This window comes from Mercenaria mercenaria, chromosome 1 (assembly GCF_021730395.1).
Source record: "Mercenaria mercenaria strain notata chromosome 1, MADL_Memer_1, whole genome shotgun sequence".
In the NCBI taxonomy this organism is placed as follows: domain Eukaryota; kingdom Metazoa; phylum Mollusca; class Bivalvia; order Venerida; family Veneridae; genus Mercenaria; species Mercenaria mercenaria.
This window is the reverse complement of record NC_069361.1, coordinates 56621604-56693692: the sequence shown is the minus strand read 5'-3', so window position 1 is coordinate 56693692 and position 72089 is coordinate 56621604. Positions and strand designations below refer to the sequence as shown.

At 33.5% G+C, this 72089-nt stretch overlaps 1 protein-coding gene and 1 non-coding gene across 2 annotated transcripts; one reads left to right on the top strand and one right to left on the bottom strand.

Moving 5' to 3' along the window:
* Positions 1 to 169: 169 nt before the first annotated feature.
* Positions 170 to 242, bottom strand: Trnar-ucg (transfer RNA arginine (anticodon UCG)). The gene has a single exon. It is a non-coding gene; the product is annotated as a tRNA-Arg (tRNA).
* A 12173-nt stretch (positions 243 to 12415) lies between these two features.
* Positions 12416 to 46422, top strand: LOC123536670 (neuroendocrine convertase 2-like). The gene is made up of 13 exons (XM_045320019.2): positions 12416 to 12813; positions 33255 to 33359; positions 33746 to 33931; positions 35439 to 35547; positions 36482 to 36519; positions 37162 to 37238; positions 37482 to 37570; positions 38047 to 38222; positions 39752 to 39967; positions 41446 to 41546; positions 41905 to 42138; positions 43298 to 43462; positions 43667 to 46422. The coding sequence occupies exons 1-13, from the start codon at positions 12622 to 12624 to the stop codon at positions 43956 to 43958; spliced, it is 1980 nt and encodes a 659-aa protein (XP_045175954.2). The 5' UTR covers positions 12416 to 12621; the 3' UTR covers positions 43959 to 46422.
* The last annotated feature ends 25667 nt before the right edge of the window (positions 46423 to 72089 follow it).

Here is a 72089-nt window from a genome sequence, read left to right as displayed (position 1 = left end):
TTACTTCGAGCGCACGACATAATACGTCGAAAGCTCGAAATAATTTAATTTTAGAAAAAGTGTTTCCGTTTAAAACTTACCATCGTACCACCAGCCGTAATAATAATTGAAAAGGTTTTAAAATTGAAAGTAGGCAATAGGGACCTTTTGTAATTTAAGTAAAACAATATGACCACGACGAGACTCGAACTCGCAATCTTCTGATTCGAAGTCAGACGCCTTATCCATTAGGCCACGCGGCCGATTCGTTAATAGCAAGAAAGATAAAAGGCTGAGAAATAGTTATACTCGACCAATTTATAGAATAGACAGAACCCACTATGTTATATTCCAACAACATTAATTGCGCGTTTATGATAAAACCATTCTAAAAGTATTCTATAAGATCACTGGTATGACCTTTTTCATTAGTATGATACTGGCAGATATTGTTTGTTGTAAATAACAAAGCAAATTATCGTGTTTTCAATAAACAGTTCAGTTTCAAGGTCAGCGATGGTCTTTACACTGTTACAGATGGAATGATCTGTTATTATATTTCAGTTTAAAGATCAGCGATATGTTTTGTACTTTTAATGATGAAATGGTCAGGTTCGAGGTCAGCTATTCGGATAATGTTTACAACAGCATGTTTCAATGCAATTAACCCTTAGCCTGCTGGCGGCAGATGATTCTGCCTTTGCGACCAGTGCAGACCAAGATCAGCCTGCACATCCGTGCAGTCTGATCATGGTCTGCACTGTTCGCTATTCAGTCAGTAATTTTTCAGTGAAAACCCCTCTGAGTAATAAGTGGTACTGTCCAAATTGAAAGATGGACCAGTCCATTACAGAAATATAGCAGGTTAAGGGTTAATGTTAATGACACAAAGTTAATAGCCGTGTTAGTACAGGTAAGTATAAGCATATAATATTTATATTTTGTTAGTGTGGGTTCCATATCTGACAGCGTCTCTAAATTATTTTAGTATTTTATTCGGTTTTCATCTTTAACATAGCGTTATGTGAATCCATATATTCTTATAGTAGATATAGATTGAACGAAATAATACTGAAGTCGGATATGTATTATATCTTTTTTCCAATAATGTTATGAAATATCTAAAAATACCAACTCAGTTGTTGTGTACACGTGCAAGTAAAATAAGTAATAATTTTCTCTACTATTGAGCTTCAAACTTTGCATTTACCCTCGGATTCCAAGAATCCAGAAGCATAATGAATATCTGCATTTAAACGAACTTTACCGGCACATGACAATTATAATGAGAAACGGTTGTTTCAAAACAACATTGAAATCATGACAAGAAACAAAAACTGTTTGACTGCGGAACCATTACGCCATTCTGAGTAGTTATAAAAGGTAAATTTGAGGGTTTAATCTATTAAATAAGGTAATTTAAAAGAAAATCATGCTGATTTCTTTATTTGAGAGACGAGTCTATAAATGGCAAAATCGAAATGTAATACATATTAAGATAATATTTACGAATTAGTATGATTCAATACAATTTATATGGCAATCACAGCCGAGACAATACTGGTAAGTATAAGTATTGTACTATTTTTATGAGGTTTGGTTCAGTAAAATACAGAACAGAACAGAACGGAATTCACTTGAACTCCAAGTTCCTCGTGATAAACACACTTAGCCTACAAGCAAATTAACATGGCATGAAAATACAAATGTCACATTTATAACGGATTTTGACATTAAACGTACATATATAAATATATTTGTAAGATATTTCAGGATTTGGATGGACGGATTAACATTTAAAAAACATACAAGTACTACACAGTTAATTATAGATCTAATATTCAATTTATACTTCGTACCGTTGCGCCTAAGCGCCGTAAACCAACTACGCACCCAAAAAAGGTGTACGTCTACACTTACCAGCAAACTTACAATGCAGATGAGTAAGATACAAGTCGAGTTGCGCATATGTTCAACAAAACCATACATGTAGGCAAAATGTCCATGTTAATACAAACGCTATATGAATTTACATACTCTCATGAAAAAATAATTAGAAAAAGAAATTATATGGAAGTGTGTTAGGTATTTTTACAAATTTTTACAAATAAGTATAATACAATAGAATATAAAATCAAAGTGTTGTGTACTAATACAATAGAGTATAAAATCAAATTATTGTATATACAAATGCGACTACATGTAGCTGATAATATACATGAAAAGAAAAGAAAAATACAAAATATCGTTAAAATCATAAAACGAATATAATTGCGCAAAAAATACATTTATTAAGTTATTTCAGGGAGAACAGTAGCGTTATCGTAGTACTGAACCACAAGACCCCCCCCCCCCCCCCACCCTTCCCCCCGCCCTTGTGACAGACCACTGCTCAACCACTACTCCATTCTTGATAGTTACAACAGGAAGTGTTTCTTACTGAAATAAGGTAAAACGGAGCACATACTCAAGACAGTATATCAGGGAACAATGTCTTTCCCTAGGGATAAACCTTATCTAATATAGCGTGCACTTTGGTGACGTCACACAGTACTGGCACAACTATGACGTCATAAACTAAGAAAAACTTGCAAGGAAATACCCAGATCTATTTGTCACCACGTTCTATTTTGAGCGTAATAGGCAAGAAAAATGATATTACATGTTTGCCTGTGTAAGACAGCTGTTTTCCCAACCCTCGGGACAGCTTGGATATAAACCTCGCTAACGCTCGGTTTTTCATTCCACACTTTCCCTCGGGTAGGAAAAAACCGGTCTTACACAGGCAGGCATGTAAGATCCTTATAGTTTTCAGTGTCTGTGAGACTTGCTGTTACTCATATTTATCGCAGAAAACAAAAAGATGAAGGTATTCGGAAGAACCTCACACTAGCCATGATCAATGAAGACTATCCATTAGAAATATGGACTCCAGTCTATACAGATGGATCAACCACATGCGCCATCAAAGATGGAGGAGCAGGAGTTTTCATTCTATACCCATCTGGCAAGAGAGAAACACTACAAGCAACCACTGCAGCAATTACAAGGCGGAGACTGAAGCACCGATGAAGGCCGTCTCAATGACTGAAGACTCGGCAGAACAAAGATGCTCCGTCGTCTTTCGCACATATGCACTAACGAGATCAAGGATAGAGGAAGATACTTTTCATCTCCTTGATCGGTCTGAACAAGAAATGCTGGTCATGCTTCGCTCAAGGCACAACAAGCTCAATACTCACATGTACAAGAAATACAGACAGGCACCATCACCAACCTGTCCATGCGGTGAGGAACATCAGACTACGGAACATGTACTCCAGAAATGTAAAAGGTATGGCCAGGAGCGAGCTGCGACTTGGCCGATAGACCTTCGTGAATGATATGTTTCATGTGATTAATGCCTGCCGATAAATGAATTTTGTGATTGGCCGTTGCTTGGATAATATTCTACTTGTCACATACTAACACGTCAAGCACCATTGACTCTGATTTGTAAATAACAGAGCAAACTTTCAATGCATGATTGTTTTCTCATAATCAAAATAACACTGCTTTAAATTTAACGAGCAGTATGTTTTTATACACAATTAATGATAAGGAAATATAATAATTGAGAAGATGCCGTATGAAATACATATTAGGATAAGTCTTCATCTTATTGCAACTTGTCCACGTAATCTATGTTTTAATGTGAAAATATCAGACACTTTGCCATGATTTTTCCCATAAAAGAACGGTTAAATGCCATACTATTTGAACAAAAAAGCTTTTCACTGTATGACCTACGGATGATTGGGATTCATGTAACAGGACAATATGATTATACGATATGGAATCCTGGAAATTCGTCCTAATCGGAAATGTATGCATACACATTTTCATATTGTTTCCGTATGATTATTGTTCGTTATTGCCTGTTGTATCAAAAAGACATAATCAGTACGGTTTTTATATCCTTTAACCTCCTTTAATTCTAAATTCTAAACATTAGACTTGCATCTCCTTGAATTACGGAATGACTGTCATTCATTTATGTAGAATCTCAGAAAGGTTGATTTAAATCAGAATGTCTAAAGTCCATATCAATGAACGACATAATTCAGGAAAATTTAATGACAAATGATAGCGAGAACTGACGCCGTGTGATCACATAAATGCCTCGAAAAATGAATAATCATCTTTAATTAAACAGAGTTTGATAAGAGTATATATATCTGACATAGAAAAAAAACCCAGCAAAAAATGAAATCCTGTATAAAACCTAGAGATCCAGTCATATAAGCGACAAGTCGTTGTCCTAATAATGATTTTATTATATACACATGTAGACTGTCATATGAATGGTATATACTTCTAAAGATCGTCGCCGTAAATGCACATTTAACGGGACGAAACACGTGAAACGGACGTAACAATTGATGCCATGCACCCAACAAACGGAAAAATATTGACGTTTGATGTTATATTCTAACTTAAAGGAGTTTAGAAAAGAGTATGTAACGTATTGTTTGGGTACTAATATTTCTTTCAGTACATCTAGAGTACACTAATTTCTTTATAGGAATAATGCACGTGTGTTTTTGTAGGTAAACGTCACAGACATATCGCAAGGGCTTCTACAGCCGTTAATACACAAAAAACAAACGTGTAATGATCCTACTCTTGCATTAAAAACAACAAAACATGACACGAAGACTAAATATACTGTTTTCATATATGATGACTTTACAATTCCTAATTATCATTCTGTTGTTCTTGGCGACGGTAAACATACTTTATATATCCATGACCGGGGCCTAACAATTAAGACCGCTACCAAAAGTTTAAAACGATTTTTTTCATTTCTCGTTATTACAAACATGACAATACCCATTACTTCGGTAACAGGAAGACACTTTCAAGAATGATAATTTTACATGCGAGTTATTTTGAGTACGAACAATTATTTCGCTGAATTCAAAAGGGAGTAAATAAGCACAATATCACAGTTATTTGCCAATAAGGAAGTGGTTACGCGGAACATAGTTCCTCTGTTTGATGGTGAATATTAAAGAATTTTTGAGTGAAAGACCTGCAATAACTGGCATAATTGAATAGAGGAGATATGAAATAGTAGACCTGTACATGTACAGTTTGACAGAATGAGAATGTCACAATATGCATAACATGACTTTTTGATAGGGCCAGTTTTGCCTGTTTGCGGCCATCTAGAGAGAATTCTTCTGTGATTTAGTTCAAAATGGTAGAAAGAAGAGCTGGTCAACCCCATGTTTATTGTGGCTGGAAGTTTTCTCTTGAGTAGTTCTGTTGAATTCAGGTAGTTTTAGCGGGTTTGGAATGCATGCAAAATTGCAATAGTGTCCAGTGTCTATATAGAACATAGAGTAAAAATAACTGTGGTCTTAGGCCAAGAGGGAGGAGCCTGTAGCTAATTGTTGATTCTGTAGAGGAGAGGGCATTGCGTTTGGGGTTGGTAACTGATACTATTGTTTAGATGCATCGTTTATGCTACAATAACAGGTTATTATGGTAGAGAGAAGACGCAGATAGCAGATGTCCATCTGCCCAGGAATACATATAAGTCCCTTGCAATGCATTTCAAAAATAAAAATTATGTATTAACAGCGCGTGAATTGCCTTGTTTATGCACGATTTTTCTCCCGTTAATACATGGGCGTATCCAGTGAAAAAATGGTTTTTATGCAAGAATGTTGTATTAACTTCCTAAAATTGATACGTAAAAGTGCCCTTCCAGCTTCTATTCACTGACTGTATATTAGAGGTGCGAAATTGCATTCGTGGACACATTTTACTATAGTGTCCTCAATGGTGTCTATATTTTGGAAACTATCCTCGTTCATAATAATCCCATGACGGTCCATCTACAGAGTCAAATACAATCGGCGTAATCGAGATACTTCAGTCTTTGAGATACGGTTGCTTACACAGTGATGATTTAATGGCGAAATGAAAAGTATTTCTGAATAGCAAATTGGTTTTGTGTAATACATAATATGCCATGTCATGAGCACTGCGCAGTACCTGAAGAAAGGGGTTGTTTTTTTTCGTCAACTGTTGGTGCATGTCATTCAGCGTCATGTACACATTACAGAATAGCAGTTAATCGGGAGCACAACGTCTCAGGCTAATTTTAAGTGTATTAGCGGAAAATCATTTCTATTTTTACAATTTGAAATCAAAATTTGTTTGAGGAGAGATATATAGACATTCACCTTCAGGTGCTTGTTCTTTCATGAATACCAGTTATGAACTTCGGTGGATAAATCAAACACGACTTCAAACTGTGCTGAATGTTCATGCATATATCTAATAGCTGTTTTGTTTTCTGTAGCCTTTACGCAGAATATGCTAAAGAATGTTTTAGTTTGAGAAATAAATATATTCATCACAGCAAAATAAGATATTTATCTCATTTCTCCTACTCTGAAACTTAAAATTCATGTTAGAATGTGAATTACTGAAGATTATGTCTGTTTTCAGACGCGACTGAGTTCGTAGCTACCAAGTACTTCAACTTAACAGGGGACATTCTGACCCCTGTTTTCGGGTTAATACAAAGGTTACTAGTCATTTAGAAAAGGAAAAAAACTAATTTGTTGTAGAATTTTGTATTTTTAATCAAATTCCTATTGAAACATATTTCTTCTTAACTTAAGAAATTTTAATTTTTGGGGCGTTTATTACATTATTTCCTGCCTTAATTTGTATTCCATTATTGCCAGTATACGTATTTTAACCTTAATTTTCACTATCTACAAACTTCCGGCTGCATCGAATTTTAAAAAAATCAAAATAAATAAGCAGTTATCTTTTCAAACTATGACTGTTTTTCTTTTTTTTTTCTACATTAACTCCTGTTTGGGTTTTCATATCTTTGATTTATTATTCCTTTTTACCTGATATCGTTTGGTAACACTCACACATTGTTGACGTTATATTGCACTCCCTTCTACAAGTCCGTCTCTTCTAGACGCTGCAATAACACTGTATGTGATACCAAGGGTGTGGTTACAATTAATGACCAACATGAGAATTTGATAGATATCCAACCAAACCAGTGAAGACAAAACCAAACACAGACAGCCATTCACATGTCAGGATTTATCTTATAGCCACCAAACAATGTCTATAACATGAGCAAAATGGCATTTTCTTACATAAAACGTTAACATGTGTATGTAAAATTGAACAATGCCCCCAAGAGGTGGTCAGTCACTTTAAGCAACATTTTAAGCAACACTTTCCATATACGTAACCTATTACATTGTAAAGATTTATTTAAGGAACAACAGACCAAGTACGCTAGATACATAATTGAGCCGTGTCATGAGAAAACCAACATAGTGGGTTTGCGACCAGCATGGATCCAGACCAGCCTGCGCATCCGCGCAGTCTGGTCAGAATCCATGCTGTTCGCTAATAGGTTTCTCTCATTGCAATAGGCTTTGAAAGCGAACAGTATGGATCCTGACCAGACTGCGCGGATGCACAGGCTGGTCTGGATCCATGCTGGTCGCAAACCCACTATGTTGGTCTTCTCATGGCACGGCTCATATATGAAATGTATATTTTATTGCTTTTCTTTTAAAAGTTAATTACCCCCTTTAATATGGAAGTATCCAAAAAGCTGAGAATTCCTGTCAGTTTCATTTTATAGTTGAAACTCGTTATCTCGAACTCATTTATCTCTATGTCCCAGCTATCTCGAAGATATTTTAAAGTCCCGTCCCACAAAACGTGCACAAACTATTGTTTTAAGTCGAATTTCTGTTATCTTCAACTGTAATTATTGTTTTCTCGTTTTACATTTCCATTTGATAGACATCGGGTTCTTCCAGAAGACGGCAAGTTTTGAAATTGCGTATAGCTTTTAAAATGATTTATTTCCAATTTGTTTTAGCTGCGCACTTAAGATAGAAACGTGAATTAATTTCGGCTAAATATATGATTGTGAATTCAACTCTTTGACAAAAATAATACAATAGTTCTTTTACTCATATCGTTCCTGAAGCTAAGTATGTTTATCAAAATTATACTTGTACTAAAATAACTCTATATAGATTGTGCATCCAAGATAGGAAAGATCAAATTTTAAAAAATACCTCCAGAGAAAATTTAACAACAATTAATCCCATTAGTGTAAATGATAAGATGTTAAAGTTTTGAACAAATATATTACTCGATTAAAATCTGATTAATCAACCACGTCACATTATAATTTCTGCAAAATATTTTAATCAAGAAGTGTCACCTGGATCTTTTCTTTTAGAAGTATATTCCAGCTGTTATTGGTTAAAACAGACCGTTTGTACTTCAAGGAAAATTGTCTGAAGCGAACGAAAGGTCAACGTTGTCAAATTTGTAGACTGATATATAATTTCCACCAATACTTTAAGGAAATATTTCCAATTTGCATATCTTAGTGTTTTAATGAACTAAACCCTCGGAGGGTATAGTTGCTGTTAGCCTATGATGATCGATAATAGACAGATAATGTTTAGGCACGCAAGATATTGTCTAACGTGTGGTTCCCTTGGTAACAAATAACAGTAATTATCGAATCTTTAAGAAATATCTCACAAGACCGAATTGATATTGTCACTCTGTGACTATAGGCTGACAAATAAAGATAGAAATAGTACGAGTAGACGCTAAGGTATTGTTAAATTTAAACAACAAAACAATGGTGTACACCAAATATATGATTGAATATATATGGCTTTCACATATACTATATAATTTGACAAGATAATGGTGTTCTCCGATATTATACAATATTGCACTCCTCTCAAAAGAGGTGTCATAAAAATCATTTGTCTCATATCAGTTAATTAGTTTTCCTCACATTTTCTTATTCTCAATGTATATTTCATCAGATGTGCCAGGCACTGTTTAAATGTGAAATTCCTTCTACAAGATAGTTTCAAGTTTTCTTTGTTATTTCTATAGATATTGATGTCACCTAAAAATTTCATAATGTTCACATTTACTTTAAGTACATCTGTGCTTTGTATCGTTTTAATCTTTTAAAAATATTTTTCGTTTGAAATGATAGGTATGATGGTTAAATTCCACCATGTTGAATTGTCGTGTTTGTGGGGCAAACACGAAAACACGACAGCATTACAACACTACAAATATAAATGCAAAAAGTAGACATGGCAAAAAGATAACTCGGCAAATTAAAGGATCCATAACGACACTATCATACTCTCAAAACGAAAACCCGACGAAAATAATCTGTCGAGTTGGCTACCTTTATTTGTCGTTATTTAGTGTAAAATCTGTCAAGCTGCCACATTGTCATGTCTTCTCATCGCAACCCCAACGCGACAGCACGACATCTCGAGAAATACAGAAAAATCGTTCTGTCGCACTGTCGTTTCAGCGTGGCGGGGACGCGACATCCCGTTACATTAAGGGAGCCAGAACGACATATATACCCGCCAGTACGAAACTTGACAAAAATATCTGTCGATTGGGCAGCCTTTGTTGTTGTTTTTCATGTAAAATCTATCGAACTATCGTAATATCGTATCTTCGCTCCGCCAACACGACAGTACAACAGAACAACACATCTTCCGTTGGAACATACCCTTCACAATTACACATAATACATTCTAACTACATAGAATTTTCCGAAAACGGAGCGAAGAAACGAGAGTTCGACCGATTTTTTACGAAAAAAACAAACAAAAACAAATAAAGGTCGCCAACTCGACATATTTTTTTGTTGGATTTTCGTGTTGGCGGTTATGAAAATGTTCTTCTGTCACACATTATTTGTCGAGCCACCGTAGTGTCATGTCTTTGACCCTTCGACAGAAAGCATGACATAATTGCACTTTCTGTATTTGTCATGTTATTTGCTGTCGTGTTATCGTGTCTTTGCCAGGCCAACAGTTGACGACAACTCGACATGGCAGAAGTAAGTCACCATAGATAACTTAAGTCTTGTAATTGCTGAACAATGTCTGTCAATTCTATATTTTATATACATCATTTTTTATTTTTTCTACGAATAAGTAAATATTTGTACTAATGCAGAACTTTACGGTAATGTCATACATGTAACAGGGACGTTAAGTCATCAATATTCAAGTTTTCCTCAGCTTATCTAGCATAGTGAATAATGATTTATAATTCTGTCCAAATCTAATCAATTTGTGCAGTTCACTAGAATCTATCCAATATCTCGAATCAATAGTCTGTGATCTTTGTATAATCTACCAACAATTTTAAACCGTTTTCAGAAACAAATTACATTGTACCTGAAGTTCTGTGTCATCGAGGAACTCACTAAACCTTTGGCCATGTCATGGATATTTGGATTTTAATTCAAAAATTGTATTCTATTTTAAAAGTTGCTGTCTAGACACCAATGATTTTTAAAGGAAACAAAAACGTTTCAAATGAATAACATGATGGGATCACTAACCATTTTATTTTTTTTATATAAAAACTCCAGCTCACTGTTTGGACCCGACCTATTACAAAATTTGAATAATGCTTTAAGAAGATGCCATCGCAGCATAAAACGCTACCAAACTAAATAATAGTAGCCCTGGTTTACTTTTATTGGTTTGACTTTCAATGATTTAATGAAAGAATATGTATAACAGAAGCGTATTTTAATCAATTTAAACACGACACGACGAAGAGGTTATGCGTCCCGTAGATCTACGCAGTGTATAACCGATTTGGAGTGTTAAAATTGATTATAACTGCCTTCTGTCATACATTTCGATTCTGTCTTATATGTACAATAGTAGTTCAAATAAGGAAGCGCTACTAGTAGGCTCACATGACGTCAAACAATAGCGTGTTATTATCAAAAATAAACATGATTTTATCATCATGTTAGAATGATGTTTAAATGATTGAATAAAAGGACGTTATTTCTACAAACATACACGACATACACCGTATACTGACGTCTTTTCGCCAGAGACTTAACAATTATTTCTTTTGTCTTTTTTTCCCCCTGAAAGGCCTTTAGTCGTAGATACGGCGGTCGACATGCATATACAGCGACAGTTCTGGTTTTAATTAAGTTCTGTTAACTGATTAGTTTCATTTTTCGTCTCAATTTGATAAGATGTGTAAAAGCCTTTTAAGTGCGCACAAATTAGTTTTCTTTCAAATCGTCGCAATCGTCCACGATTTCTCGATAAAATTAAAAATAAACAATGAAGAAAACGAATTAAAAAGGATACAACCGAACGATTACGAAGATTTTTTAATTAGGCGCCATGAAAGTTGTAGGGAATAGTCTCACTTTGAACAATTTATTATTTGTCATTGTAAACATTTATGTATGGTGTATTTGAGTCTAGTTATTCATAATAAATAAACTGTTCAACCTTTAACGTTTTAATTTAAGATTCATGTTAAACGACCATTTCTTTGCAACAATTGTGGAATATCTAAGAAACAGATGCAGTTAGCGTACAAAACCTAACGGAACGTTTTTGCCTTTGAAAAATTACTTTTTGTTTGAGAAAATAAACTGTTCGTCAGTTCGAGTAGGCTTTATATGGGAAACCTGAAGTCGGGATATTCATGCATCAATAAAGCTTATTCTCATGGGTTTGTATGGACGCATACATAATGTGCTTTTACTACTTTTTCCCATTGAGAATAAAATCTGAAATGCGGGAAGCTTGTCCGACTGCGTCTCTAAGCACATCATTAACTGGCATTGCATAAGGAATTATGTACTTCATGTAGAACTAATCTTTGTGTAATAGCTTTGGCATATTCATATAAATATTTAATATTTAATGTTAAATATTTCTGGTATCTTGAAGTGTGATCTATAAGTGTGATTTATAAAGCTTTATTAAGAACTGACTAGGCTATTTCATTTACTTTTATCTTAAAAGTTTTTTTTTACAAGATTCATCTATTTATGAATAATTTTCCTCCAAAAATTAAGAAAGAAAGACCAAATCCCCCCCACCCCCCAAAAAATAAACCAACATAGTTTAAGTTAAAAATGCGAGACTTAAAGAATTGTGAAATATTTTTAAGACATTTGTTCCGCTACCTTTTACAGCAGCACTCTAGGACATAAAATCCCATTTAATCTCAAGTAACAGCATTAATTTCATATACAGAGAAAATATAAACTGTCATGTTCCGTCAAATTCAATACAACAGAAAATCAGATTATAATACAAAATGATCGCTGTCTGACCTGGAACTGTCCACTGATATAAATGCTTATAAATACAAGAAATCCTGCGTCATCGGCTACGGAGATCGTTAGTAAATCGATTTTCTTCTTCCCAATTGTGCTTCTGTGTTCAATTGTCTTCAAATATCGATAACTGCTAGCGCCGAAGCCTGACACATTCTCTATAGCAGACCCAATGCGCATGCGTTCTAATGGAATTGACAGATTCCAAAGACGTCAATAGTCACGTGGTATGCTTTAAGTCAACTGCTAGATGACAACATACTGTGTGTTAAATGACATTAATTCTTTAACAGCAAAGGATCAAGGAACAGTAAATAACCTTTATATGTTTTAAAGAAAGTTTAGGATTAAAAATCGAACGAAAAAAACGGATCACTCTAAGAATAAAACATACAGGTCGCCACCATTTGTTTGAAATGGTGGAAATAGAATCATGGATTTCCAGAGCCTACTGTATCGTCTTAAGTTTAGCTTGTTTCAGTATTTTCAGCTTGACATCATGTGATCAGGAGATCCTTACCAATTCCTGGTTGGTGGAAATCACCGAGGGGGGTGAAAATGCTGCCAGGGATATCGCCAAAAGATCTGGATTCACTTATGTCTCACCGGTAAGGCATTGTTTTCTTTTTATTTAAAAAAGTGTAAATAAAGTCGTTTGTTATAATGTTTACTATGGCACATGTTTTTCATACCAAATGTAAATATGACCAGTTGTAGAAGTTAGGGACTGAATCAGTTACATACAGTGACTGTTTTTTTCCCGGGTTCGAGCACTGTCTTTACTGTATTGAAATAAATACTGTTAGATAGCAGCCAAAAAAAAAACTTACCGCCGATGTAAAATGTTTTAACTACATTACAGTAGCAGGATACAAGTATTATTTTTAGGGTTGGATGCCTTTCAGTAAATTTCAATTTCCGGCTGCAAAATTTTATTGTTTTTAAATTAAATCCTAAAATAGAAGCAATATGCTGGTAAACTTACACGCTCCTTTTAACTTAGAACTTCCTACAGTTAGCCTATAAATAATTTATAATATGAATTTTTAACTACATTTGTTAATTAGGCTCTTGATAACATTTCAGCATTACAGTAGCTGGATACAACACCTTAACACTAAAATTACAGAAGCATATTTCAATTTCCGGCTGTACAGTCTTACAGTCTTTGAAATATATCTCAAAATAGAAACAATATGCTGGTAAAGTTATACGCTCCTTTTAACACCTAATATAGAACTTCCTGCAGTTAGCCTATAAATAATTTATATTTTCCTAGCAATCTAATTATGCCCCCAGTTAACCATATAGCCAGACATGTTTTGATGAGATTTTCCTTTTTATACAGTAACAATCGATGATGGTACAAGAAAATTGCCTACAGTTGATCGATTGAGCAAATACCCGATTGATTACAATTAGCGTCCAAATATTATATGACAATAGTTAGGAGCTCCCACGATTTGATCATAAACGATACAAAGTGATTTGCATGTACAGCAATAACAATTTCATCTATATTATGAATAATTGATCAGTGTTGACGTTTGACAAAGGCAGTGATAGTTGATAGTTATTGATGTTGATATAATCGGATAATTTCGCCATTAACCCGTGTTATTTTAATATAGAATAATCCATTAACAATGCCGTCATAAAAGTGATCTGCATCTTTAAGTACAACTTCATTGATCCGACAAAACAGATTTTGTTTTCGTTTACGATTTAAAATAGAACTTGAAACACTTATATGTGTACTGCACATCTAGGCGCTTGTCAATTAAGCACATAAAACACCACCAACACCACCAGAAACTGCTGTAGCAACGACAACAACAACAACAAAACAGTATAAAGGTAAAGAAAATTAAAGCATTTCACAAAACATGTACAGCATATTTAATATCTTAGTATAATGATAGTGAATAGGAAAAATGGTTCAACAAAATGGTGAATCAACGCTGTACATAATATTATATACTCTTATTAAAATGAAAGGGTGTAGTTAAAAGCAAGTAAGTGAAGTAATACCAACCAAGGCGCCCCACGTGTTATAAGTTTTCTCAGGTTGACAATATAAGTGTGCGCTATTCGTTATATTATACCGGAAACCCAATCCTAAGATATTGAACAAACTAAAAAATTAGCCTTAAAATTGTTCATGAGCAACAAACACGCATTTCTTTTTAATTCATTATAAGCGTATACAGTCAGTTGCCTGTGCGCCGGTACACGTATTTTGACGGATGGGTGATATTCGACTTGAGGTAGTTCAAAATGTAGCATTCATGTATATCATAAATAAATCCCTGACTTAACATTGTTTTTACTTGAGGTGTAGTAATATATAGCATAAAAACAGTATTCTATTTTCTTACAGTAACTGATATGTAACGTAATAAAGATACATTTGCTAATCTGCGTAGTGAAAATGCATTAATACGCAAATGGAAAGCAGTAATGCATGACAGACAAAAATGTTGATTCCAATATCCTGCAGATGTGAGGAAACTTCTTTTATTTGAGATATGTTTTGAAATTAAATGAAAAAAAGTACTAAATAACCGTCGAACATTTCAGGAACTGTCAGGCATTCAAATAAAAAAAAAAACAACAACAAAAAACAACAAAACACTACGATATACAACATAAAAGGCAATGCAAAATAGTTCATTAAAGGGTTAAATTGTTTTTTCTCGTTGTTATGCATTTATATACCCACACACACTGAATAAAGCCACGAATGTTAAATGTGTGCGTGATAAAGCACGCTTTACACATGCATAAACATAAGAAAAATAATTTTACCCATGTCATTCCAAATAAACAGGATTCATTTTTAAGTGGTTTTGTTCTCAAAACCAAAAATTTCAAAACGAAAGGAGAACGTAAGATTTACACCAGAAAATGGCTCCTCTACCTTTATATTTCTACAGTTATAGACAGATGTCATGTTAACCAATTTGCTTTTATTTAATTAATATCGTATCTAAAAACATGCCATATAAAGCACAAATGTCTGAATTCAAATGAAACACATTGTTCCTGAATCACTACCAGTACAGACATTTTCGTAAGTGTGTGTGAATAGAAAACGACCAGAAATTGGAGTTTCATCTGAAAATTCTTTTATAAGCAAACATTACTTTGATAACGTTTGGGATAATGACAGATCAACACTGCACCCCAATAGCTATCATTTATTGTAAATCGAAACAGGGTTGCTAATGAGCGATTTTTTTTCAGCATTCTTTTTGCACAAAATAAATGTACCTTTACCAAATGGTAATTCGAATACATTTTGTATTTATAGTGTCAGTATCTCAATACTAAAATAACACATTTCCTTAGCTAAAAGATTAAATGATTTTTCCGCCGACACTGGCTATGTATTCTTAAAATATTTGGACCATAATACAAGTTGAAATAGGCGTCACTATGAATGCAGAAATGACGAACGAGAGATTCTTAAAATAAGAAAGTCTCGGCAAAATCAGTCAGATTTCTTAAATTTTGGAATTGTTTGTTTATAATAGTATTAATCTAAGTATTTTTATGGCTTAACGGTCCTAGCGTGCAACCCAAATCACTTTTATATTCATACGCGTAATTCATAATAATCTCCGGAAAAAAAAACTGCAATAACTTTCTTATTTCTGATTGTGGGCTCTCATTTTCTTACTTAGACCATTTCCCATCCGATAGTTCTGGTACGATTAAAAGTTTTTGATACTTTTTTTACATCAAAAAATGAGAAATAGATGCAAAATAGGTTTATTTGGAATTATCATACTATTTTTTTCTGATGTTTCATACATGAAAGCCCTGCCTTTTAACACTTAGATTAAACACAAAGCTATTTCAGGTTGTTTTTTTCTCAATATGTGCGTTTTTCGGTATTTCAGTATGTGGTCATTCAGCATAGAACATCAGAAAAATAATAAAGTTATATACTCAAAGAGAGTTTACAATAAGAAACACGTTTTAATGAAAAAGTATTTTATAAAAGTTCCTACTATTTCGATACTAATTATAGTATACGATTACCCGGTTCTTATTACAGTTCATCCAGTACTTGGAAAACAGATGTCGAAACCTAATTATACCAGAGATGTGTAACAATGAAGCAATTTTATACCTTGTCATTTTATTGAGTAACTAATATAGACACTAGCGATTTGGATACGATGTGGCATGATGTATGAATTTCCAGAATTGAGTGGACTGTCGCCGTGACAACCGTTTTAGGGATGAATCTTTTGACATAAACAATATCATGATCGAAGTACATTTGTTGTATGGTTAATTGCTAATAGTTTGCTCCTTTCCATTTTGATCTGTAGTTATTCCTTTGAAATAGGAAAACTGTTAGTTGCATGTGATGCCCGCTGCACAGATGGGTGTTTTATGCCCATTGCCAATATAAAATTTATGCTTCATAAAATGACTTGGCATGCAGTGAAGATAAATCTATATTTTTTATGCTTTAAATTCTGGAATACAATGCCCAACAATTTGAACAACGGCCCGTCAAGTTTAGTTTCTTAAAAGTCAGCTTTTATCAAATTTACACCCATCCTTACCATTGAAAGAGAGCAAAGTACATGTCTTGTTTTACACAACATTTTTGCTATGAAACAGGGTGGTTATAATGGCCAGGAACAAGTTACACAGCAATATAAAATGTAAGTTTCAACAATCTAGTAATATCACGATCAGTCCCACAAATAGTTAAAGACAGTCGCACCCTGACGCGGATTGGTGGCACTGAATAAACTGTAGGGTATAGTCAAGTGTCTAGCCTGTTAAAATCATTTAAATTTTATAGACGGAATTTGTATTGTTCTACATTGTATCTTACATATCTACATGTGAAGTGACCTTTTTTCAGTTTTATCATGTCTGAAAAGACAGTGAGAAATTCGTAATTCACTTACTGACACATGAGATTCCTCTTCAATATTTGTAGTCTTTTGATTTGGATACAGTTTTAAAGACAAACTTGTATCTATTTGGTACTGTTAAAAGAAATTCAATGGAGTTTTAAAATTTACTGGAGGAAGTCTTAGATATTTTGGAGTGAAGCTGTGAAAAATTTGAAGTTTCACATCATTGCGAACCAATTATAAACCAAATATACGTTACCTAAATAATACTTATTCATTTTAACATGATCTCACTCACATTTTTATTGACAACTAATGATTCGATATAGCATTGTTCACCGTCCTATATTACCAGTCAGCTTCGTGATTATATACTACGTACCGGATAATTTTGAAAATTGAGTACTGTCGCCTTGACAACCGTTTTGAGGATGAAACAAATGACGCATTTAATGTCATGGGTTCAGAGTTTGATAAACATGTGGTTAAGAACGTATTATTTAATCTCAGCCATGAATTTGTTTTGTGGTTATTCCTTGAAAACGTGAAAAACATCATTTTTGAAAATAGGTTAAATATGCTCATAGATGAAGTAAAAGTCTTGTCCATAGGTGAAGTTAATGCTAGGTCGATGGATGAAGTAAAAGCTATGTTCAAGTTGCATTCGAATAGGATTTATAACTTACTTTTTATTGAAACAAAAATATCGCAAAGAGTATTTTTAGCAAAGAGAATAAACCATGTATGATGGAGTTTCATCTTATTATAAGCAGAAATTAACGACTTTAATAAGAGTATCAGTAGTTTAATAGGAAATATTACATTACCTTTTATCTTGTTTCTGGCGCTTGTTTCTGTCCTGTTGAGGGGTGTCAGACTCATCCCTCCTCCTTCTTCTACCTCGACCACGCGCAGACATAGCTAATACCGTTTAGCTTTAAACAGGAGCAGAGAGTTTCAAAGAAACCGATTGGTAGGAGTGTAGTTCTTAAAGCTAAAGATTTTAAATCCTTTATCCGTCTTGGTGTTTTCTTAGCTTTAAATAGGTCAGTCTACCGTTCTACTATTGAATGTTTAAAATGTCTGACACTTGCTTTATTGAAAAAGTAGGGTAATTATTTATTTTGGGTTAAAAGCATTAAGGGGACGCAGACATTGAAATTAGAAAGAAGTAGGTGGGGTATGATAAAATTTATCTGCAAAAAAGTACAACGTTTCGGTACATGAAATGGGCACTGTTTCGACAGTTATTAGTACACAAAGGAATGCTAACTAAATTGAAGATGAAAATAACTCAAGTTTTTGTTGAATTACATACGACTCATTGTGAACATTCAAAATCCACAACTAATGATTTTTGTGTGAAAATGATAGCACTTTACCTTGCCAAACATTTATCAATATCCTACAGATTCTAATATAAAGAAAAAAAGTTAAATAAGTTCACTATCTTTATTTTCAGTTTGCATACTGTAAGCAAAAAACAAGGAAGGCCACATTGCAAAACTAAAAGAGTATATTCCCCTCAATACATTAAACGATTATGGTTGCAGAAGTCGAGTTGCTTGCAATAAGGGCCTAGAAATGATTCCATTATTAATTTTCAACTTGGTATTCACGAAATACAATGCACATAAAAATCGAAACATATTCAACAAACTTTTGAAAATGTATTTTCTTAAAAATCTTTAAAATATGGTATGAAATTTGGTTGAGAGGTCGGATCAATGTGAATACGTGCAAAATAACTTTCAAATCTCATTCACAAAACTTACTAATACCAAACAGCAGAAATGTCTATGATCAAAACTCGACAAAAAGACAATTATCCTCACTTTTATGCCATTTAAAATGCGTCCTTGAAATCTCCACCATACGTTTAATTACTCTGTTTCCACGTGTTGCACGAGACTGCTGTCATTCACGTTAAAAATCGGGGTCAGACAAGTTGTAAATGCAATACCATCTAAACATAATTAATTCATAATGCAGTTCAAGGAAAACTTAATCTCATAATGTAATGAACAAGTAGAATGTTGTATTAGCAATTATACTTACACTGATCTGGGCAGCAGTCAGTTTATATGTGACTTTATTAATTAATTTTGTATTTGTTATTGTTGTCAAAAAGTATAAGGGAAGTGCCTCATAACTGAACGCGAAAATGACTTCGATTCGGAAAATGGTCCGCTGTAAGTAATATTTTTTTGAGGTCCATAGAAATTAATAATTTTCAGATATTGAAGACTAATTTTTTGAATAGGATTCATTATTTGATAAGAAGTTATAGACATCGATAGTTTCTTAAAAATTATACACGTGCTGACACCTATGTTGTCTCCCGTTGTATCATTAGAGTTACCGTTCATCCAGCGCAGTAATACCTTTTGCAGTGAATCACGGATCGCCGAGAAGTCGTGGGAAAATTAAAAACCATGTAAATAAACTAAAATGAACCACTTTTTCAAGATCAATTTCAAGTTATCGACGTTATGTATTTAACCCACCAGACCAGTGTAGCATCTTAGATACCTGTACTAAGGTATTCGTTTCGTAGAATGTCATGTTATGCCCTTGCAATGCTAATCCCACTTTGATCTTTTTTGTTCACATTTTTTTTCAATGAGAAAGATGGCGTTGATCCCGAGTTGAGATGACGGGGCTTTAAATTTTTACCTGTTTAAGCAAACCTGGTAGGTTAGAAAGAAAAACTCAGAAGTACAATATTCTTTGTTACACTGGTATTGTACAAGACCTGTTTAATATTTGTGTTGGATGTACTTTAACGAAGACCTCTGTTTTCTTATTACATTCATAGTACCAAATCAAACAACAAACAACAAACAAATCTTTATTGTGATTTAGGCCTCCGGCCCATACACCATCAATCATATACATTATATACATATATACAAACATAACATTTACATACAACAACTCTTATAAGGAATAATGAAGTAAATATTAACTATTTATATCACTCATGTCATAAAAAGCATTTGTTTTGAGAAAGAGGTTTGTACATAATTTCTAACTTTTTAAAGCTTCAATACATGCCTGTCCATGTATCTTGCCGAAACGAAATAAAGAAAATACATGGACAGAATAGATTAATATCTGTACCGTTGTTACTATGCCCAACTATCAGCCTTGTCAAGGCAAGACCAATATCTTGGCTATAATGAAAGTAATGCTTTTCCATAAAATAAAACTTATACAAAATATAAATACAATAGTTATGGCATATGTAAAACATACAACACAAAATTTAAACTATCTCTATCTCAGACAGCTGTAACTTTAAAGCATTATATATATAAACTGCAGTATTTTTAATAATATTTTCATTTTTGGAAGCCAACAAAATATTAAATTTATAAACATTTGGATTTTCATAGAATTTTTTTGGTATGTATTTTTCTCGAAGTGTTTTATACAAAGGACAAACTAATATAAAATGACATTCATTTTCAACAACATTTTTGCAATAAAAACAAAATCTCCTGTCTCTGTCTATACCAAAATAACGACCTTGTTCAATCATTAGCGGATGTGAGGATATTCTCAAAGTACTGAAAGCATATCTATATTTCTTAATATCTAATATATCAAGATAAGGTTCATACATAAAGGTTGTTTTAAAGTGCCTATAAGAGATCAACTTGGCATTATTATTACATTCTTCCGACCATTCTTGTAAATATTGATCTTTTAATCGCTGCACATACTGGCATACAAATAATTCAGGGTTCTGACAATTCTGATTTTCCCAAATATACCCAAATCCATTTCTGTATAAATTTAATCTTACATTCGTTACCCAATTTTGGTAACCAATACTATCATAATAATATAACATCTGATAACATTTCTTAACATATCTATAATCAGGCATATTTATTATCCTGAGCCAATACCTTATACAACGTTTTGATGCTATAACATGCATAGGATATCTTTCACAATCACCAGCAACAGCTGCATTACAAGATTTAAGAGGAACTGACATAAACCGTTTACAAGCATACATTTGTACCTTTTCAATTTCATACATATAATCTAAACCCCATATTTCAGATCCATATAACAATATTGGGGCTATTTTAGCATCAAACAACTTAAAAAATGTAGTTTTCGTCATAGGCATTAAATGATTCAAAGATGATAAAAGAGACACTAAGATCCTTTTTGCTTTACAAGCCATATGATCAGACATTTTATACATAGAAAGTTTACTGCTAAAAAATAAACCTACATAACAAAAACCGTTAACTACTTGGATTTTCTCCCCATTATATAACCATTTTTCATGTCTTGATAGATGCCCACCGTTCTTAAAGACAATTATTTTTGTTTTCTGAATATTTACACACATTTTCCATTCATGACAATAATTAGATAGTATATTTAACTGTTGTTGCAGACCATTTACTGTATCTGCAGTTAGAGCAACATCATCAGCAAACAGTAACATTAAAATCTGAATCATATCTGGAGTTAATTGTATACCAGAGAGGCCACTTTCATCCATAGCAACATATAATTCATTTATAAATAATGAAAAAAGAACAGGGCTTAAATTACAGCCTTGATGTAGCCCAATAGGGCAGTCAAATATGTCACTACACACAGTTCTGTTTCTTACACAGGCCTTAACTGAATTATATATACTTTTTATAGAATCTAGAAGGTGTCCTTTGACACCATATTTTGACAAGACAGAGAGCATTTTTGGCCTATCTACACTATCAAATGCTTTTTTAAAGTCAATAAAAGCAACATATAGCTTTCTTCCTTTTCTGCATAAATGCTTGTTTGCAAGTGAATATAAAATAAAACCATTATCTATTGTTGAGTACCCAGAGCGAAATCCAGCTTGTGCTTCTGTGATTTTGCTATAAGCATTAGTAAAAAATGTTAGTCTTTTATTTAAAATACTCACATATATTTTACTCAAAATTTGTAGTAATGTTATTCCTCTGTAATTGTCAGGGTTATCTATTGGTCCCTTTTTGTATACAGGTATTAGGACAGATACTGACCAATTTTCAGGAAAAACGTTACTCACAAAAATTCTATTAAAAAGTTTGCGCAAATAAGGTAACAATACATTCACTGTAGTAATAAAATGCTCAGGTATCAAAAGACCAGCGGAGGATTTATTTCTCTTCAATTCATTTACAGCATAAATAATTTCTTCATCAGCAATTTCACCATTGAACAATACATTTTCAGAATCATCAGTGAATTCCAAATTTTCATTTTCATCAATATAATCATCAACACTGATATCATCGCTATTTTCAAAACCGGACTGAAAAACTGACTCAAAATGTGCTTGCCAATCTGCAGTTGCAATTTTAGGAATTGTATTTGGTGTATTCTGTGAAGATTTAATTTGACTCCAAAATTTCTTTGAATCTCGGACAGATGATGTAATAGTGTTAAGATTATTTCTATAATATTCATGTTTCTTTGCTTTACAAACTCTATTAAATGTTTTTTTTACTTTCTATGTAAGAAGTCAAATCATTAACATCTTTACTATATCGGAACTTCCTCAACAATTTATTTTTTACATTTCTGTTTTTTACACACTCATTATCAAACCATTTATTCTTATTACACTGTCTTTTACATTTTTTTACTCTTTTCATTTCTTTACAATTTTCTAAAATAAGACATTCAAAATTTGTTATGATATCGTTTATATCTGCTGACATGTCTGACAACTTTCTATCTAGTGAATCAAAATCGCCATTAAGAACACTATTTTCAATATTTTCATAGTACCTTTGCTCCTCATCTTTGCTATAAAATTTATAGAAAGTTGAATCTGATTGAGTGTTCTCTTGACAAATATTGTCATTCACTGTATTTCTGTTTTGTGTACATAATGAACATGTTACAGGTAGATGCTTAAAATTAGACATAGCATCAACACTAAAGTTACACATATTTATAAATATAGCTTTAGATGCAACAAAATAGTCTATAACGCTACATCCTACAGAATCAATAAATGTGAAATCACCTTTATAAGCATCTTTATCAACCCTCCCATTCAGAATTGAAACACCATATGTTTTGCAAAAGGCTATTAATTCTTGTCCTTGTTTATTTATAACTTTGTCACAGGACACTCTGTTTGTAGTAATTGTATCATTAAGAATATTAGAATATTCTTGAAATAATGGTACTTTTTTGTCTGACAATACAAAATCATCCAGCTCTGCAGTACGAGCATTAAAATCACCACATAAAATAAGGTCAAATTCATGTAGATTCTCCATATTAATAATTTCATTTTCAAGGCTCTGTAGTCCAGACTCTGACTTATTGTCATAGAAAGGTGATCCAACTGGTGGAAAATATATACACGCATATAAGAGTTTCTTCTCAAACTCAGTTACATGTTTATCTATTTCTAATATTACGCCATACTGAAAATCCTGGCTAACTTGTTTAACATATTTAGCCATATAGTCCCTAATCAAAACAATTACACCACCCATATTCCGACCACCTCTTTTAGATTTTATGGCTGGACATATAAATATTTTAAAATCATTAAAATATGGAATCACTTTCTGCACATCAGTTTCCCACGTTTCAATAAAACCAATGATATCAAACTTCTGGCAATACTTTATGAAATCAGCATCTGTCAGTTTGTTAGATAAGCCTTCTACATTCCACTCTAGAAAGGAAAGTTTTTTAAGATTGGTAGTAGGTATAGGGCCTTGACCTGATTCCTAGATATCAGTACTTATACTTCCATGTTTTTGGTTTGTATTCTCAATTACTGAGTTTATACTTATATCAGATCCACTTTTGGAGATTTTGCGCACGCCCCGTTTAAATATTCGAGTTTTAAATGCATCATGAGTTTCATCAGTATCATCTGTTATTATTTGTAGCCGCCCACCTTTGTAATAAGCTTTTTGTCCCTTGGCTCTCAATGATTTCAAAACTGTACGCTGTCTTATTGTTAGGTCATTTGAAATTCGAATTCCGTTATCCCTCAGCTCATCACGACCGTTAAACATTTTCAATTTCAGGCTGAAATCACTAAGTTTTATAAGCACCATACGTGGTTCATCATTATCAGTTTCACCATATCTCTTTGCAAATTTGATTTCTTTCCTTATCCGCAAAGAACTGAATATTACAGGTGTCCATGAGTATTATATCAATTTAGGAATAGGTTCTTATCTTCCCACCATCAATTTTTTTAAAAAATCCACCCCTTCCTCATTTCTGCATGAAGTATGAAAGTAGCAATATGCGTCCCTATAAAGGATGTCTTTTTCTCTCTATTTTTACTGCTGACATAGTTTTATATTTTAAAGCGCCGAAACACACATCAATACCAAAGAAATAACCAAGGAAATGAAAATCAGCAACATTTTGAAAATATTTAGTCTACAAATCTTTGGTTAAGTTCTATAGTGCTTTAAATTTTTATGACAGAACAGATAAAGCAGGTGTCAAAATAGAGAATTGCATAGCTACATATTAACTTGTACTGTCAGAGCCATAAAGGGAGGAAATAAGTAAGAATGGATTCAACAATACTTTCTAATATGTTGATCAAATATGCAGGTCTGCGAAAACTTTCACTGAAAATAGGAAATTACAATAATATTTTATGTTTACAACAAAAACTGTGGCAACAATATCATAACCAAAGTCCTTAATTCGCTTTAATATCAATTAATGAAGATACATTTTCGTTAATTAGCTAAAAGCAATTTAATATTCGTTGTTATACTATACTTAAATTAATTCTTAAAATGAAAATAATAAAAAAAATTTATATTCACTTCTACAGCCTTTATTAAAGTATAAATAACGTTTTCAATAAAGGTCATAGAAGGGTTTCATTTTTCTCTTGAAATATTTCCTATAGTTTAAACGTCCTTTTAAATAATTCTCATAACATTTTGCGATTTGAGTTGTAAAACAATTTTTATTCCATTCGTAATATAATATTTTTTTCAATAATTTTTTTAACTTGTAGATCATTAAATCTCCATTCACAAGCACGTGTCAACTTTTTTTAGATGGAACTCTTTGTAAAAAATACACACTATTGAAAGAATTGACAGACGAGTTTGCATTTTCCCCGCATGAAGTAATTTAGAAAAAAAAAATTGTCATTCAAAAGAAAAAAGACCACACAGATTTCTTGAAGAAAGTTACTCCTTTTATCTATCACTGAGATTTTTTGTTGATAAGGTTAGCATTTTGATATCAAGTTGAATGAAGCAAGGAGGGATGCAGCTGTTTGGCACGGGAGCAGCTGGTTTTCTCTGACTTTTACAGCTGTGTGACTGTCATACAATACGGTTTTCTTATAACAGCTTCTCAAATACAACAAGAATGGCGACTGAAGCTAACAATATCTTCTCAGTTACAGCGACTGACAAAATCAGTTATGTTTTTAAAGTCGCCAGGAGGAATGATTTTGCATTTAAATAGAAAATAAAAATCCCAGAAGCGATAAGGAGCCTTATCTTAATTGATTAAAGAAGATTTTTAACTGAGTGTTCCAGAAGAGATATTCTCTAAGTCATTGGTTCTACCGATTTGTTCGTGGAAGGTATTTTTTTAAATCAGTTTTTTTTAAATCTTAAATGCAGATATTGGTAATTACGAAAACTAGTTGGTATGAAATACGTGATTGTTATAATATCTAAATGTATCTGCTGTTCTGTTTAGTGGGGTCTCAAGATTAACGTGGAAAAAAAGCAGAAAAAAGGAAACACGTAAAAAACTTTGAATGGTATATTAACAATGACCAAGTTGAAATTGTTGATAACTTTTGCAAACTGGGTATTTATTTTATATATGCAAACAACATGAAAACATTTTAAAGTTCTCTCGGACCAAACCTCGAGAGTGTATAACAATTTACTCTCAGTTTTCAGTAGAGTCAACCTTGATACGAAAACCAAACTATCCCTTTCTGACTCCAAGGTTTTGCCAATTGTGTTGTATGCAGCTGAGGTCTGGGGAATTTATGATTATGAAAAGATCCATCTTAGATTTTGTAAACATATTTTGGGAATCCGTACCAAGGGGAAGAATATAAAGATTACTTCAGACCCTGCTTGCGGCTTCGCCTTTATATTTCGATCTTTTCAGATCGTTCATCACGACTTTTATGTTGTGTTATTGGTTATGTTTAGTTTTTCAGCCTGAACATTCGGCTTGAGCGGTCCAAGTATTTCCGCCTTCACAACTTTGGCTTTCAATGTTTACTTTTGACAATTTCTGTGATATGCAGGCTCCATATCTTGGGAACTCCTGTCAGAATTCTAGATTGTTAAGTTCTGAGGATTGGTTTTCAGTCTCATTGGTTGGCAAGTCCATTATTTTAACTTGGGACCATGTGTTGCTTCTGATGGAATTGAAGTATACAATATCATTGAAGGTTTCATGTATGCTGAATATATCTGCCGATGTCTCGATTTCATTTTGGTACTCGTAACGTGCGAAAATTCTGTCTAGAGGGCATGGACGGTAGCATACATTTCCACTAGCGTTCATGAACAGGCTCATTCAAATCTTCGTTGTTGTCGTGTTGGGCAACCTTTGAGGTTTCCACTTTTTAAACAATATTTGCGGTATTTAATTATTAACGGAAAAATTTGGCAACCAGTGCTAAAGTGCCCGCCAAAAGCAACCTATGTAATTAGCAAAGAAAGAATAACATACAAAACTTAGCAAAAGCATCACATTTCATCTCAATGATAAAGTCTCCTTTTTTTCAAGAGCATGCCTCGCTCTGGTAATAGACTGTCACCGGAATTTAAATATCCCTTAAGCGTTAGCCGTTCTATTTCCGCTCTTGTATACCAGGAATGATTAGTGATTTCATCAAGGAAACACCAGTATCTATCCGATTATGTGACTTAAACTCCGTTTCCAGTTGACATGCAAGTAGGGGAAAAGATAGACCTGTCTTGCTTAATTCTATATGTTACAGCTACAATATATGATGGATAAGTGATCAATCCCACATTATTATGTGCTGTCTTATAATCAAAATAGAAGGACAAGCGGAAGGAAGAACCAGCTGTAAAGCACAACGAAAAATGCATGCTTCCTAATCGCCTTCACAATATATTAGTACAATATAAATATCTTGCAATTTGGTTTCTAATTTTACAATTTAATGGAACAAAATTTAGAAACTGATTTTAATTTGTATATTGTACTGTTAACATAAAAAGTTTGAATCTATCCATGCCTGATGTTTTCTTGGATGAAATTAACGTTAATGATATAATTAACGTTAATAATATTGCAAATCTTTAATTTCTATATTTTACAGATCTGTTTACAGATCAGTTACGTATTACATTGGTTTATTTACTGTTCTGCGTTATGATGTCATACCAATGTATAAAATGTCCTCTCCTCGGATTAGCAGGATAAGGATTTACAGAAAGGTTCCATTTTATATCTTAGCAGAAAATTTCATTCAGATGACCTAGATTTGCGATTTTTTTCCTCCTCAATATAACGTTAATCAAAAGAGTTAGTTAATAAGACAGATAAAAAGCTATAAACCAATCTGTCCCAGATGAGTCGTTGCTACTGTGTTCGCCCACACACTCTCCTGCTTGAAGAAATTCTAGATAAAAAGTTGTATATTGATTGCCTGGAATAATTTGTGAATTTGTGACAAGCGTGTCATGTCAGCAGTGATTAAATATCTTTGTTCCAATAACCAGTTAGTGAATATAAACGATGAGTTCACATCGCATGCAATCTGCCATGTTGTCAGTTACTTTACTGCTTGAGTTTAATTCCCCTCGGGACATAACATTGTTTCCAAACTAAGTGAGCATTTCTACAAAGTGATTAAGTTAAGTGAACTTGATGTGAAGATTTTCGACTCCAACTGAAGACAATTTTCTGAGCATGAATATTTTACTATGAAACCAAAACAATATAATGGACATAACAAATGAAAATCGTTAGTTTGAAGATGATGGAATACAGACATTTGAATAGTCTTTATTTCTTTAATCAGTCCTTTTAGAAACTGATTTGACTATTTAAATGGCATCTATGATTTATGGAATTGTCTGTAAAAAGAGCAACTTTGAATTAAAGATATTGTGCTTGACCGGATCAGTTATCAATTATATTAAATGATCTTAATTTGACAATATTCATGTCTCTTAAGTATGAAATTAACATTATCTAAAAATTAGGCAAGGTTGACATAGGGAACTGATTTATTTGTACTTGCTTGAACCTCTGTAACTCAATTCGTGCCACTATCTCCCAGCATCGTCTTTGGTTCCATGACAGTATAGCGATCTTGTTTCACATAACATATTTATGAAAAAGTTTTCTTTGTCTAAACAGAAGTCACTTTGCGATTGGCACTAAAAACTTTGCAAGTCAAGTGACACGGATGATGATAACCCACTCCGTTATCCTAGTAAACGAATATAATACGTACAGTGGCATGCATAGTACAGAGAAATACCTAATTAATCTGACTGTAAAACAGACTTCAGAACATTGCGAAATAGGCCCAACACTATTGTTATATCCATCGATCAAAATCAGACGTAATTTAGCGCTCACCATGCGTCTTTATTTATTATTCTCAGAAAAAGGAAAAAATATCATGAGTTCGCTGGCCGCCTAACACTTTACTTGGGTTATCATCAGGTCGGGCAAGTCTTTGCTCATTACATAGGCCGGATTATTATTGCCTTTATGTCTTTTATTTGAGTTTCATTGCCTTTTTTTTTGGAATGGGGGTGGGGGGGAATTAAGACTAAAGTGAGGAATGTTTATATTAAATTTAATTTTGTAATGCACAGAGTTTCAATAAGGAATTGAAAATAAAATTACAACTGCTCTACTTTACGGTAGTTTTAGTGACAGGGGTCATTTTCTTATATTTATTTAAATAAAGTGAGTAGGTGTGTTTAAGTGACATTAGTTTCATATGTAAATGGTTTTCACGATCATTATACTTGTGAAGATGCCTTAAAATCAGCAGCTTCTGTAACATGAATAACAGATTCCTGGCTCCGAAGACAGGGCTAAAGTTTTTAAAATGACACAGATTGCTCAAAAAGAGAATGGTAATTCATTCATGTTTCAGTTTGCGAAAACCAATTGTAATGAGACTTTTTTCTCATTACCATTGCATCATACTATAAGATATGCATACACTTTGCAAGAAGTTTGGGAAAGGAGTCGATATGTGGGCAGTTTGGACCACTTTGACCTCAAGAATACTGAAACAGACATTTAAATCGTTTTCATCGGATACACGATAGAATAAACTTAAGATGACATGCGTAAATGTACAAGACATTTGCCCTTCTCTTCCCTGAAAATCACGAAAATTAGATCTTTTACCGGGATCAACGCGCTTTTACAGAATTTTCAATTTTACTATCCCTTACTGCCTAAAGTATTGAAAGTCCCGGTGAAGCTACGAAATTAGATAACTACCATTACCATCGCCTGAAACGTATGTTTGCCGAAAAATTACTCAGGACTCGCAACCAACGACTAAGGATTTTCAACCAGTATCTCAGACCTCCTAACAAATAAATGGATCCTCCCAACCAGTAACTCACACCTCCCAACATTAACCCTAGTTTCCCAACCAATAACACAGGCCTACCTACAAATGACTAAGGCTTCTCCTTCTGTAAAACTGGGGCCTCTTAACAAGTAACTCATGCCTGTCATCCATTATCTTACAGCACTCCGAGCCAGAAACACAAGCTTTCGAATCTGTCTGTCAGGCCTCCCAAGAGGAGAGGAATTGAGTTTTATCAGTTATTAGTGCATTCCTGTCAACTATTACTCTAAAGTCTTTGATAACATGTCTTATTAATGGTTAAGATTTTGGCTTTATTTATAACGTGACTGCTATATATATTTGTTATAAATATAGAATATATTAATATTTTCGATTGTTGTTTTCTCATATATTCATCAACACCTTATATAGGTTGTATCATACTTTAACAAAATGGTTTTTATTTCGATGTTAATGAGATGTGAAACCAAAATTTGTAGTCCTGTTTGGCGCCATATAACCTATACTGTGTTGGTGCGCCGTTAACCCAAATAAATAAATAAATTAACAAAATGGAACAAATATCAATCGGTCTTCAATGTATACAGCATAATTATTCAGCAGCTGGGAACTAACATTGATGTCTTGTAACTAAATATGCTCATCAAAGGTGTTTACTCCCACTTGCTCACCGATGTATTACTTTCACCCACGTTATTTATTGTTGCTTCAATTACCATTCCATGATCTGTTTATTCAGCACTATTTTCCGCATTTTTTTAGTTCCCTCGAAGAAGAAATCTATTCTACAATGTCATATAAAGGATATTGTCCTATGATACGTCTGATGATGAAATTAGGTAGCGCAAATCAGATTAAAGGCAGAACTCTTCAGATAATATAATCCGGAATTACTGTTTGAATCTCATATCTTTGAAGACCGAGTTGTGTCAGATATATTTTCCAATGTCTGCAGTGAAGTTTTACAAATCCATGTCAAACATTGACAAGTATATTCCGCCATTTGTTTGACGATTCCTAAATATGCAGAGGAAATATTTTTTTCTGATTTGAAACTCGCTTTCTTTAGCTACGAAGGTTACAAAACATTTTACATATATAGGCTATTACTAAAACATATACTTCAACAAAAGATTTTTTTTTCTTTTTAATGCACGTTTTAAACTGTATTGAATGTAGTACTACCTATAATAATGCCTTGAAATTCAGAACGCTCATCATCGGATTTACTCCCACTTTGCTTAAATAATTTACCACTATTACCCACGCGATTAATTGCAGCTTCTATTACCGATTCTTGTTACGTGTGTACAGTAGACGTTCATATTAATTTTATCTATCCCTCCGCAATAAAGCCATTAAAAGGAATGGTCCCATAATATGCTTGTATCAAATTAAGCAATGTAAATCAGATTAAAGCTAAACTCTTCAGAAAAGTTCTCGGTTATTACTTTAATCATATCTTCATGGAAAGTAACGGACGAATTGATGGTAGATATACATGTAATAGATTAGAAATAAAGTTTGCAGGATTTCTTTTTTGACATTTTTTCCCAAACTGACGAAATCTAGATTTTTTTTAAAGACTGTTATTAAAGACATATTTATGCAGCGATTTTTTAAAGAGTTTTTACCAAGTAGTGAGATCGTTACTTATGCATTTGCAATTATCACAAAAAGTCTCTCACGTAAACGAGGTTGACTCATGCATAGCGTTAGTGCAGGATCTTAGGTTTCTGCACTTTAATAAAGGAATACTGCATCTTGAAAGGAATGTTATTGAATTCCAATCTTCGAGAAAATGGTTATCTATTTTCTCGATCAAGTGGCGTTATGGCTTGTAAAAATTTAAACAGGCTTAATGGCTGAATTTACTCTTTCGGCATTTTATAATTAAATACTTTATAATTATAGCTTTCAAATTTATCGTCGAAGTAAATGGAAGAAGAAATTAAAATAATGGTTATCAGTAAAAGTAGCGATAGTTGTCTGAACTTGAAAATGAAAATGATAAATGCTTTCAGAAAGAATTAGTAAATGCACAATATATTATCTACTATGAGTCAAGAAACACTTGCTTCCAGGTTTTTTTTATTATGATTGTTAATTCCTTAGCAACGGTCGGAGGCCAATATCATGTAGAGAAAATGCATTACAATTTCAATGTCTATGAATGTGTTGATATGTCAGCATGCTGTTAAAATTAAGTTAATAGGAATTCGTTATTGTCTTGAATAAATGTGTACTAAAAGCTGTGCCTTATCGACTGTTCCACTCCTGATATTTGCAATACAACAGCTTGTTTTCTTTTTTGTTTGTCACACGAGACACCTCAGCAAGCTAGAGATATTAATGTGTGTGTCAGGTAGATTTTCAAACCATTGCTCGAAAAATCCTTTTCCTTTGAGTTTGTTATGCATTGGAAACGTAAAAAGGATCGTTTACTGTTGTTGGTCTTAAACAGCGGCGTCACCTTGTTTTTCAAGTTTTCATTTTCAATGCCAAAACACTATAGTAATAATGTAACTTGTTCACATGTAGTCTTTCGTTATCTAAAAGTTATAAAATTATGATTTGGGTAATTGAGAACAAATGGAAATGTAGTCTAAGTTTAGTTACTTCAGTGCACATTATTGCTTTTTAAATGTAAGAAAATTGAAATACCGTTTCTCATATATGTACCTTCAACAATAACAACATTTATTAGCAATATGGCAAATCACACGCCTTGAAAAACTTGAAAAGTAAAAATTATGGTTTGACAACATGCGTTACGGGTACTTAGGCTAAATCAGGCAGCTCATCAAGAGATATCAAACAGCTGATTTTTTTTCGTTTCATTGAATGTTTTCGAAGGTAACTTTCTGTGTTCTTACTGTTAGCGAGTTTATTCATTGTAGTAGTTTTACTAGGTAGAGGATAATAGAGGATAATTGACTTGTGAGAACGTGTTTCCGGCTATAATACACGGCAACAATGCAACGGTCATTTATTGATAAACAATTTGTCTGTAAATGATTCTAGAATTGGTCAATGTTACTGATTACCTGTAGGTCGGCAGGTATTGCCATAGACGACACAAACAGGCTCGATTACTAGATTCATTTCTGCTACATTAATGAATTTCAAACTGTTTACATACCATAATTGATTTTCGCCGCCACTTTTGCAACTAGGCTTGAACTAAAATTGCTGACGAACAAATTTTCTTTTCCATTATACTAGAACATAAGAATGCTGAAATCCCATTTTCCTTATTGAAGTTTGATCTTAATTTGTTGTTATTTCCCCTTACATTTTCTATATTAGAAAATAATCAGTGTTCCATGTTATTAACTGCTGGATCTTTTTTAACAATAATTATTGCAAATAGATTTCCTGATTGTTGTTCCATCATTTCAAGAAATGTATACAAACATGCTGTAATGATAATACGTACATATTATGCTATGTAATGAAGATATACATATACATATACAGATAAAGTTACTTTATGGCATATTCATTGACCGGATACTATACATAAGAAGTGCATTCTTATTGTACGGCATATTTTGTATCATTTCAGGTGCTTGGGTCCGATACAGAGTTTCACTTTTTACACAATGCTGTTCCAAAGTCAAGATTTAGAAGAAGTATACTACACACGAGGAAACTTAAATCACATCCATTTGTAAGTTCATCAATTACCTACCATTCGTTACTGCTGTGGATCTTATTTCGGTTTTAAAAAGTTTCAATTAGATCAATAAACCAGCTTATATATTATAATTTGCTTAACCACATTATTTCATAATTTGTTAATTAAATAAGCTTCTTTTATATAAAAGAAACGGAAATGTACCTTTGTAGTTATGGCACCTTTTATCCTATTTCACTTGATATGAAGATATGCTTAACATAGTATAAAACAGAGGCTTTGTAAAGCTAATTTCTTGTCGATTATATACAGATATTCCTATAAAAAGCATAGAAAACTATTATTGAAATACCTCTGCATGTGCATGTAAATGTACGTTCAAAAGATAAACAATAGTTAGAATAAAGATTGTATTTCAGGTAAAAAGGGCAGTTCAACAAACAGGATTTTTACGATCAAAAAGAGGATACAAGCCGTTGAAAGGTGTGCTACTGTCCGATCTAAAGCTTACAAACACTGGTTTAGATCAGCTTTTAAATGATGAAAAGGATATCGTTGTATCAAAGGACCCAACAGATCCCTTATTTGACAAAGAATGGTTTCTCGTAAGTATGCAGAGCTGATGTTTCTCACAGAATGTCAAACAGTAAATCTCAATAGTATTCAATTACATTTTCAGTAGTATTCATGTTGGCGTTTAGCAAACAATCTTAATCTCATGGAGAGTAACGAAGTACTTAAAGTAAAAAAGAACACTAGCTGAAAACGGTCAGATTACTGTACTGTGCGTTAGGACTTCGATTTTGCGTTAGTCACACCAAAATGAATTGGGCGAGATGACTAAATTCAAATTATGGACACCATAGTTGCAGGCACGAACATGTATCTCAGTAAATTAAATTTTATACCGTTTTAAGAAGTAATTTGATAAGATTACTTCAGCGCCTCAAGAGAATGTTCTCAATATGTCTTTGAAAAGATTAAAATAAGATGCCTTAAATTGCTGAAACCGTTGATAATCTTCTTCTCAGCAATGCATTAGTTTTGATATTTTTCATGCATATGGTTCTTTATTTAACTCTATACGCCTCCTTATTTTGTTCCACCGTAGAAAGCTGTTTAGTAAATTACATTTGCCTATCTAACGTTTCTACTTTACAAATCCATGAAACATTTCGTGTTGCTTATAAACAGATCCACACTGTTTCTCTGAAAATATTATTGCGGTATAATGCAATTACATGAAGGCGTCATGGAAATTTCTTGCTCCCAACAACCATCAATCACCTAACAAATTGCCCATTCTCCTTCAGTAAAAATTGTGGTCGCGTAGCTTTTTAGATAAAAGAACATACATATCTACATATTTTCTTGAAAACGTTAAGGAGACAGACTTTTCTGAGCGAGCAATGTTCAGTTCGCCATAAAGTTATCTCCTTAAGCTCGGTTATTCACTTTTACTTCTTCTCGGTAATTGCCCTTCCATTAGCCTTAATGTCGGTCACATTCTTGGTTTCAGTAAGTAATAAGTCCGCCACATGAAACTCAGATAATGTTATTGGCCACAGAGCACGTCTTCAAGGACATGTTTTAAAAACGTTCTCTAGTTTATCTCAATCAATTTCTTCAGTGTGTTATAATACGCTTTGTAACAAAATCTCTTTTTGTTACAATATCAGTGTTTTCAGAACCTACTTATTACAGTGTTATCTAGAAATACCCGTAATAATAATATTCTATAAAAAGTGTTACGGCTAAAGTGGGATAAAAACAGTAATGTGCGTAAAGATTTTGAATCATTTGGAAACTGTATATGTACTAAAACTAAACAATTTTGGATTATAATTTGAGAATTTAAAAAAACCTGAACAAGGACAATTTTACGTTAGAGATATTAGTACATATCTTTGTACATGTATATATATATATATATATCATCATATCATGTGTAAAATAATTTGAAACAACAAAACGAATTGATCAAATGAAATAGGGAAATAATTTTACAAAGGGGATCATTCCACATGAACGACCCAGGATGTTAATAAATATATATGTCAAAAACAAATTTATACCATATTTTGTAAATATTTTGCTTTTCTTTTTTTACAGAAAAACAGAGGTCAGTCTGGTGGAATAGCTGGTCTAGATTTAAATGTTGAAGCAGCCTGGGAAATGGGATTCACAGGAAAAGGGGTCACCACCGCTATAATGGACGACGGTATAGAATAATTTACTTCAAACTTTTGCTCTGTTCTTTCCGAGTCGTCTCGAGCATTCATTAATGAGCCGCACCATGAGAAAACCAACATAGTGCATTTGCGACCAGCATGGATCTAGACCAGCCTGCGCATCCGCGCAATCTGGTCAGGATCAATGCTGTTCGCTAACGGTTTCTCTGACTGCAATAGGCTTTGAAAGAGAACAGCATGGATCCTGACCAGACTGCGCGGTCTGGATCCATGCTGGTCGCAAATGCACTATGTTGGTTTTCTTATAGTGCGACTCATTTGATCTTTTAAACTTAATGTACTATTGAATATAAAGTAACAAATAAAATTATCTGGCTTCAAAGATTTGTTCACCATGCTTTAGATACATTATATTGAATCAAATATAATCAAAACCTCGAGATGAGTAGTGGGGCTGGTTTATCATAAATATGACAATGTGCTTTATTGCCGCTTGTTTGGCTGAACTAGAGAACAGTTGCATTTTCAGTATACCATGTCGTTTTGTGCAAACAATTTATATAAATTCATTAGTCTGAGAGGAAGAAATTTATCCTAAGAAAAGAAACAAGCGGAATGAACATTTGAGATCAAGGATATATTCAAATGTTTGATTTATGAATATGGCACGTTTTTGCGCTATGATTAATTTCGAATGGTTTGAAGCTATTCGAATGCAAAAGTTAAATGTAGTGAAATATTACCAAAGCCTATTTGTTTGAAACATAAGCAGTCTATTATTAAATCTCATCTTATCAGATCTTACGGAAAGTAAGTAATAGGTAGAATTCGATTCTTTATACATAAAATTAGAATTTAAAAAAAAAGAAGAAAAAGACCCAGCAAGTGGAACTTGTGTATAAAGAACTTTATGTATTCTAGATAGTAAATATAGTGTAATACTTTTGTGTTTTCTGCTTTCAGGTATAGATTATCTGCATGAGGATTTGAAATACAATTATGTAAGTCAATTGATTTAAGAATATCAAGATTTTTCTCTTTTTTTAAACTTTAACTTTCACTTTCTTGCTTGTTGTTGGCTCTGCATTCAAATAGCATATTGCATTATAAACATTCAGACAATTTCCTTTGAAAAGAACATTTGTATTCTAAGAAGGCTATGGAATATTTAAAGATACACATTAATCAAGTTTCCTGAAGTCCACTTTAAATCTAGAATGTCATTATCAAATCAAATGCATCACACTGTGAAATTCTGAAGTTAATTTGCGTAAAATAAATAATTGTTGCATTAAATCTTTTGTCATTCGTATGATAAGGAAAAAAAAGCATGTTTGATCGCGGCTGACAATTCTATCAAGATTGCGGGGAAAATTTGAACTTTGATAATTCAAGATCTTGATAAAATGGCTTCTGTACTGATATAATGGCTTCTGTACTGATATAATGTTTTCTTACTGTCATGAACCAAAGTAGCACAGCAGTTTTATGATGAGATATGAACATGAGGTATTTTTGACTCAGCTATATTTAAACTTCCGACGAAAAGTTCAATTCAGATGTTAATTTTTCAAACGACAATCATTATCGTTATATCGTTATATCAAAACCGTCATGCAGAAGAATAAAACATTTTCTTTTAGAATGCCGAAGCAAGCTATGACTTCAGCAGTAATGACCATTTTCCATATCCACGCTACACAGACACTTGGTTTAACAGGTAATGAAAAATTCTATTTTGTTATGTCAGTAAACGTGATAGCCAGTATATTATAAGAAAGTAAGTAGGAATTTGACGAAATTAGCTTTATTTAAACTATATTTTATCAGAAAAGAACCTAAATATACCATTCAAAAACTACATTGTTTTCAGGTGTGTTGGGTATAGTATAAACAAAAATGGCCAAGAAAAAAAGTAACAGTTAAATTATATCCTAAAAATAATCTCACCGTATATTTGTAGCCATGGTACACGCTGTGCTGGAGAAATTGCCGCTGCGCGAGACAATGACGTATGCGGAGTAGGCGTGGCGTATGATTCTAAAGTAGCAGGTAGAGTTCCACGATGTAGGAATTTAATGTATAAAACAGGAAACAATACAAATAGATTTAAGCGATATTTCTCCAGGAAATACTTTATATAAAACGAGACTTGTTTTGGTATAATTTCTTTTTGTGCTTCCACTCCCCAAATGTTATTTTTTTCTTTTGGCCTCCGGGGAGAGTTAGGTTTGCCCTTGTCCATACGTCTGTCCGTTCGTCCGAATTTTCCAGCATATCTCAAGGCATGTTTGACACAACAAACCATCAGGATGTGAAGTTGTGCACCTAGAATTTTATTTTTGAGATATCTCTCAGCCATAGAAGAGTTATGGCCATTGACTTCCGTCAACAAGTTACATATGACCGTACAGTGACATGAAGTGGGGGTACATCAAAGTATGTCTAATTTTAATTATATTGCTAACAACAAATGCATTATTGATTGTTTCAATATTTTATTGACTGTATTGCTTCATATATTTCAGGACTGCGCATGCTCGACCAGCCTTTTATGACTGATCTTATTGAGGCAAATGCAATGGGTCATATGCCAAACAAAATTGATATATACAGCGCCAGTTGGGGACCTACAGATGACGGCAAGACTGTTGATGGACCTCGGAACCTTACGATGAGAGCAATTGTTAAAGGAGTAAATGAGGTATGAAAGTTCAACAATAACTTATTTAAATCAAGTTATGCTCTGTGTTGCTGTACAACAAATTCAATTCATTACATCACGTAAGTTAAAAGTCACAAACAACTTTTATTTCTGGTTAGTGTCATGTTTCATACCAACATATTCGTTGATGAAATATAAGCAACAATATCGGTGAAATCCTATGAAGTCAATTTAGGAAATAATAAGTATTAAAGTTAGGTTTATCGTAGAATAACCCGAATTTGGAGGCCTGAGTGATATATTTCTACGCATAAGAACGACAAACGAAGTTTATTCTACGATAAACCTTATTTAGATACTTATTATAACGATTCTAACACGACTTACTTCAAATAACGTTAAATGAGAATCAGATGAGTATTTTCATCGAACGTAAATTACAACTGCGTGCTATGCCGCAGCATTCAGCCAAAACTCTACATAAATGGGGCACCTTCATACATCCCTCTGACTAACCAACAATCGACTAACTTACGTAGCTGTCATTTATTTTCCCAGACGCACACAAGTCTGTTGTCTCCATCGCCACATTAGTTATTGTATCCATCAATAAATAGTGATATATCTATTGCCGTAACAAAATTTCTGTCGGTATATATTCTTTGTATTCTCGTTTTCGACATATCATTTGTCTTCATTGGCAGTTCCCCAGAGAAGCATAATTTCCTAAGACGTTCATTTGAAAAGACGAAGACATATTGCATTTTGTATACAAGTAGACATGAAATTGTCGTGTTTGTTAGAATCCTTTGTAATAATGTTATCTTTTGTTGCAAACAAGTCAAGAGTAATGGTTATGTAAAAAGCTGACAGATAGAAGGAAATTGGCAATATATCAAGTCCTAATCAAATGTAGGTAAACATAGATATATACGTACAGTTGATGACGCATTTGACACGTCCGGAGATTAAGAGTTCGTGTCATATCAATGGCGGAATTTACGCCGTGGTTACTTTGATCTTTTATATACACATACGTACTTGTAAAAATGCCACCGGTTTGCAAGTAGGTAACAAACAAATGTGTAAAAACATAACTCTACAAAAAATTGTGCAGTTTTACTGAGAACAAGTGAAGTATGTTTCTCTTTGCTAAATAATAGATTAGATATCCAACGGATATTTATAAATGTCTGCGTGTCGTATTTTCAGATCTTGTGTGTGCGGGAAATTGCTTATTTATCAGAAACTGCATCAGTCTTTCCATTAGTTTATTTCTGTTACCAAACAACATTTCAATGACTTCCTGCATGAAAGTGCGTGTAGCCACTAACAGAAAGTTAATTACGTTAGATACGATATAAAAGATATATCTTGGCACATTTATGTCATGTTTCCCTACTGATTTTTAAAATCTTCCAAGCTTTACAATTTTATGTTCAGTTTATATGGATCATTTGATCAGAAGCATGTTTAACATCGGGAATAATTTCTGTCTGTTCATTTCTTGAACAATGATATAATGTTCTTGTACAAGTACTCTCATCTTTTCGAACTTTACTTTCTAGGGTCGGAACGGAAAGGGAAATATCTACGTGTGGGCTTCAGGGGACGGTGGTCAGGAAGACGATTGTAACTGTGATGGCTATGCAGCAAGTATGTGGACTATCTCTATCAACTCGGCTACCAATGATGGTCAGACCGCTGGCTATGATGAGTCATGTTCATCAACAATAGCATCAACATTCAGTAACGGAAAAAGCACCCTAAGAGATGCGGGAGTGGTTAGTAGCGAATCATATTAGCTTTCCTTTCGGGATCCGTAATTGTCGCTTTGCAATTCGTTTATTAAATAGGAGAAATTTGACGTGAGTGTTTCAGTCATTTGTCCGTATGATAATTTACCTGGCTTTAATTTAGAGGGAGACGAAACATGTTTGTATCATTTAACTTAGTTTTAATCCATGCACGTTTGTCTAGTGGATCCTGACATTAGTTCTTCCTTTTACATTTGCATAAATTTGAATTGTTGGAATTTTTAAACAGCATTTGCAATGAAAATTACTTGTACTTTTCCGCTTGTGGGTGCGGTCACGCTATCCTCTTTAAGCTTAAATATGTAACCAAGAAATAATTCGCAAGTCCTTGTTATTCATAGAGACCTAGAGATATGACTCTTTTAAGTTGAACAGATATGAAGATACGTTTGATTCCTTCATAAGAAATCCATATTACGTTTAATCAATTCATGGAAGGTATATTATATACATAATGAAAGAAATAACACGATGTGCATTATTGTTTAAACTTCTTAAACGCTGATATTGCTGTCTGGGCAATGATATTGCAGGCAAAGGGGTTATGTTTTAGTTGCTGTGCGTGTACCCATTTTTAGAACAATAGACTAGAAATATATTTATGGTAAATCTAAGAGGTCCTTTGTCAGAAAACGACACGTATTTAGAATGGAACTTGCTCAGAATTGACAGATATCTCCCAGCTTAATAGCAATAATTAAAGAATTTCATACTTCTTCACCCCCCCCCCCCCCCCCCCCCCCCCCCCCCCAAAAAAAGGTAAAAGATATTTTAAAGAACCGTTTTGTTCATAAGAAAAGAGGTTCAACTCAAGAAAGTAGCGTACATGCTGTCACGTTGGACAGCCGCACCCGCTTGGTTTTACCAACCGTTTGACCTAAAAATAACCAGAAGCATTCAAATGCATTCAAATCTACGTTTGCAACTGAGAAGCTTACAGACATTTATAGAACCATTCAGTTAAGAAAAAAAATTTACATTGTAAAGTATAAATTTACAATATGTAAACTTTCGCGAATATTAGTAATTCCTTTCTTGGTAGAACTAACCGATTCCTATATCCTGCAAATTTTATAACCAGACTGTTGTAAAACACTCCACACGAGCGTTATTGTGTGCTCAATATTCAACTTCAGCCACTAGATTTTCTTATTTTAATTCTCAAAGGCGCTTACACAAAACGGAGTTTAGAACTATTTTGATTCATGCGTTACAATCATCATACATCTTAATAGACTTCGCCAAAATTGTAATACCTTCTCCATGTAAAGACTTTCATGCTCAATTAAAAGAAAAACTTAAGTCATATGGTATGTGGATCATAGCTGTGTAAATAATTACTTTTTGACATCGGCTCAGGCAACGAAAGCACATATGTCAATATGCCCTTCAGACAATATGAGCTTTCGAAGCAGCTGTTGTAAATGATTATTTTTGTGTTTTAGGCCACCACAGACCTGTACAATAATTGCACAACTACTCACTCAGGAACGTCTGCTGCAGCACCGGAAGCGGCAGGAATCTATGCCCTCGCCATACATGCGAAGTAAATTCCTTCTGTTTCATTGTTTTTCTGTATTCACTGCTGTAAAATGTCAAATTGCCTTTAATTTCCTGATTAGAGGCCATTCAGATAAAACATCAACCGCTCATATCTCGTTTGAGAAAATCAATTTGGTTCATCGTTAATATGGCGGAATTATTTCCGTTTTGTACAAGGGACTTTTACAGAATTCATAGTTAGAATCGATTGTTTTATAAGTGTATCTCAGTATTGAGTCTCTGTCCTTTAAGTATTGTAATTAATGTAAAATGAGATGAAAAAAAGCAAAAGTTTTACTAAACTGTAATGTCATTATCATGTTGTTTCAGATTTATTACAACAATTTTATGATTTATTTCAGTGGTAACTTGACTTGGAGGGATATGCAACATTTAACTGTTCTAACATCGAAGAGAAACCGCCTCTTCGACCCGTACTTAAAACATTTCTGGCAGTTTAACGGAGCAGGTCTTGAGTTCAATCACCTGTTCGGATATGGTGTGCTTGATGCAGGAGCTATGGTAAAGATGGCACACACCTGGAAACCACTTCCGGAGAGGTTTCATTGTACAGCTGGATCACATGTAAAGAAACTGTAAGTTTACCAATTACAAATGCTCCAAATATAAAATGCTCGTGCAATTATATCAAAGCTGGTCTATAGTCAACATAGGAATTATTACTTTGTTTGTTGATGACCGGGTGCGGGATTTATACTATCATGAAATTCCATATCGAAAAAGTGATGACCACCCCATGTTCCGGAGTTCAATAATTATCCTTGCCAGCGATGTAAAGCCATTTGGTAAAATCTTGTTTGACGTTTACTTATATACGGTGTCTCAAAACCTCTCTTAACCTATACAAATGCCGGAAATTTAGTGGCGGAATAGACAAATGATAATACATCTGCAGAGACGTTACAAGCAATTCATGCATTAGCACTCACGGAGGCTATTCTTACTTCACTCTACGGCACTAAAGAGGAACACGCAGACAGTAACCCAAAATACATTAACAGTATTTTGATTTATTATATACCTCTATAAATTCTGTAAAAGTTAAGTTTCTATTTGACAAGTAAATATGAACAAGCAGAAAAAATTCCGTTTTGTACCTTTTGTATTGTATGTTGCGGACTACTTTCATTAATGACCTGACACAGTTCTATAAATAGCACACAAAAAACTGCACTAAGTTCCATTTGAACATCGATAACCATTGAAGATTTCGAATAACAAAACAACAAACGAAACGGTGGAGAAATATAATAAAAGGGTCATTATAACACTAGCTAGATCTCGGATTTTGTATTCAGCTCTCGTGGATTTTGCAAGGTCGGATCACACTGGACGCTTGCGCGCCTCATGAGATCCGATCTGGCAAAAATCCACCCGAGCCAAATACGGCCTCCCAAATCGAGCTACTATCATAATAACCCTCTTTTACATTACGTAAATGTACATTAATCTTACGTTAATTTCAAAAGCAATAAATTCCGGATATAAAATATACGACATTCAGAACAATTCTGAAACATACCTCTACACAATAAAGATCATTATAATACGACTTTGATTCAAGACCATATCGATTACATATGACACATTTCTCATAACGTGACTGATCATTTTCTTAAAATTTATTTGAAAATAACTGATTCATCGTATTTCTAAAAACGTATCACTAATCGTGTATTTCCAAACACATTTATTCACTCGTTATTTCTAGTTACATCATATATTTCTGTTTAGGAAATTTGGAACAAATGAGCCAATTACATTGACAATAGATACTGACGCCTGCAAGGGAACTGAAAACGAGGTCAACTTCTTGGAACATCTTCAAGCGTTTGTGACAGTGAAATCATCATACCGCGGAAATATCGTGATGCATCTCAGCTCTCCTATGAACACAACGTAAGAATTTGAATGTTCCATTTTGATTTTTAATTTCAGACGAAATTACTTTTAAACGTATACATTTAAACATAGCGGTTTCACTTTTGCAAGAAGGAAATATCTATTGAATAATTAAATATTTACAAGTATGGACCTGAATATACAATTATATCTCTTCCCATATATTAGTTTTAATCGGATTTTTCCTTTCTTACTCAACAGATCAATGATCTTAAGTCAACGTCCAAATGATGATGAACACAAGAACGGCTTTACACGTTGGCCGTTTATGACGACACACACATGGGCAGAAGCGCCGCGTGGTACATGGACGCTGCGAATTGAAAATGTTCCCGGAAAGAATAATGCTTACGATGAAGGAGAGTTTCGGGAATGGACACTGGTTCTGCACGGTACACGTGACCCACCCTACCATCACCAGGACGCTGACGAGGAAAATCAGAACAAGCTGTTTAAGATTAAAAGAATGCATGAAATGGCGATGGAAAACTAAATTACATGTTTAAAGGCAAATACACTGGTATACAACAATCCTACCAATGATAATTGCAATATTATTACTATATATGTCAATGAGCATTTTATTATGGCTACTTAAAGAATGAAAAGCGGATGTATGTGTTTATTTTGTAACATTTTGAAGTGAAAAATGAAAATATGAATACAGAGTTAAATAAAATAATAAGGCGTTGCAAAAATTTGTAATATAAATATGACTTTAAAAATAAAAAGATATCGCCTTTTTATACCGATAAGATATAACACAGATTATTAAAAGTCAAGAATATATAGGTAAAACATATAATAAATATTTAAATGTAAATTAATGTGCTCTGGCATATAAAACTGGAGAATATAGTGCCACATGCAGGCTGATGTATATATGTGTGTGGTAATAAGCATAGTATCTCGTACCCCATGGTGATCATTTTACTATGCTGAAATAGAGGGTAAATGCGATTTGTCAAATCTTGAACGCATGTGTGAAGGAAAGCATTTAAGATGTTCGCCGTGAGGTATGTGACCTATGCAATTTGCGGCATAATTAGATAAAGAAAGGGAAATTTTGTCTAATTGGGTCACAATAGATAATGGAACTAAAGAAATGGAATATTTCGTTCCTTTACATTGTACAAATGAAATACACTACAGGTTGTTCACGAAATATTTCATATCTGTAATTCCAGTGAAATGATTTAGGGAATGTGTGTCATTAAGTATAAAATCATGGTGGTGTATTCTTTCAGACAAAAAAAGAAACATGGACACACATACTCTTTGGTATTATTTAGAAATTATTTTTATATTCATCATTCACCGGTCATTAAAATAGCTAAAAATCTACTTTAAATGTATACCGAACTTCGGTAACAGTACTCATTTTCTATATCCTAACGCTGACAGGCATTGCATAAATATGGACGGTTTAAAGAATTGTAAGACGAAGACAAAAGTTGTTTTTCCATCGAAACGTTTCTAACTACGATATCACTTAATGAAGGAAGACATTATTATTTAACAGAAGAATGGCACAGTCTTAGATACGAATGTGTTGTTAATAGGAAGTAAATGAAAAAAGGTTGTGAAATTTGGGGTTTTCAATGTACCAGCGTTAAATACAGTGCAATTATTGGAGGAATGACTGTCGTTATGACAATACTTTAAGGGCTGGACCATGTCAAGGTTTATTTCTGGTTATAGAAGTCGACATGAACATATGTCTACATGTTAAGTAAAAAGATGTTATTCTGTATTTTCCATCAATTCCATATGTTCACATTAGTAGAGCTAGTTAATTTCATGTATTAAAATGCACTTGTAGAAGTCTGTTATGTTCATACAAAAGTTATAAGCTATGGTCTCTAACAGAAACAAACCTAGTTTAATTATGAGTAAAACAAAAGCGTCCAAGTAGAGACATGAAAAAAGAGAGTGCGACTTTTGATTGTATGTGGGTTTTGGAACGAGGTGGTTTTGGAGGTTGTATCAAACAAAACAAAAAGACGCTGCTAAGGTTTTAAACAATGTATCATTTCAGGCAAACTCATCGATACCAAATAAAGAAGCCAAATTAATTTCACATGCAGTTTATTTATTTAATTCAAAATTTACAATAATTGCCAAATAATTCACCGTTTTGTGGTAACCCAAAATGCGTTGATAAAAAACTATTTGTCGCCACTCGTAGAATTCATCGCAAAAATAATAAAAAGATGAAAAAATATTTTACATTTTCATGTGACATAATCATAATTTTAAAATTGTGAAAAACAACGCATGTCTTTATAATGCTTTTTCTGACAAGCAGATTCATATCAGAAAATATAGATGTGCAATTACACAGGTACATACAAAACTTTAATCATACGGACAAGTTCATTACTCACATTAGTTGTACTCCATCGGTCATCTTAATATTGTTGTTGTTATCATTTGAATCACATCGCGATAAAGGATACCGTATTGAAAGTTTCTGATTTTAATACTTTTGATATGTGAATTTCTACTATACCTTATTTAATTTCTTACAATTTCAGGATATCAATGAATTTTTAAAAAAAAATTGTATAAGACGTAATAACATGAATAGAACAATCTTCTAACGTTTTATTTTTTGTGAAAGCATTTTTTGTATCTATTTACCATAAAACTCACAATAGTTTTTGGTTTTCCTTGATATACCTGCTGACGTCATTAGGTACCCTTTGTCATGATGCGGTGCATCTTTAAAATGTTACGTTTTGTCTTAAAATCGTTTGTGTGTGATAACGTCAGAAAAACTATTAAAGATAAAAAATACTATTTATTTTGGAATGTTGTGCAATTTACATCACATTATTTGTTAGAAATTATAGAAATTTTAATCGCTTATATTGAAAATTTTGTTTATTACAACACAAGATTTAACAATCAACAAATTATTGAAATAGAAATAAAGATTATTATTTGGAAGAACATTTTCTTTGTCTTGTTACATTTCTACTAATTTACGAGCACGGTATGATTTTTTAAAATTTATTGAAAAAAATGAAACTTGTTTCCAAGTGAAAATTAGAAAGTTCATGAGCACTGAAATATACAAACTTTTTCATATGATGTCGAGAGAAATATATTTAACCGGTCCATGTTACGGTATAGGCGGCATCGGTTTTGGTTGCGGGTTTATCCCGCTACCAAAGTTAAAGTGTATTTCTGACAATCATAGCATTTTTATTTTATTCCGAATCACATCCAAAGGATGTTCATGTGCTACACAAAATAGTCCCATTCATGAACAATGCGGATGAATTATCAATGAACAAGCAGTTCTTATTCAACCTGTAACATTTAGATTATATAAGATCTATCAATGATAAAGTATTCCAGCCCATGGTCACATCACAAGCTGGGTCAGGCGAAGTTCATCTTAGATATGAGGCACATTAAATTTGTATTTGTTTCTCATTCATGTGTAATCATAGACTTGCATTTTAACAGAAAATAAATCGACAAAAACCCGCAACCATCAGACATTTCAAGGCTTTGATTTAATGGAAGTGATGAAAAATGAGAAAAAAGGGAAAAACAAATGAAGAGAAATTCAAGTAAGAATGGAATGAATGACCACAATTTAAAAGCCATAAATTTTATAAAGAGTCGTCTTTTAACTTTTAACACTTCTTAGTTTTTTTTAACGGAGAAATGTTCCTGCTTTAATTACAGTAATGATATGGCTGGAAACATTAATCTTTTATAAACTAAATATAAGTGCGTGTTAAAAGCTAGGCATACGTGCGATAAGAAGAGATATTATAGCAATTCTGTACCTTTCAATATTTTCAACTAGCTAACATAAGTCCAATTGACTATAAAACCTGTAAAACGAAAGCAGAAGCATAACAGCATGCCATCAAGGAAACAAGGAAGAGCCAGTCTTCTTATATGTGTTGTATGGCACGACATTTAATATGTGTATGCCTTTTAAACCATCTACATAATTATACCAATAGATAGTTCTTAAGTAAATAGAAACGCTGCAAATTCTATCGTTTTCTTTGTTAACTTTTTGGTAGCACTTTCGATATTTATACACACATATTTAGTCCGTATATTTATAAACAATATTTCAAATATGACGTATCATAGTATTAGTTTAGTACTAATATGAGCCGTGCCATGAGAAAACCAACATAGTGGGTATGCGACCAGCATGGATCCAGACCAGCCTGCGCATCCGCGCAGTCTGGCCAGGCTCCATGCTGTTCGCTTTTAAAGCCTATTGGAATTGGAGAAACTGTTAGCGAACAGCATGGAGCCTGACCAGACTGCGCGGATGCGCAGGCTGGTCTGGATCCATGCTGGTCGCATACCCACTATGTTGGTTTTCCCATGGCACGGCTCAATTATATTTTAACTCGACTGTGATAAAAGTTTCTAGCTTATTATAATTACTCTCTACTCTGCTTCCTGTTAATCCAGTCCTGGTGACATATGAGTGGGTTTGGTCGTGTCCCCAGTGGTGCTTAAACCTTTGTTTCCCGGTAGTAAAGTGAACGACGACACCTTATCAACTAGACCACCGCTCCCATAAATATTTCATTTCATTTCATTGTGGAATACGTCCAGTAACGACGATTCTGCGGCAAAAAAAAAAATTAAAATAAATTTAAAATTTACATCTATGTACATCTGAACCTATTTTGTCAACTTTGTACAAAAATGTTATTTAACAAGGGAAGTTAGTTGAACTTGGAAAAATGGATTTGAAAATCTTATTATTTTAGTTTTGAAAAGTAAATCTTGACTTTTACAGAAATCCTTATATATCAATATTTTATAAACTCTTATTATTCAATTTGTATATTTACTGGTCAAAATTTGCGAAACAGTGGATATAACAAACAGCTACTAAACTGTCTCTGATACAAACAAGTGTTGATAATATATGTCTATTATCTTTATAGTATATCACAACGTCTTCATAAATTAAGTGCCTATAGGATCAGTTTAATGTTATATTAAAACTCTACAATTTATGAATCTGAATACAAACAGTAAATTTTCAATAAGATGATTCGTTAGATGCTGATCAATATGACGTAATTCTCATTAAGCATGTAAGGCGTCATTTCCTCTACAAGGTCAGTATGACGTAATTCTCATTAAGCATGTAAGGCGTCATTTCCTCTACAAGGTCGGTCAATATAAAAGTTTAAATTAGCATTTAACGGATAAGACAATACCCATTATACTAGCAGACACATTTATTAAGAAGACCTAGATTCTTACGATTTCCCCCATAATATAACGTTAATCAGAAGAGTTAATTAGACAGATAAAAATCTACAAACAAGTCTGTCCCAGATGAATAGTTGATAATGTGTTCGCCCACACACTTTCCTACTTGAAGAAAATCTTTATCATACGTAGTGTATTGATTGTCTGGAATAATATGTGAATTTACAATAAGCGCTTACCATTTATAATGTACTGCCTTAGATCACTAATTAAATTGACGATATTTATTATAATTCTCTTTTAAATAAATTACTGACAACTAAAAAATAGAATTATTCAACGTCAATATCCTTATTCCAATCCAGAACAATAGTCATTTCGTACTGACTTGAACTTTTGTCATTCTGGTCATTTCATATATGATACCCCACTTCCATCTGTTTGAGAGGTCATGATTTCGGCAAAGTTTCCCATGTTTAAACAAAAAAGTAACTGTGCAATTGGCAAGTCAAGTCACTCTGAAAATGATACCCTACTAATTTACATAGAGAGGCAATTATGTTTTTTTTCCTTCCTCTATTCTACAAGTAACACTCACGACAAAGTTTGTTGTCTTGTAATACGGGTTCCTCATAAAGACAACTTGAACTATTATTTCTTTAATATAATGCAAATCATTCATTTATATTTGTTATTTTATGCTTGGCATTAAGTTTGTTAAAAATTTATTGTATGGTAAAAACATATTTTTTAACATGGTTTTATAAGCAAAATTCATTCAAAACATTTGGGTAAAAAACAGGCTTCTCATTTGTTACATCCATCGACCAAAGTAAAAAGTAATTCAATCAGTGTTATTCTGAAAAAAAAGACCAATGTTTCTGCCTTTTTTGTCGTTTAACTTTCCCTATTTCTACACGAAGTGCTGTATGGGCAGATGTGTTCTTTGAATGTGACTTTCCTGTTTGACTTTTCAATATCTTTAGGAAGACATTCACTAAAGTGAGAACTGCGGAGTGCTCATACCTAATTTTGTATTCCGTATGAAAACTGTAACTCAGACCTCTAAACAAGTTACACTGACCTCTCAAATTGTATCCAACAACCCAGTCTTCCCAATAAGTAACACAGGCCTCCCAGCCAGACAATCAGGCCTCCCAAAATGTTACTACGGCCTCTCCTCCGGTTACTCAGTGCTAACTTCAAGTAACTAAATCCTCCAGACAATAACCCTGACCTCCCATCAAGTAACTCCGGTCTCTCATCAACAAGTTTAGGCCTCTCAAAAAGTAATTCCTGCCTCTCATCAACAAGTTTAGGCCTCTCAAAAAGTAACTAAGGGATCTAAACAAGTAACTCAGTCCTCCAGACAATAACTCTGACCTCCCATCAAGTAACTCCGGCCTCTCATCAACAAGTTTAGGCCTCTCAAAAAGTAACTCCGGCCTCTCATCAACAATTTTAGGCCTCTAAAAAGTAACTCCGGCCTCTCATCAACAAGTTTAGGCCTCTCAAAAAGTAACTAAGGCATCTAATCAAGTAACTCAGTCCAAACTCAGACCCAAAAGAAGTAATGAAGACTTTCCAGCAAGTAACAAATAAGGCCTCTAAACGAGTAATTCAGGCATCCCAACAAACATTTTAAGGCCTTGGAACAAGTAATTCAGGCCTCCGATTAAAAAGCTAAGACCTTCCAAAATGTACATTATGTTTCTTATTCAGTATGTTAAGCCTGCCATTCAGTCCCCTATGCACCCGAACCAGAAACAGAATCCGCCGAACCGGTAAACGATAGTGAAACGATAAATGTTCATGTCTGTCACTAATCGTTATAAGGTATACTATAACTCTTTGATATGACGACCTTGAAAGCCTAGATAGAAAATTGTTTTAGTTGTCAGGTGCATAAATGACATTTTTTCTTCTCATTTCATTGAAGAAAACTTGTAATAACATGATCACTTAAACGTTAAGATATTAACAAAATGAGATCGATAATTCTTTTTACAATGGCCAAACAATGTCATTGTATAGGAAAAGGTTTCAACACATAGCATAATTACCCATCAAATGGAAATTAATACTGACGACCTGAAACTGAAGATTGTACTCCAGTTTCTCCCATTTTAACCACGTTATCTAGTGTAATGCTTCAATAACAATTCCGTGTTCTGTATAATTATGCATTATTTCATAATAGTGTTTTCTTTTCTTCTTCGATACAATATAAACTGCAATGTCAATTGAAGGGGCTTATCATTGTATGAAACGTTAGTGAAGTTGTATTCAATAACTCATGATTGAATCACATACCTTCGAAGACCTAGTTACCCAAGTTTCTGCATTGCGGTTTTCCAAATACGTGTCGAGCACTGACCGTTTCTGCGTATGAAGAGGTGTATTACTACATTGTTGACGTTCATCAACAACGTTTGTCCTTACTTACCCTAAATACTTTATTACTATTACCCACGCGGTTTACTGTTGCTTCGATTACCGTTTCGTGTTCTATGCATTCTGCACAATTCCATATTAATCTTATCTTTCCCTCAGATAAGAAATCTATACTGCACCGCCATACGAAGGAAATTGTCCCATGACGTGTTTTATCAAATTACCCAACGCAAATGGCCTCTTCAGATAAATTTATCGGTAATTACTGTTAATGTCTACGGCAGCAGAGTTTTCCATGAATATTTTCTAGTTTCTGAAGTCGGGTTTTCCAAATCCGTAACATATATCAATGACCACTTTCTGCGAGCTTGAAATTAGAGTTTCCTATAGAAGGGAATGCTACATCATAAAGTAATGCAGAGGGGTTCCTAGTAGAGTTAAATGCAGTGTACCGCAGAGGAAGTATGAGAAAAGTACTGCTGGGGATTGTGGTGGGGTGAGGCTCCCCAGAGAAAAAGTTAAACAGTTAAGAGCTAAATGAAATTATTTGAGATATACCTATCTCAAATATGCATATTCAAACACTCGGCGAGGTACATATTTTTGTAAAAATAATTATGTAACTACTGGAACCTATTTGGGCTTTGCAGTTTAATGCATTTTTGCCATTCTAAACTTTTCTTTTTCTCGGTGCCAAATCTGAATTATACTCTCTGACGTATGGCGAGGTACGCCCCTGCAAAATAACAGGAGATCTTAATTTATACTAATTCATTTTAGCACGATTGTGATTAAACCTTCAAACTTATTTGAACCACTCTCGAGTCCACTTCCTTGAAAAACCAATACTGGTGTTATATGAGAAGGCGTGGTCGTGACCCTAGTTGGCCTCGGGATGAGCGGCCGTCACCTTAACCACTAGACTACCTCTTCCTTTGAAATCTTGAGTGCACTTAGTATTACGTAAATACCTGCTTTTCTAATTATATTTTGTAATTTGACCTTGTAAGTAAATCATGACTTACAATAACTTAATCTTCTTACATTCTTACATACACTGTAATGGGGTTGAGGTTTGGACCAGCTAAATGCTTGTTAAGAAGACACACTGGCACTAGACCAGAAAGAAAATGCCACTGCACATGTTATACCCTACCCCTAGGTATACAAGAACCATGGTCATGAACATCAATTTTAGTTCTTATTATATTTCTTATCTCAGAGAAACAACGCGTAGTTTATAGTTTCATCAACGTTACAAAAACCTTGGATGAACTTCCCTAATGAGGTTCCGGTCTAGATTACAAAAATATTCTGATTGGCTGATGTGAAAATATATGTCAGTCGTCGTTTAAGTACATGCGTACGCTTAAATGTGTATAAGCAGCATAAATGTGCATTGTTAATTAAATAAAAATACAAATGTGTACCAATTTATGACTTCAAATTCAAAATAATTGAAAGTTGAATTTTATTCATCATTTCGAGTGTTATTGTATAACTGTGAATATTTTGCATTCTGTTTTTGTTTGTTTACTTTTCGCCTAACACACTGCTGTGATCTCCAGACCGGATGTTAATTAGGGAAGTTAACGCAAGTTGTTTCTGAAACGTTGACGAAAGCATAAAATCTATTGAGTATCTCTGCAATATGAAGTACTAGGGGTAGGATATAACATGTACAGAGGCATTTTCTTTCTGGTCTGGTGCCAGTAAGAAGACATACTGAAATTAAAATTAAGATCACATTTCGACTCAGTAAGAGGAAGGAAGAACCGTCGATATAAAAATTAAAATTACAGATTACTTGTTTATATCAATTTTTAAACGACAAAAAGGATATAGTTATAATAAAAGATCCGACGGATCCCTTATTCGACAAACAATGGTTTCTAGGTAGTACTCAAAACGGATGTTAGTCACTGAATGTTGAGCAATAATTTCAATATTTTTTGTTCAAAAGTATTGTATTTTGCATTTAGGCAATCAAACTAAAAGCTCATTACGAATGAGTGGAAAATACAAAGACACTTGCAGGATACACCCACAGCACTGGCAGAATTATATTTGCAGTTTATGTTTGGATTTCTTATGTAACATCGGAATAAAATAGATCAGGTGACAACTTCTAAATTAAAGACAACGTGTATACTCTCATCTGAGTAGATTTTTAATCTTACACTGTATTCATTTAATTATTACTTCAACACCTTCAAAACGTCTCAATATTTTCTCTGAAGAAACAAAATAAGGTGGCTAAATAAACTTTAATTTTCATAATCTTCTTCTTTCTCAGTAATGTATTTTGATATTTTCCATGCATGCGGTTTTTCCAAAATGAAATATCTCTCCTTATTCTGTTCCACTGCCTTTTCTTGTTCATAAAACCATGAAACATTCCGTGTTGCCTATAAACAGGCTCACACTGTTTTGATAAAATTATGAATGCGATGGAACACAATTACATGAAGACGTCATGGAAAATTCTTCTTTCATACAGGCATATATTTATCTAACAGAAGTGCTCACGCATCTTCACCAAATTGTGGTCGCATAGTTAATCAGATAATAGATGATACAAATCTACAGGCTGATTTACAATCTTTACCACGCAACACGGTAATGAAAATACTTTACAACGCACAGAATTTTATTTCTCTTGCTTACACCACAGTTGATGGAAAGATGCGTGATATATATGTCAAAAATGATATTATTAATTGAATTATGGGGCCATTTCAGACTGAAACAGTGGGTCTTATTAGCAAATAGCACGATAGTCCTTTTGAAGGGGTTCGCGGCCATTGAAATAAAAACGAAATGATTCTGTTTTTTTGAAGATAGTGGTCTTTATAATGTAATGGCTTTAATTTCAGTACTTTATAACCGGCACACATTTATAGTCCATGTATTGATATCAAAAGTCATTGCCTTTTCATTTGGCATACATTAAAAATCTGTTATTGTATTTAATGTGATTTAAAGTTTGAATTCTAAAAGTAAAACACTATAACTAATTTTCCCAAATTACATTAGAAAAAGGACTTTGATCCCGGAAAACGAAGACCTGTATTTAAAAGTTATTTTGCACGAGAAACATTCAATCAATTTCTATGGAATATTTGGATATTCACATCAATCAAGTCTTTCTGTAATCAAATTTACGACTAACATGTCGTTTTTATAGGAAACGCAACGCTATCCGAAATTGTGAAGTAAATATGCGCAAAACAAAAATTGATGCACTAAATCTGTTCTCATTTTATGATAGGAAACAAAAGATGCTTTATCGCAATAGAAAACTTGTCATGATTTGCAGGAAAAATTTAAACTTTGATATTCTAAGACCTTGATAAAACAGCTATTGTCATTCACTAAACTGCCACTGCAGCAGCATGATTGGATGAAAAAAATATGACATCAATTAGTACTATTCTCAGAAATGTTTGGCTGAACATTTGAACATCTGGCTTAAATGTAACTTTCAAAAGATATCGTGTAACGTTTCTGCTTGACACTCATACAACGGAATATTTTTAAAACGGCAAAGCAAGCTATGCTTTTAGTAGAAATAACCAGTTTCCGTATGCACGATGCACAGGCACTTTTAATTGAAATATACTGTAAACACTGCCAGGACCTTCCCAAGAACATTCAAGACAGCGAGTTGGACTTTGACAGAATAATGAATCATTTAAGAGATAAAATGTTTTGTTTGCCATGTTTTGAAATGCCTCCTGAAAAAATATATAGGACGGGCTAAAAATCTCAATGGTTTGTTCGCTTTGGATTTAATGCCGTTTCTCAACAGTTCAATATATTTCAATTATGTTACGGTGGGCAATTAACTTAACCATTTTTTTTTCTAGATTATGCATCAGTACTATCCTGTTCTTCGCTAGTAACTGCCAACTTTCTAACATGTGGTGAGACACGTATGGTTTCAGACGCAAAATGTTTTATCAATCTCACGGAGAACATGCGTTTCACTTTGGAATCGAACTCACGATCCCAAGATCCGTACGTAGATTTGCGCTCTTTCTATTGAGTTCATTGAAACCAAATAAAAGTGTAGCCACTGTACCTGCTGTAAGAAGATTTTGCTACAACAATGACGTAAAGTAAGCGTGTCGTAAAATTCATAAATTCTGCATATATAATATAATACAATTTTCACATCAATAAAGTACGAGTTTATTCAGATATTCAGCTACAAACTACGTTAACTCGAACTCGGATGATTCGTACACCACCCTTCTCTCGAACTCGTCGTCTGCTCCCGGAAAAATCTCTGTATAATGCATTTTGTTCGATAACTCGAATAACCGATCACTCATGTTGTGGTCCGGTCGAGTTCGAGTGAACGATAAGAAAATGTTTTCAGGGATATCAAAACTATGCATACTCGACTAGACTATGACCTGTCTTATAGAGATCAATGTAAGGAGTCATATGCCAAACACGATAGATACATATGGGGCCTACAGATGATAGAAAAACTTAAGTCGTGCCACGTAACTATGGGCACATTTGTTAAACAATGCAAATTCAACAATTATTATAACACTTTTATTTCAACTTACACTTTATTCTATAATCAATCGAACTTATTACATCACACAAGTTCAGCAGTATTTTTTTTTTTCAAATTCTGTTTCATGCCAATATCGTCGCAAATAAATTAGATGTCTTAATAGCTTCACACAGACCTTAACCTAGTTAAATGGAAATAAAGAATAATAACAGAACATGTCATCCTCTGTTGGTCACAACAGACAGATAGATATCTTCATATCACATTTCATCTATGTGAAGCATGCTTTCAGATTTTTTAAAATAACATTAACATTATCAAAATGTAAAACAAATTCAACAGGCATATACAACTACAAATTTTGCCAGTCAATTTATCTGTATGTTTAATTTTATTGAAATCGGTATATATTCATTTCAGTAAACTTAGTTCCTATCTATAACACTTTTGAGAGGTATTGAAGCAGTTTAAAGATAGGCAGTCAGTCAGGCAGGCAGGCAGACAGATATATTTACGTTTGTTACATTGGTTCTGACATCAGTTTTAATTTTTACATTTACATAATTTTGTTAGAATTTGAAATCAGCATAAGTAATGAAAATTATTTGTATGTTTCCGATTGTGAATGCATTCAACCTATTCTCTTTAAACTTAAATTTGTAAATCATGAATTATTTAAAAGTACTACTTGGAACTTACAGAAACATAGAGATATAACACTTTAAGAGACCGATACACATTTGCTTCCTTGACAAGAATTTCTTTTTAATATTATTAATTCGTGATAGTTATGCCTACATGATGAAACACGTATGAGTATATAACACGTTGTAGGATATTTCCTTAATGTATCTACATGATATTGAAGACAAAAGGATAACATGTTAATGGTTGCACGTGTTCCCGAAGCTTGATCAGGTTTTGATTTAATATTGTCTTCAGATTTTGTCCTCTGAAAAATAACAAACGAGATGGTTTCACAAAGCTAACAGTGCTGTCTCAGAGTTTAGAACCAAAGTTGCTCCTTTCTATCAATCTAATAGATGGATTTGTCAGATATCTTTCTGCTTAAGGAGGTAGGTTACCTTGTTACAAGGGTAAATTCAAATTAGTTGAACCGCAGCAATTTTTTGTATTTCGTGTAATATGAAGTTTTAACTGCTACAATCTCAATGTCGTGTGTCTCTATCCCTTCAAGTTCAATTTTTATCCAGGTTTGAAGAACATGACCATCCAAAGGTATTTCATATTGAAAGAAGAAGGAAAATACGGATATTTAACACTTTTCAGTGTATTTTAGTTTCATTGATATCCGTAGACGTCTGCATAATTGATAATTTTACTAGTATGCACGTAAGCTTTCTAATGTGAGTTTAAAATGTATATGTCGCGGGGCTCGTGTTTCCATGGTAACGCATTTTCTCTTATTTTTAACCAACTATGTATAAAAATAGGGGTTTTGAAGGCTTCAGTGCCATTCTGTTAATGACCAACATGGAATATTTGGGTAATATTATTAGTAAAATACCAAGCGCTTTACATGGTACCCTATTTTTCTTAAAGTTTAAAGTAACCATGGCAACAGGGATGTTTAAAATCGCTTATATCTTACTTTTTGTCGTAATTTCTTATAAAAATATTGAATAAGATTATCTTTCTAGTTAATGTAGCTTTAAAACATATAATTTCTAACGTAAGTTCTATTTTCGTGTTATCTGCATTTATTCAAACAAATTTCACATCTTAGAATACTTACAGCAGTACCCCTCGTCTGGCATTTTCATGAAAAAATATTTCAGCATGCTGCTATTATTCTCATGGATATTGTTGAAATGAAAATAAAAGCCGAAGCTGTGTTACTTAAATAGACCAATGTCAACTTTTTTTAATTTTACATTTAGATACATAGGTCACGGGCTTCGTTTCCATGGTAACATCAATTCAATTCAAGAAACCACAATTTTCTACTGAAATTTGAACAATTTTAGATCGTAGTTTTAGTATGTAAGTTTCAAATTATCAACGGAACCTGAAAAATAGGTATTACAGATCAAACTGCTAGATTTTTATTTGAAAATGGCCGTAACAAGTAACCTTTCACCCAGCTATATTCCAAATAACATTGGTTGCCATCATCCATTTTCTTACATTCCGCATAACATTTCAATATAACTCCATAAAAGAAGCAAAATATTGATTATTATTCAGAGCAAAAGACTCATAAAAAATATTTCAGCAAATAATGGTTATTTGATAATAGTTAAAATAAAGAAAATGCACAGAATTGCGTACTTTCAAGATAAAAGCTATTAATTTTGCGCGGTAACTGACACGTAACGTCATGACGTCAATGACGTCATTTTAAGGCAACATTGTTTTGAAGCGTTTCTGCGGCAATTTATTCATTATTTCGGCATTATTAAACCATAAAGCATCAGATCGAAGACAGGTTCATGACTTGTTTTCAGAAGAATGAATATACAAACACATTTAGTTTGTCGTAAACCTCGTCGTAAACCGTCACTTTAGCTTCCGGTTGGACATGCGCACATACAAATATGAAGGTAACCTACCTCCTTAATGGTAGTTTCTGAAGATTGTCATACTTTTTCCTGAGAAAGTAATGAACATATACAGACAAAATCATCACGAACTGTTTTTGCTATTAAACAAAAGGTCGGACTCTAACAAAGTAACGCATTGGAAATATGGGGTAAAAACAGTTCGTTTCTCCCCCATAAAGCAATACGCTTGATTTCAGAAATGTTTTGCTTGAAAATTAACCCGAGACATGCTAATGCAAACAAGAGTTGAGATATTACCAGACAATTATAGAACCATGCATTTTGGAAAAAAAAAGACTCCCTGCTTTATAAAACATTTAATGGAAATAAATATAACATGCATAGCATGCATTTTCCAAAAGACAGCGTTCTACTTGCTATTAAATGCATTTGCTATAGGTTGATTAATACCTCTCTTAAAGGTCGCGCTTAACGCATTGTCTTAAACACAGTGGAAAATCACAGGCTCAGGGAGAATTTTACTTTTCAACTGCTTGTTCATTAAATATTCAAATTCCATTTTTTTATCAAAATACGAACATGACTCTCGTAACTTTAAACTTCACTATAACGATAACGTTATCGATATTACGTTTTACCTGTTACTGTAAAGACTTTTGTACTACTTCACGTTATTGTGTGCGCGTGTTTTTCTGTTGAATATTCGAAGTTAATTTTCAGCCTGTATTGTTTTGTTTTACTTCAAGTACGCACTAACTTTCACAGTTGAGAAGCTGTCGAAGATTAGAAGCAGCTACTGTCAGTATCAGAATCGTATACAAATCCTATATTTGATGTGAAAGGAAACCCTGCAGTGCGATACTCGTGTCGCCTTCAGAAAGAATGATTTCCCTTGTATGTGAACAACAAATGTTTTGTCTTACATCGCTTCAAGCAGCGACAAAAAGTATGGAAATATACAGGAACTCTTCCAGAAATCCAGACACTATTAGTAGCTGTTGTAAGTCATTATATTTCTATTTTAGGCGACGACAGACCTTCTTTACACCGCTTCAAGCATCGACAGCTAAGCTATAATAGTTGTAAATAATTAAAACAGAATCGTATACTGTACGCTAACGAAGCGAAATAATGAGTTTGCCGTTTCCGTTACATAGTTTTACGGTTTTCTAAAAACTTCTGATTAACATCAAATCAACTTTATTATTTATGCATCGTGTCAAATACCATATAAGTACTGATCTGATCCATGCGTTTTAGCCTCGTTAACAAATCGACAATAATATGCAAGCATGTGAATATTAAATGTGGGATGTAACATTTTTGGAAAGAACTTTAAAAATGATCTTTGCATCTGTTTTCGAAGGTTTAATGGTGTCATATACCATCTGTTAACAACTTATGAATTTATAGGAAAACAGCGAAGAAATTATATGGTTTGCAAAACAGTGAGGCTAAAATTGCTTTTAATATCCTGTTAGATATTCTTCAGATATTAAGACATTCTTCATTTACTGCTCATATCTCTATTGAAATAATCAGTTCGGTTCATTGTTGACATGGCGGTATTATTTCCGTTATTACAGAATTCGCAGTCAGCATTGATTGTTTCATGTGTATATTAGAATTAGAAATAGAGTTTTTCTGTCCTGCTGGTATTGAAGTTAATTTGGTTTGTTAAGTATTGCAAGAAATGTCTAAACAAAGTACGTGAGAAAATATAAACTTCATACTACATGTCCATTCAGACTAGATATTACTTAAGTTAACTTTGTAGTCGCTATTAAGCTGCTTCAAGGTCATTAAAACAGTTCCAGCGAGAGAAACCGCCTCTTTGACCACTATTTCTGTTCGGAATTGGAATGACTGATACAGAAAAAATTATAGTTAAGATGGGTAACTGCCGGAAACTGCTACCATTGTACAACTGGATCCCATTTAAGGAAAATGTAAGTTTACCATTTACAAAAATGCTTCAAATCAAAATCGCTCATGCGTTGATGTCTCTGCATAACTATAATTGACGCCAGAATCATTAGTTACTTGGTTTGTTAATGACCTGATACGGGGTATACGCTTTATGGAAATCCGTATCGGGAGAATGAGGCTTGATTCTGGTACAGATTATTCCATATCTGGTCGCAAAGCATACTAATATCCCATCTTGCTGAATATCCTTTACTTTAGTTGATCAGTAATGATCAGTAATGATCCATCTCAAGCCGGCTACATCGGCGACGTGGCAGCCATTCTGTATAAATCAACATTTATATCGGACGTTTACTTTATCATATATTACTTATGGCATCATGACTTCTCTTAACCAATAGAACTGTTGGAAAATTTAGAGGCGAGTTAAAACAGAGTTTAAGCTACGGGCTTGTATTTGCATATTCATTAAGAGCATGACTTTCAATTTTATTTATTTATTTTGTTGGGATTAAAATCTATTAAATTATTGGTCATATGGCGACTTTCCAGCTTTGATGGTGGAGGAAGACCCTAGGTGCCCCTCCGTGCATTTTTTCGTCACGAGCGGGCGCCTTGGTAGAACCAACGACCTTCCGTAAGCTTTCACATGCCTCTGCGCAATAAAGATAATTATACTTTATTGTAATTCGCTTTTTAAATGAACTATTCATGTATTCATAATTTTAACGTGTCCAAAACATTGTGGAATGATACTTATTTCACTTGGGTATTGATTACATTTTACTCGGACTTTATCATAGACTCCCTGTGTAAAATCTCAAACTTTTAACTAAAATAAAGGTATTAAATCGATATAATATTTCAGTGAAACTTCAAAGTTTTGTTGTCTGTAGCATCATCTTGGGCATGTGCAGTGAAAAACCTTAATTTGATTTCTAAAATAGTGTGATATTTATTTTTAAAGTCACTATATGTTCATTGTAAATATACTTCATTATACCCAAGTGGAAACTGGCAGGTACTCGAAAATGCAGCTCTCTGATTGGTCAGTTAGAACCCCTAATGTACTGTGATGTCATGATAAAGTTATGAATAGCAACTTTATGACAGGCCATATAGTATATCCTTATTACAGTAAATCTGGACACACCGTTGCACTCGGTATTTCTCGTAACATGACTGAATAATTTTCTCTGTAGAAGTTTTTTTGTAATTCTTTATTTGTATCATCTATTTTAAACCCCCATGAAGGAGTTTATTCACTCGTTATTTCTAGTTTTATAATGACAAGTAATGACCCGACTCAAACATAACACCAGCGACGAGACTGCCATTTTATTTTAATCGAAATTCATATAGGACATTTATTTATATCGATTCAGCTTTTGACGTCTTTTGACCAACAGAAATGTTGGAAACTTGTAGGCCAGATTAAAAACATATTAAGCTTAGAGCATAACTACCTTTACTATTCCTGAAAGGAATGGAGTTGTGGGTTCGAGCCCTAATAGGGTCACGATCATGACTTCTCATATGACACCAGTACAGGTTTTTCCAGGAAGCGGACTCGAGAGTGGTTCCAATTAGCTTGAAGCTTTCATCACAATTGAGCTAAAACAAATTAGTATAAACTTAACTATTCCTGAAAAAAATATTCAGGTAGATCACGCATTACCGTTGATTCTAACATGAACCGATTTTTTTCCTATTAAACAAAGAAGGCTGAAAACTGATGTTATTATTCAACAATTCATTTTTCTACAATTATTACGTCATGGCGTTAGACGGCAAAGCTGCGCGCTGGAAAAAAAACAGTAATCAGGCAAATATTTGATAGATCTCGGCAAGGACGTACATAATAATCCTTGATAACGTGTTAGAATCGAAATAATATTAATTAAGAAATAATATATCTCAAACAGTGAATAAAATCATTGTTTGTCGTTTAGATGCGTATTATCATATCACTCGAGCTGCGCCCTCGTGATATAATTCCTTCGTATCAAAACTCCAAACAATGATTTTATTCAACGGCAAATCACTGCTTTGGATATATTATTTCTTAATCAATGGCGACTGTGGCTTTTAAGCTTACCTTATCTTAAGCGTTTTGTTTTGCCTACATCACGATGTAGATTCTGGATATTAAATAAAGAGTACTCAATACAATTACAAAATCTCTTCCCTACAATGAAGACTATTGTGCGGCTTCGATTAAGTACAAAATGTAACATGTAAATGATATACAGTTGAACTTCAATGGCTCGAACTCGGATCATTCGAACACCCGGGATCGCTCGAACTCTTCGCCCGGTCCCGAATTTATTCCTTCTTTATTCTATATAGTTCTACCTCGGATCGCTCGAACTTCAAAAATTCGAACTCTCGAACTCATTTGGTGGTCCCTTCGGCTCAATTACAGTGATAATTACACCTATTCAGTCGAACAGCCAATTTGTCGCCGGAATGGCTTGTGTTTACAAAGTTTTTCACACCTCTGCCTGACATTCGCCAAGCTTCCCTTTTAACTGGCGCGTGCGTAATTTTCACACGTTTATGTAATTAGCGTCGGTATACGACAAACAAATTAAACAAAGTGACTTTCGTTCACTGCAATGCTTTCATGGGCTTTGATTAATACGAATAAAATTATTTAAAATAATTGAGCAATGTCCGTCTTTATTTTTTCTGCATTAAAACGGGAGATTCGATGTTAACTTTCATACTGCCTTAGCATGGCTGAATAACTTAGTAAAATACCCGGAAACGGGGGGATAGCTAACTCGGCTACTGGAAAGCAAGGAACAAAACGAAAATAAGATAAAAAAAACTTTAGAAACAAAATATATAACGCCATCATCAAATGTGAAAAACTCAATCTCATGTGTTAGAACTATGTACAAATCTCTCTCCAAATTAGAGTTCAACAAACGCACGGCGGTTCAGTCCTCCATCAAGGTTTTATTAAAAAAATAAACTGTAAAACTGTATACTGTACATGACTCACTGATATTATGAATAAACTGACGTATGCTTATTAGTTGTGTAGATTTCATGTGTCTATTTATAGCCTATGTCTACATGTGACGTCACTTAGTACTGTTTTCAAATATTTCTCTGTACATGTCCGTGAATTAATTGTTTGCGTTTTAACGTGTTTATATTTGAAAATATTTGCACTGGACTATGATTCATAAAGGTTTGCTATTCATGTCTTCTTATTTGATGCTGTCTTCACCAAATTGTTATGATTATATATTAGTGTTTTATCTATGTTTTTTTCGTATCTATGTCATGTTTGAAAATAAATAATAAAGACTATTTCAGCGTTTGTTTTTACAAATCATCGTATTATACACACATGTAGGTACAATATGACAATATATTACGATGTAAGGTTTGTAACACATCATGCCCTCGAATTCCCAAATTCAAAATGGCCGCCATTTGGATGGCTCGAACAACGGAAAACTCGAACTTATTTCAACGGGACCCTCGAGTTCGAGCCATCGAAGTTCGACTGTACTGCAATATTATGAAAGACATTGGAAATTCATTCTGAGGCTTCTGTGGTCTAGTTGATTCATGTCGCTTACTTTTAATTACTTGCCCCTCACCAATGTGGGTTCAGGCCTCGCTTGAGGCATAGAATTTTTCATGTGAGAAAGCCATCCAGCTACCATACGGAAGGTCGGTGGTTCTACCCAGGTGTCCACCAATGATGAAATAAAGTTCGGTGGGGCACCTGAGGTCTTCCTTCGCCATCAAAAGCTGGAAAGTCGCCATATAACCAATATTTGTGTCAGTGTGACGTTAAGCCCAACAAATCGTTCGTTATTTGTAGTAGCTTCTTAAAAGCTGTAACTCTTTATCATAGAAAATTTTGATAAATTTATTTATACGTTTCTTTCTCGTAAACTCGTGACTGAGAACTTTCTCTAGAAACTTTAATAAAACTTATGAATCGTTATTTCCAGTAACATATTGACTAATTAAATATTCCCCTATGGGAAATTTAGAACCAGTTTATTCACCCATAATTTCAAGTAACATCATGGCTAATTTCATATCCCCTAGGGATAATATAAGTAATCGAATTTATTCCCTCTCGACAATTATTTCTCATGTAGAATTCAAAATTTAGATAGAGAATGAGCAGTTTCTTTGACAATAGATACAGACGCCTGAAAGAGAACTGAAAAAGGGGTCAACTTATTGGAACATCTTCAAGCGTTTGTGACAGTGAAATCATTAACCGTGCATCTCACCTCTCCTATAAAAACAGTATAAAGTTGAACCTTTAAGTTAGTGTTGTTAGAACTCTAAACAATTTTATTTTGTAGTTGATTAGTGGAACAACTAACATATAAATGTAGACCATGAGCCAGAAGGGGCAGGGGGAATTTTGTGGACCATATTTTTTTGAAACCCCAATGTGCGACAAACATGTCGGCATAAAGTTTGCAACTGGGGAGCGGGGCGTTTCTCCGTAACCACACTTTAAAATACGTTACCCTCAAAACCATTTTTGCTCCATTTTTAAAGACAAATTGTACCATTATGTTAGTAAATCATTTCAAGTTTACATACTATTAGTATGTTATTTCAAGGTTTTACTAGAAGCTGCAATTTGATTGAATTTCAATGTCTAAGATATAATGTTAATGAAGAAATATGTTGGAAAAAGATACTTTACCCTAAAAAAACATTTTTGGCATAAAGTTTTTACTGCAAATTTAGATGACCAGGTAATCAAAAAATGAGGTTACCGTTAAAAAGTTCAACGTTCAACAAAACCAATGATATATAATTGCCTGTATAAGTTAAGATCAAGTTGATTTTTAGCGATTTTTAAAATGTAACGCTATTCTTCCAAATTGTGCTAGTTTTCAACCATACATAATTCATAAATGTTTTTCTTAAAAATGTTCATATCAGTTTTATATTAACACTCTTAAGTTACATATTATACAACTATTTATATATTTATCAACATGCCTCAAACTTGTAAGATATCTTACATTGAAGAATACGTTACATTTTACGTCACCAAATATATAAATTATAGTTCATGTATTCAGTTTTTTTTAAACATACTTTATTATTTGAAAATAACAAAATTACAATTCAATTCTGTTTTTAACAGTACAGTTTTGCATTTCAAACTGTAAGTTTAACTTTAAACACGTATTTATATATCAAACTAAATTACAATTTACGTTACAGAGCACACAGACTACATTTCTTGTGTTCTGTTACTTTAAATGTACTTTATCATTAAAAAATAGCAAATTTACAAATCAAAATATGTTTTAACAAAGCTTTGCTTTTTAACTTTAAACACATGTATTTAAAAACAATCTACGTTACAATTTACGTTACCTAACATACACACTATACATTTTCATGTATTCTGTATTATCTCGCCTCCTACAGGATTCTTACATTTCTATTGGTCAATAGACGTCAAGTGGAGACAGGATATATTCCATATCCTGCAAGTACATTTCATTTTGATTAAAAACAAAATGGCTGCCGCATAGCTAGCGTAATTGAATAAAGTCAGATTATAAGCTCCAGCTATAGATATCGTTTCCGAGATAAAAAAAGTGTTTTCTTGCCGTTCTCATTTTTCTCATCTAATTTAGGTTCGTGAAGTTAGCCGTAAGCAGTAGAAATAGAAGAACAGTAACTCTGTATGGCAAGGCCGCGATTACCAGGTTGAAATCTTATTTTAGTTAAATCACCGTATTAAAGCAAATGAATTAACATATTTGTAAGACAGCAGTTTGAGGTAGGATCATTTAATCTACCTGCAAGATAAAGGAATTAACAGGAAACGGGACGAAAACCGAAGTTTTAAGACATTGCTGACATCGTGTAATCTGATGATTTTTCGAAAGGATGGGGCAGAAAAGTTTTTCAAAACCAGTTCCTGTATAAATGAGCTTCTGTGTTTTGTGATTTAGTCAAAATACAGTTCATTTTGCATTTTACGGCTGGTGTTAATCAACTATAGTCAAAGCATGATGACCGGAGAAGATTGTAGGATTTCAGTCTGCACTGTAAGTAGCTTCATCAATATAATCAAAGCCTTGAGATGTCTGGTGGTTGCGGGTTTTGCTAGAGTTATTTTCATTTTAAATGCCAATCTATAAATATATATGTATGAGAAACAAATACTAATGTGCCTCATACCTAAGATTAACTCTGTCTGACCTTAAATGAACAGCTGGAAGTCAGCAGTGATGTAACCATGGGCTGGAACACCTAATCATTGACAGGTCTTATATAATCTAAATGGACAGTGTGAATAGATAGAGGATGAATAAGAACTATTTGATCATTGATAATTCATCCACATTGTTCATGAATGGGACTACATTGTGTAGCACATGAACATCCTTTGAATGTGATTTGGAATCAAATAAAGATTCTACATGATTGTCAAAAATACACTTAACGTTGGTAGCGGGATAAACCCGCAACTAAAAATTATGTCAATTACAGCGAGGATGAAAAAGGTAGTCGGCACGATAAAATCGAGCTCTCGCCTGATATGGATTTCCTCGACAGCGTTTATCCCGTATCCTGTCACCAACAAGCAGTGTAACTAATAATGTTAACACATACTTTATCTTTGTAAAATAGCAAACTTACAATTCTTTTTGTTTGTTTTAAATATTTTGCATTCAACTTTAAACATATGCATTTAACAATCAAACTATGAATCTAGAACCTAATTTACATGGCCCATAATAACATCTTCATGAGAACAAAACGCACACAAACTTCTTTTTGACACTTAATATATATGTCAGTTATTTTAGCACATTGTAGTCACAAGCTTACAATATATACAGACATTTCCAGAAACAGTGCACTATAATGATGTTAAATCTGAAACAGACATATCACTGTATTTTGAAATTCGTGTTTATGCACACAAATTGTACATTTTGTTAACTGCTGTATGTTGTAACTGTGATTTTTATGAATGTGCAGTAGATTCATTCATCAACAAAGACTTCATCCAACGTGTTGTCAATCTCTACTGTTTCCTCAAGTAGATATACCGTGTAGATATACATGTAGCTTCTATGGAGCCGGTATCCAATAATGGTCGTGACTGGAATACTCTGATTTTTTTTAATACTGGTCTGTGTATATTGATGGTAGTTCAAAAAGACAATTATAGGAACTGACTCACAATAAGATATCCTTTAAGTGAAACTGAAGTAACTCTAGTAGGAAAAAGTAAGATGCAAAATGGTACATTAGATTTGCCCAGTCTGAAGGCGGGTTCTTACAAAAGTAACTCTTTTAATGGCAAATATGGAACTTCAAACTTTATGGGTGAAGGTCATGACTATTGTCTTCCACTAAACTCCTTGACAAGTTTATGCCAGACCGAGACCCAATTTAATATCCAGTCATTTAAAGCTCAACTGGTTTCTAGGGAACCTAAGGTCGAAGACAAATTAAGAATAATGGGGAATATTGTTACTAAATGTCAAGTTACTTGTGTGAATTTCGGAGGCCACTTCCTTCCAAAGGTTTGTGGACCTCATACTAGCTACCCCATTGAACATCAAGAGCTCGCTAGGGTACTGTCCTTCAATCACACTGGGGAATTGCCTTTTAATCATGTTGGGGAACCAACACTTAATTTATCCTTGTTTTGTCTAGGCCATGAGGGCTCACAGGCCTGGTGGTTGCCACAGCAAGGAACTGTGTCATTGTATTCGGTACCACATCCTCTACTAGGGTTCCATTTTCCCGCATTTAACCTAAGTGCATGTACGTCAAGTCCTTCTCTATGGCAGCAACTATGAAACAAATACATGCTGAGCGCTTCTTGTCCTGCGTCACAAACTGTAGTGTCCTTGTTTGGGGATCTGTGTCCTTCACCTCAGTTTTACTCATCCCTTCATTCAGAAATTGGTAGTTTACACTACCCTTTCTGTGCACAATCTGGGGGAAATGGGTCGGGTTATGACAAGAAGTACAGTATGTATGGGCATAGCTCCTTCACTATGGCTTAAGACCATTATGGAAACATCGACTGGGAGGGTTTTTGTGCAGGGTCTTTGGGATGTGTTCAGGTCTCCTGTTTTGATGGACATACCAGTAGGGGCACGTTGTGCCAGAGTCTTACTTGTGGGTCTGGTTGTGGTTTGGTGTCGCTTGCTAACCCTAACTCAGTAATTGGATGTGTGGATTTGGTTAAATGGCGCCAAAATAGGTTTATCTCCAGTGTGAGACTACATTCTCTAGAACTGACGGTAGATATGGCTGTGCAGCCTTTATTCAACCACAGTATCCTTTGTACTTGGGTTGTAGAACGAGTCCCTTCCAGATGGAAATTGGAATTTTGGGACCTGTCGGGACTTGTCGAGGGGCCAGTTTGGTTTAAGCAGTAGAGATCCTTGGCTTAGAGGCCTGGGGAAAGGGACTCCGGGTCACGGATCACCTACCTCTTCCGCCCCTAATAGGATTTTCACTTCAAGGCCAAGGTCACACTTAGGGGGTCAAAGGTCATACCTCCGGGTGTATATTGCTCCGCATTGCGGTGCTCTTGTTATTTCTTTGTATTTATGATAATTATGATATGCATTCATTCTGGTACGTGCAGAGAGCTATATATTTTTAATATATTTAAATAATATTGTCTGATGAATGATAAAATCTATATACATTTATATAATAATATTGTTTATGTTTGTTAATGTGAATTTATAGTCCAATGTATAAAAATTCTAAACATATGTGTAATACCAAAATTTTAAATAAAAAAGTCATATTTTTGATATTTTGGAAAGATAACGTATTATACGTGACATTTTGAATCAATTATCTCTGGGGGCAGTTGTATTATATTAATTATTGAGCCGTGTATTGGTCATTATCATTATTTTATAACTTAAAAAACATCATATAATTATGTTGATATATTTTATAATGTTCTAGTAATTTCAAACAGAATAACGTTACGGATAATAGACCACACTTGTTGCCTAAAATGATATGTACAAATGATAATTTCAATTTTAAATACATACATACTGTGAATGCCAACTACCATAAGGTTTAAGAATATCATAATCATAGTGTTGAAAATTCCCCCGAGGAGGGGGTGGGGGAGGGGTGTGTGGGTGGTCAGCTCAAGGTCTAAAGGTTTGATTAAGCTAACTGATACTTTCATGTTATAAACGTATTACCAATCCTATAGAAAGGTTAGTCAGATACCTTCCGCCTTAATAATACAAACTAAAATTTGACTCTAAGAAAATAATACTAGTATTTACTCAAATGCAAACAAGCACAACTTTGCTTCTAAGACAAAAAAACATTTGCACCATACATGGCATAACTCCCATCTGTAGTCAGGCAACCAAACCAGTGAATACTTGTGTAATAACAATTTTGTGTTGCCTATCTCGCAATAAATAACTTCGTTCTTTCGAATAAATGGGACATATTATTTCTAAAACTACTTAATTTGACGGTATTGTAGATCTGTTTGAAGACTTTAATGAATTGTCAAATGCCGTTCATGTAGTAATGCTTGACAAACATGAATGTGTAATGGATAAAGACAAGTTCTTGCAAATAGTTGATTATAAAGTCTAAACAAAAGAATTCATTTCACTTTGTGATGTTCAAATATCCATTAAGTATGTAAATAAAAATATTATTAAAACGATTTCCACCATGTATCATTTGGACTTTTCATTAACTATCCATGACGAAGGTTTAACTTGTTGCCAGATGCGTTCATCACAGTTATGATTACCAGTTATTGTCGTCGAAGAATACGTGTAATATCATTAATGTGTAATGGTAAAGATATTAAGAACATGTTATAATGAATTTTATCGCAAAAGTCAAGCAAAATAATCGTTTAACTATCAAATATCCGCAAAGTTAATAAATAAAACCACATTAATAAGGTTAAAATGCCATTAGAATAACTATGCCGCATTGAAACTAATTCTACCGATATTGCTGAATTGGAATTGAATATGTCCATTGACGGATTTTACTCCCAATTACCCTCACAGATTTATTACTTTCACTCATGCTTTTTATTGTTACCGGCTCGTGTTCTGTACTATTCCATGGTAACTTTTGTATCTACTCCCTCCGCGAAGAAATCTATACTGAAGTGTTATGTGAAAAATTGTCTCTAGATACGTTTGATCAAATTAAGCTATGCAACTCAGATTAAACATAAAACTATTCAATTACAGTAATCAGTTATCACGTCCGCCATTTATTTTGTGATTTATTTTCAATATTGAATATACAATTATCACAAAATATATAGGAAGATACATTTAAAGCATAGACCGCGTCCAAATAAAATAATAGCAAACTTAACAGGGAACGAAATATGCAACACTCCTCCCACTCCGTAGCTCCAGATAATTGAATAAAAGTATTATCAGCTAAAGTATACATTTTTTTACGAGTACTCATAATTTTGAAATAATTTCTATTCGTTCTTAATATATTGCAAGTCAGCCAATTTTATCCTCACTTACCCGCGCTTACTCTTTGCCGACGTCATACGAAGGCAAAAATGTCCATTGATATGTTTTGTCAGCGCAAATTGTATAAAAGCTACAACTTTTCAAATAATTTTAACGACAATTTCTTTAAGATATTTCTTTATGGAATTTTTGAGGCGCATTTAAATTTGTTCGGCTATTTTTCATTTTTCAGTGTTAAAAGCACTGTTTTGTTCGTTCTTGAGACTCTTCTTTTATCGATTTCATGTTTAAATCTTCATTGTTTTATTTTTTCTCAAGAAGAAGGCTCGTTCCTTTCTGATTAACAATCCTCCCAAGGCACCATATGATGAAAAGAAGTATACAGGCTTTGATATGATTAAGAATATGAAAAATGATCTTGGGAGTGCTATTTTCAGAATGTTTAATTAGTATTTCCTAGAAGGAAAAGCTGATTAAACAAAATATGAGAAACCCTGTAAGTTTACTCTTCAGTGCTCTTTATTATGCACTTTCTTCTCGATATAACATCATTACTTGCAATCAGTAATTATTCTAGTTTTAATTTCTCTTAAAGTTTCAAAAGCATTAATTTTATTGACATTTTCTTTCTGATGACTGCATGCAAAAGACAGCTACTCTTTTCGGCATTTTTATTGCCAATTTTCGAAGGTATCGAAAAAATTATAGAACGTATTAAAGGGAGATGGGCGGCTGTTTTTAATATTTCGCTTTCTTGCTTATTTCTCACTTTACCACTGTATGATTTTATCTATAAAATATCTCATTTGACCGGCATCTAGATGTTATATTTCAAATATTCAACATTTTCCTTCAAACATAAAAATGTTCATATTATTATAATAAGGGAGTATGTATTTATAAACATTAATCACAGTGACTTGCATTTAGTGAAATGTCGTTATTACAGAAAATGCATCCAACTGTCTGATACATGCAAAATAAATAATTGCTGCATTGTAACTTTTTTTCATTTTCATGATAAGAAATGATTTATATTCGATAGCGACTGGCATTTTGAACTTAGATAATTTAAGATCTTGATAATTGCGTTTTCCACAATTAACTGTCTAAAGTGCTGCGGCATGTTAATTCTAAGATGAGAAAGTGTGATATCAGTTAATAACATTCCCTAAAAAAATGGCAGGATGTTTTTTTAATTGTCAGACTAAAACATTCAATTTAATTAATTAATTACGATCTGGCATCGTTTCAAACGGTAATGTCGTCGAAGCACTATAACTGTCATACAAAAGAATGAAATCTTCATTTTCTACATGACACTTCATGTAACTCGATTACTACAAATTTACATTGTGTTGTTTCAATTAAACGTTACTTAAGTGTTAAGTATGTACGCCAGTCCAGGGAGCGGGTACTGGACCACAATGCACGACTTGTCACCATATAACACAATAGTACATTTCTAAGGAAGCGAATTGCAATGTGACGCATTAAACTTTAGTTAAAATGATGGTTTCATCTAA

Coding starts and splice junctions, on each gene's coding strand:
- LOC123536670 (XM_045320019.2), top strand. CDS start 12,622: ATGGTGGAAATAGAATCATGGATTTCCAGAGCCTACTGTATCGTCTTA. Junction 36,520..37,161: donor AGGATTTGAAATACAATTAT/GTAAGTCAATTG, acceptor ATTTTCTTTTAG/AATGCCGAAGCAAGCTATGA. Junction 42,139..43,297: donor GGATCACATGTAAAGAAACT/GTAAGTTTACCA, acceptor ATTTCTGTTTAG/GAAATTTGGAACAAATGAGC.